General features: G+C 43.2%; 1 protein-coding gene and 1 long non-coding RNA gene across 3 annotated transcripts; one reads left to right on the forward strand and one right to left on the reverse strand.

Annotated features, from left to right (window-relative positions):
- Positions 1 to 16,798: 16,798 nt before the first annotated feature.
- On the forward strand, positions 16,799 to 52,362 carry HEY2 (hes related family bHLH transcription factor with YRPW motif 2). 2 transcript variants are annotated; one of them, XM_073676016.1, is made up of 5 exons: positions 16,799 to 17,060; positions 23,678 to 23,756; positions 26,517 to 26,600; positions 44,142 to 44,223; positions 51,415 to 52,362. In XM_073676016.1, the coding sequence occupies exons 1-5, from the start codon at positions 16,978 to 16,980 to the stop codon at positions 52,083 to 52,085; spliced, it is 999 nt and encodes a 332-aa protein (XP_073532117.1). In that variant the 5' UTR covers positions 16,799 to 16,977; the 3' UTR covers positions 52,086 to 52,362. The 2 variants fall into 2 exon arrangements, with proteins under 2 accessions (XP_073532117.1, XP_073532118.1); XM_073676017.1 differs by having other exon boundaries at positions 44,142 to 44,217.
- On the reverse strand, positions 51,534 to 57,497 carry LOC141259671 (uncharacterized). Its single transcript, XR_012318452.1, has 3 exons — positions 57,413 to 57,497; positions 55,081 to 55,249; positions 51,534 to 52,057 (listed from the first exon to the last, which is right to left on the reverse strand). It is a non-coding gene; the product is annotated as an uncharacterized lncRNA (long non-coding RNA).
- Positions 57,498 to 72,089: the final 14,592 nt, after the last annotated feature.

Here is a 72,089-nt window from a genome sequence, read left to right on the forward strand (position 1 = left end):
TAAAATTCCATGCAGTACCTGTGGGTTCAAGATGCTCACCACAACTCTTGATAAATTCCTTGAGGTTCCACTGTTACATAGAGTGACTCCAGACATTCATCACAAACCTAAACAAGCCCTTTAATTATAACATTAAAGGGAACCTGTCACATCCCAAAACACTATTAGCCTGCAGATATGAGGATAATCTGCAGGTTAACAGCTTTCCAAAGCGAAAAATGGAAAATAGGTGCAGCACTAGTAGTAGTAAACAAAAATGGCAGTTGCAAAATCAAACTTCAGTAATATCCAGAAAAATGGAAGCAGCACTCCAAGGTCCAAACATATGAGTCATTTATTGACCCATAGTAATGGCCATCACTATGGGTCAATAAATAACTCACATGTTAAGACCTTGGAGTGTTGCTTCCATTTTTCTGGTTATAAACTGAAAGCAAGCTACCTGGAGCAAATTAACTTTATTCCTCCCAGCAGCCTTCGGCTTTCAGTCATGGAGGCTCGCCCAGCACGGTTGCAGTCACCACTCTGTAAATAGCGAGCGGCGACTCTAACCATACTTTCGGCACTGATGTAGTGCTGAAATAGCTGCCAGTCAGTGTCAGGACGTGGTTACAGCCGCCACTTATTGTAGGTAGATTAACTCCATATATGCAGATTAATAGCATTTTAGAACGTGACAGGTTCCCTTTAAGCATGCCCAATCCCAACGGCGTGTAATATACTTACTGTCAGAAATCAGCTGTGCTTTCCGGTTAGAAGATGTTGCATGACCACTCATATGTGATTTTCATACTTAAGGTCACTAGCTTCTCTTTCTGCTTCTCTCAGTGAAGCAGGGGTTGTAGTATTTCACTGAACATTGAGAGAATTATGAAGAGCAGGTAATCATTGCAAAACTGCAAGCACGCAAATCACATATGAGTGGTCACATGCTGACTACTCAAACCGTTACAGCTGTATGTAATAGGGGGCGCCATTTGCCCTAGGTGACGGAAAACTTAGATTCGCCTCTGTCTATCAATGCTGTTCAAAATTAATATTCCATGTCAGTTGTCTCCAACTCTCTTCACCTATGAGGGGTCACTTGGTTTTTGGTGAGGTGCAGCTAGAAAAGTCATACGCTGGTGACTTGCCCCCAGGGCCGTGGGGTACTCGGCAGCCGGGCCTTATGGCTGCTTTTGGGGGGGGGGAGATCACGGTGGCTGGCCCGGTCCGTGACCCAGGGTGGTCAGTGCAAAAAGGGGGATATTTATAGGGGATTTGTCGTGACGCCACCTGTGGTGTCTGGTGAGGATCACCAGCGCTGCGACAGTCCTCTGAGGCAGGTGTTAGGGCAGCTTGAGATGGAACGGCTCCCCACAGGTGGAGCAGGCCTCAGGGCAGTGTAGATAAATGGAGGTGCGCTGGGCGTTGTAGTGCAGGGAGGGAAATGGCACCGGCGAAAGAAAGGAACGGAGGCAGCTCAGTGCAGTCATCCAAGATTTACTCACAGTTCTTAGACAGTCCACAGGTGCACTGTACTGGTGCAAGCCTCCCGCGTCGCACTGCGTTCACCGGGCAGGGGTTCAGTCCTTCCTCAGGCAGCTCGGGTGTACCTGGCGGAACCCCACTTTCTTATGTACCTCTCTAGACCGACTTCACACTGGGTCTTACTCCCTCCTGCCCTGCGTTTCCCACTGTGAATCCTGTTCGGGTGCTGGGAGGTCCCCCCTGTCCGTCGGAGTTGCACAGACCTGCTTGACCTTACTTGGATTGGAGTGGGGGTTTGGCTTCTGGGCATAAAAGCCAGAAGCCTCCGGTTTTTCCAGCCGAGGCTTGAAACTGCACAACTGGGCCAGGGGCCGGTCCCCTTCTTGCGGCCTAGATCCTCCTGACACTTGGCAGGTTCGGGGTGTACGGGTGCCGCCTGCACTCGCCGTACTCCCCTAGGATTCCTTCTGTAGAACGGAGCCTACTCCCTGCTCCCCTCCTGGGTCTCAGTCCTGGGCCCTTGTAGTGGAGCAGAGCTCCTACAGAGACTCTGCTCCCAGACTGTTCCTCTGAACCACACTCCTCAACTCCCCTCACTGTTAAGATGTCTACCTTTTATATATCTACTGTATGAGTGCTCCCATAAACTACTTCCTCCACCCACACCCACTACTGGTTCCCCCCACCCCAGCCAGGGTCAGAGCTCAGCAGAAAACTACATTGCGTCTTGCCCCTCCTGCTGGCCTGGGGTAGTGTAGTGTTGAATGTAGGTGTTGGGGTTCCGTGCAGCACTCCCTCCTTACCTGAGAGAAGGGAGACACCACACCTCTGGGTGAGGTGCATTACCTCTGTGGCGACCGAACCCTCAGGGGCGCCACATTCCCCCCCGGTAAAACACAGCACGTCCGCGGGCTGGAGCAAAGCAAAACATGGCATCAATGACATGCAAATTTTTAAGATGCATCCGCATATAAGGTGATAAACACAACATTTCTTCCCTTTATGGAAGGCACATCATTTTAAACGTTACATTATAAAATACTCTTCATATAAAACATTTTTCAAGAGAGTTCCTGCACCAGGGTGCAACAGCAGCAGAATGAGGGACCCGTCCGCAAACCCTCAACGTAGGCCCTGGGCGTGGCTGCAGGGCATAGATGATCCAATCCTGGACCTCGTCTTCCGTCACGCCTAACGGGTTTTTGTTCTGAAGTAATGATTGTACTTATAAAACCAATAGGGTGCACTTTAAGAAGTGCTAAACTATTTATAATGGAAAGTTTTTAGGGAGATCACTGTCCTCTTCCCTACTGTCTCTATACCCTTACGGGTACCTAAGAAAACTCACTATAAGAAAACATGTTCAATACTGTAATACTGCACCCGGACGGGTGACTATATGCAATGAGTCCAGTTCCATTTACTGTTCCTAGTAATGGGGTCCCCTCCTGGGGTACTCCTCATTTTTCCCTGACACAGTCGGGTCACGAGGGACTTCCTGCAGCGGTGCATCCTTGTTGGCATGGTACACATGCAGGGCATAAGAGCTACGCTCACCATGATGCCGGGTGAATGTGACATGGTCTCTCGGATACAGGTTCCGGTTGGGGTGGCCTTCTTCCAACTCGGGCTCCACATCCCGCCGGTTGACAAATATGTCCCTGTTAAATTCGGGACTGCGGATGAAGCCCCACCCAGCCTTTAAATTAAATTTAACAATGAGGCCTTCGTCACGAGGGCTGGGGTGGGCTGTCTCCGCCTGGCGTACTTGCGCCTTGGCGGCCTTGTCACGGGCCTCCAGGCGTTCACTGCACGCTTCCCGCGCGCGTCGCTTCCTCTCCAATTGCCGGAGCTTCCGCCTGCAGAACTCCTTCCTCTGCTGGGCGGCGGCCTCGGTTCCTGGGAGAACCCCATCAGATTCCCCCCACGGCTGTCCCAGCATAACTCCTCTCCGCCGGGGCAGGCAACTGGGGGCGCTGGTATTGAGAGGAGCGTGCACGGCTGCTGATCCTCGAAGCGGGCGGACCAGTCGAAGACCCGCGCGCCATAGATCCACTCCAGCGTCGGAGGCGGAGGTGGCGGGAGGGCTCCCAGTAGTAGACCCGCAGCTTCAGCGCCCGGGATCAAAGATTCCGGAAGGACACTGTATGGGTGACCCTCCGGTGCAGCGCTCGGAGGACGGGATTCCGGGAAGGCTCTTGGTGAGGGTTTTCTGGTTCCGCGCCCGGGGGTGGAGGTTCCGGGCTGTGCAGCTGTTCCGGCCAGGGTGTGGCAGCATATGGCGGGGGCTGGGGAAGGAGGCCCAGGAGCAGGTCGGCGCTGGCAGCGCCCGGGACTGGGGATTCTCTCCTACCTGCTCCTGTACTCCACACGGCCTCCTGGTCTTCTGCGAGCTCCGCCGGGGCTGGTTTGCGGCTGCTGGCATCCGGTGTCACTTTCCGGCATGCTGCCAATTTTTCCAGCAGCTCGCTTTTCCATCGGGCGACTGCTGCCTGCTGGGCTCGTTCCACTTGCTGGCCCAGCTCGAGGACCTCGCTCTCGAGGAACTCCACATCCTCCGGGGACAACTTTTCCATATCTCCTTCCATGGTGAGGGGAGTGACTTGGTGCTGCGGCAGGCCAGAGGCGGAGGCTTGGCTCTTGCTTCCTTCCATCTTGGCTGCCGGGTGCGGTCTGGCTAGACGGGTCGAGACCACACCCTGTCTCCATTCCTTTTCTCCTCCTCCTCTCCTCTTTTGACGGCAGTCCCATGGCGATTTGCTGTCGGTCACTCCCTGTGACGGCCTTCCTGCCTTGACGGACAAATCTATGCGGACAGTCGCTGTTGCAAGGGGCAGGGTATGCTTTTGGCGCCATTCTGGGACCCGGCCCACGATGGGAGGTTCCATATTGTTGTCTTTGATCACGCACATAATGGTGCCCGTTCTTCTGCGGCGGGCGCCACATTCAATGTGGCACACAATACTCGCTGATAATGGGCCGGTCACGCATCCTGTTCGTGATGCCAAGATCTGACTCGCCCCCAGGGCCATGGGGTATTCGGCAGCCGGGCCTTATGGCTGCTTTTGGGGGGGGGGGAGATCACGGTGGCTGGCCCGGTCCGTGACCCAGGGCGGTCAGTGCAAAAAGGGGGATATTTATAGGGGATTTGTTGTGACGCCACCTGTGGTGTCTGGTGAGGATCATCAGTGCTGCGACAGTCCTCTGAGGCAGGTGTTAAGGCAGCTTGAGATGGAACGGCTCCCCACAGGTGGAGCAGGCCTCAGGGCAGTGTAGATAAATGGAGGTGCGCTGGGCGTTGTAGTGCAGGGAGGGAAATGGCACCGGCGAAAGAAAGGAACGGAGGCAGCTCAGTGCAGTCATCCAAGATTTACTCACAGTTCTTAGTCCACAGGTGCACTGTACTGGTGCAAGCCTCCTGCGTCGCACTGCGTTCACCGGGCAGGTGTTCAGTCCTTCCTCAGGCAGCTCGGGTGTACCTGGCGGAACCCCACTTTCTTATGTACCTCTCTAGACCAACTTCACGCTGGGTCTTACTCCCTCCAGCCCTGCGCTTCTGACTCGCCCCCTGGGCCGTGGGGCACACGGATCCGGGCGATAGGGGAACGATGGGGGGAGTAGTCGTGGCAGCCCGGTCCCGCGGCTCAGGGTGGTCAGGCCAATGGTAGTCTGCTACGTGCTTCAGATAATGTCCGACTACGCCACCCGTGGATTGCGGTTATTAGGAACCGCCGCTGCATGCAGACCGCTGGGGCTGATGAGGTGTGCAGCTAGGGTAGTGTGACTCCCCACGGGAAGAGTGCGGCCCCAGGGCAGTGTAGTGGATGGTGGGAGTGATGGTGGTGAAGGTCCCAGTACCGGTAGTGCCGGAGGAGCGAAGGAGCACACGGACAACAAGTTACAGTCCAGGGTCTTTACTCACAGTTCGTTTGTCCTGGGTCACTTCCGTCGGCAGTGACCGCCCGAGCCGTGCTGCGTCCACCAGGTGAGGGGCTCGGTCAACTCCCAGGCAGTTCAGGAGCATGGCACAGGACCCCCTTTAATCCTTTCTCTGGCCTGCCTCACCAGTGACCCACTTTTGTCCAGCTGCCGCGGACTCGTGCGGTTAAACGTGGGCCCCGTCCTCCGCTGTCCTATATGGTGCCTTCCTAGCAGGTTTGATGAGGTGTCGCACCAATAAATGATCACGACGACCGGTCTTTGGCTGAGGGTAGTTTCTCCTCCACCAACTTGGGATCCGGTACCCTTAATCTGCCTGACCCTTCACCCTGGATTCTCGTGGGTTCTTAGGGTCCCTTCCACCTTCTTGTTCCTGAGCCCTTCTGTTTCTCTCTCTCTTCTCCTTCTTTCCTGTTCTGTCTTCTCCTCCTTCCCTTGGCCTCTTCTCCAGGCCCACTTCTCCTTCTCCTCTCAGGCTCCGGCCTCTTCTCTAGGCCTGCCTCTGGAGCAGCACTCAGCCTGAGCTGCTGCTCCCTGTCAGCTCTCCTCTCCTCACAGACTGAACACTGTTCTAAGATGGTGCCCACCTTTTATACCTCCCTCTGACCATGAGCCCAGGTGACCAGCAACCAATGAGCTCCTACCTACGCTCAGGAACCAACCCCTATCTGCCCCTACAGCACTGGGTGTTCCACCCCCCTCCCCACTCCAGACAGGGACATAGTCGGTCGTGCCTGCACTTATGTCTAGTGGGAGCACCGTTGAGCTGTCCCTCGGAAATGGGGTGTGTGTGCTGTATGCAGCTAACTGAGCCCTGGTCCATACTCCATCCTTACCTGGGAGTGGAATATCACACCTCTGGCAGAGGTGCAATACCCCTGCAGCGGCCGAGCCCTCGGGGCGCTACACTTCCCACTGTGAATCCTGTTCAGGTGCTGCGAGGTCCCCCCTGTCCGTCGGAGTTGCACAGACCTGCTTGATCTTACATGGATTGGAGTGGGGGTTTGGCTTCTAGGTATAAAAGCCAGAAGCCTCCGGTTTTTCCAGCCGAGGCTTGAAGCTGCACGACTGGGCCAGGGGCCGGTCCCCTTCTTGCGGCCTAGATCCTCCTGACACTTGGCAGGTTCGGGGTGTACGGGTGCCGCCTGCACTCGCCGTTCTCCCCTAGGATCACTTCTGCAGAACGGAGATTACTCCCTGCTCCCCTCCTGGGCCTCAGTACTGGGCCCTTGTAGTGGAGCAGAGCTCCTACAGAGACTCTGCTCCCAGACTGTTCCTCTGAACCACACTCCTCAACTCTCCTCACTGTTAAGATGTCTACCTTTTATATATCTACAGTATGAGTGCTCCCATAAACTACTTCCTCCACCCACACCCACTACTGGTTCCCCCTAACTTTGGGTTCCCCCCACCCTAGCCAGGGTCAGAGCTCAGCAGAAAACTACATTGCGTCTTGCCCCTCCTGCCGGCCTGGAGCAGTGTAGTGTTGGATGTAGCACTCCCTCCTTACCTGAGAGAAGGGAGACACCACACCTCTGGGTGAGGTGCAGTACCTCTGTGGCGACCGAACCCTCAGGGGCGCCACACTGGCAAGATCTTTCCCTGGCTGCAATAATCTGCAGTTTACCAATATACTGTATCTAATTTCTATTGTGTTTCTTTTACTGGGTTCAAGAGACAAGTGAAAGGTTAATTGAGAAATATTTTTCATTTTGGTATAAACCTTGAACACTGATGGTGAGGCCCATGTTCTGCCTATCGATTCCCAGCAAAATAGTTTTGAGAAGCCTTGCTTTACTCTATGGCGACATCTGTCCTCCTGTCACTATATACAGTATGTTGTGACTAGCAAATTAAACTTGTGTTAATTACTGTTCTTTAATGTATGTGGCAAATTATAGATTCAACTGAAGACTTACCAGAATCTTTCCAGTGAATTCAGCTGTTTATTTTTAGTCAAGAGAGACACTTGTTCACATCTTTTTCTTCTTCTCATTTGAAACATCCTAATTCTAGATTTCCGCTGGAATCATTCTGGAGATGTCAGACATGGTAGTTATTTTGGCCTATATTCCACAGTACCTAATAATTGTGCTAGTTGGCCGGTAAACATCATTCTACCTTGCTACGTTTACAGCTCATATTAATGATTTTGTAAGAAATGCCAAGTGTTTGTTACTCATGCAGTGATATCATATTCAACAGTATTGCCTCCACTCTGATGTCATAAATGGATTTAGACATTGCCCCCCCCCCTTGACTATGACATAACTGGCAGAATGTCAGGTTGACAATGGTCACCTGGAATTACACCCAGACTATTACAGAATGCGAGAGTATTCATGAGATTTTGCATGCTGAACAGGACACAGTTTATGAGATCCAACCCAAAGTTCTCTGATTTATACTTCATAGTCTGATATATTTAAAGGGGTTGTCCGGTCAAGACCGATAAGTTTGCAGCCACTCTGTGTGTCTGCAGACTTATGAATCCCCCCAGCGCACGCACTGTTCTGCGGTGATTCACCGGTTTCAGACCTGGGAACGAAGGATATGTATGAGTTATACATACTCCGGGCCAGTGGGTGAGGCCTTGCTCCATACTTGTATGGAGCAAAGGCTGCGCCCCATCTAGTGAAGCAGACTGTCAGTTGGCATGTCTGACTAGAGGGCCTCACTCCATACAAGTGTGTAACTCATACATACCCTCCGTTCCCGGGTCTGAAACTGGTGAATCCCCGCAACGCACAATGCGCGTGCCTGGAGGATTTCATAAATCTGCAGTCACACGGAATGACTGCAGGTTTATCGGTTTTGATCGGACAACCCCTTTAATTTAAATAGGACCTCTCTCTAGGTCAAAAGCAGCCAGTTTTTGCTCTTATTTAATTCTGTTACTCTGAGTAATCCATTTTTTTTTAATCCGCCATGTAGTTCCATAGATATAGGCCTTTTTATCTAGCGCTAAATTGTATTATCATAACCAAGGGGGCCATAAAAATTAGCACTAAATAAAAAGGGTGGTGTTAAAGTATAAAACAATGAACAAACAAACAAGAAAATAAAAACAGAATACTTGTGTGAGCAGCAGGAATTAAATAAGAGCAAAAACTTACTACTTCTGATGGGTCTTTTTTAATATCTTTATGGCTTTAGTGCTTATCTTTAGGCTTTTTACATACTTTTTCAGTTAATTCAGCAACAGTTACATAATAAACAGTACATTTCTCATTTTAGGTAGATGTATATTTAAAAACAAAACAATTGACACAAAAATGTTTAAGCCTGCAACTAAATTTTGATCCTAATAGAACTTTACTGAAAATTAACAGTAGGTGAAGGGGATAGATGTATATATAGTACACATGCACTATAAGCTCGGATAAGTTTGGAATAGGTCATTACATTTAAAAACAAAGATAATGTAATACATTAATATATAATACTATAGTAAAATAATAAATCTAACTATAATAATATAATAAATACATATAATGAATACATTGATGAAATGGAAATTCAGATTAGCCATGATGCTTATGCAACTTTGCAGTTTAAAAAAAATTCCACTTTTTTGTGAGGCTTTCTTCCACGATTTTAGAGTGTGTCTCTTCTGGATGAATAGGCAAGAAAATCCCACATTCTTGTAGAAAACCTTCTGAGAAGAATCTAAAAGGCCACCATGTAATATTACATTTGTCTTGTAGTGACCACTGGTGGAGAAATGTTCATTAGACAAAATAAAGCTGACAATGACATCAACAGAAAATTGTTGATGGTTTCCAATTAGCAACTGCTATGCAGAATAAAAATAGTCACTGTTAATCAAAGACGGAGCGTCACTTTAAAATGCACGGACAGACACAATATCACAGGAAGAAGGATGTTCCTTCTGTCCACCACCATATGCCATTCCTTACATTCATGACAGTGTCCTCTTTTGGTCACTTCCTGCTAAAGGAAAAACTCCAGACTTTATTTATGGAAACATGTGTTGAGAGTCATATATATATATAGGCATACAATACCAAGCACCTGAAACTATTGAAACTGTGGGTATAATGGTGGCATCTAGGAATTATTCCATTGTTCTAGTACTTTTGGGGCAGTTAGGGGCTGATTCATCAACATGTTTACGCCAGTTCTGTGGCATAAACAACTTACAAAAGTCACAAATTTGTTTGCATATTGCAAAGTTGCCCCAAAATTTTGAGACTTTTGGGGTTTTCACTCTAGTCCTGGCCAAGTGTTCTGAGCATGGGTGGGAGAGACTGTGACGGTGCCCACCCGACGAAGTCATCAAAAGTTATGCCAACAAAAGTGGTGTAACTTTCACAAGAAATGTTACTCAAGTAGCATTTCTTGAGAGGCGCATGCCACTGAGAAGGTGTGCCAAATTCATTAAGTTGCGTGCACCTCTTAATGAATTCAAAGCATCTTACCCCACCACTCCCTGTCATTAAGACTGGTGTGTACTACAACCTTTTAGATTCCAAATTTAGGAATATCAGATGTTAAAAGGGTTGTCCACTACTAGGACAACCCCTTCTTGATTGAAATGTTTGGCCCCGATAAAATAAATAAAACCTATACTCACCTCCCGTGCCAGCACCGTTCCAGCAGTGTCGGCCCTCGCGGTCCCGGAGCTCTGGTGTGGTGGGATGACACGTGAGCCCAGCACCCAATCAGCGCTGGCGTCTCTGTCCCCGCCTTCAGACAAATCGAACATGAAGAGTACGTCCAGACTGCAGCAGATCTCTGACTTCCTTTTTGTGTTCAATTCGACAGGTGGCGGGGACGGTGACGCCAGCGCTGATTGGGTGCCAGGCTTACATGTCACAGCCCCTGGACCACGAGTGCTGACATTGCTGGAACGGCGCCATTACGGGAGGGGAGAATAGGCTTTTTTTATTTTATCGGGGCAGAACATTTATTTTAAAAAGGGGTTGTCCTAGTAGTGGACAACCCGTTTAATGCCTCATACAGACATCACTGATTTTTCTGATACACAAAAAACACGGACCAATTTTCATCAGTGTTTTGGATCCAGTTTCCATCAGTATTTTGGTCAGTGTCTGCTTTTATACCATCAGTATTTTGGTCAGTGTCTGCTTTTTTTACCATCAGTATTTTGGCCAGTGTCTGCTTTTATACCATCAGTATTTTGGTCAGTGTCTGCTTTTATACTATCAGTATTTTGGTCAGTGTCTGCTTTTTTTACCATCAGTATTTTGGTCAGTGTCTGCTTTTATACCATCAGTATTTTGGTCAGTGTCTGCTTTTTTTACCATCAGTATTTTGGTCAGTGTCTGCTTTTTTACCATCAGTATTTTGGTCAGTGTCTGCTTTTTTTACCATCAGTATTTTGGTCAATGTCTGCTTTTTTACCATCAGGGTTAGGCCAGTGTCAGTTTTTAACATCAGTGTTTCATCAGTGATTTTCTAGTATGAAAAAAATAAATAAATTGCAAAACATCTTCTATTCATTACAATGTTATGGAGTGCACACGGACATTACACACTTGGCAATATGTGCTGTCAGTGATTTTCACGGTCCCATAGACTTGTATGGGTAATTTTGATACATAACTTTGATCCAAAGCAGACATGTCTCTTATTTTCTGTGAACCACTCTGTCCATAAAATACATTGACATGTGTAACATCCACATAGACCGTAATGGATGTGTGTTCTATCCAGGAGAAACACTGATAGACGTACTGATTAACGGATGCCTGAATGAGGCCTAACGTTCACATTTCATAAAGTCAAAAAGAAGTGGCTATTCCCAACATTGTATTAGCCATGGAACTTTATGACTTTATGCTGTGCATATCATGGGTATTGGGAGTTGTTATTGCCATTTTGTTATTTTCTTAAAATATGCTTTAGTGTCACATTATCTTTTATTTGTTTATATTTGAAGAAAGTGTTAACTTTGAGTTTGCCATGGACACTAGAATAAAATGCTGTTGTTATGCACTACAAGGTCCAGGAGTTTCGCAGTTTTAGAGCTTAAATTTAGTGGGGGGTGTTCGATTTATAAACCCATGGTCAAATACCCTATAATTGTATTCTGAGTCTATAAAGAGGACATCTTATTGTAATTGCACCTTATTAAAAAAAGGACTGTCAGATTTATTGCCATATATTGCTAGCCAGTTTTGGAAAGGCAGACACTTCCCAGAATGGAAAAAGCACTGAAATCATTAAATACATATACAGTACAATTTCTTTGATTTAGATCAAGCCTATTTTGCAGCTAGCCAGACTTAGTGGTCTTCTGTCATCTACAATGGCATTACCTGTGAGCTGTGATTGGCTGCAGTAGTCATGTGTTATAGTTGTAGTTGTAGTCGCAGCAGCAAAAAGGAAGCTCTGCAGCAGCAGGGGCAGAGTAAAGCTTGTATTGTTGTTTTTACACAGAGTATGCCTGTGGATTAAGAAAAAAGTTAAATGTAGAAAACCCTTTAACTTATTGACTCTATTTATATAATTTTTCAATTTTCATAAGTAGCTACTTAGCTACTGCGCAGCTGCATTCAATATGTAGCATCCGCTGCTGAGTACTGCAGAGCAGCTCTTATTCAAGGCAAGTGGCCGATACAAACTGTCCACTGTTTTCACCTGACCGCCATCGGAGCTTAAAAGAGCTGATCAGTGAGGGTGCCGAATGTCAGACTCCCACCGATCTGCTATTGATGACCTATTCAAAGGTTAGATCTTCAATATCATATGTCCAGAGAACCATTTTATATATTATCAGTTTCCTACTTGCGGTTTTGTGAATTTCTATAGCAGTTTTGTGCAAGATGACTCATTAGAATGAACTACTGGATGCCGGATTATAGGAAGATAGGCAGAGAGACAAATAGACAATGTCTACATCTGACCTTTGCTGGTGCTGCAAACAGCTGATTGATAGAGGTGCCGGTGTTGAACACCTACCAATTTAATACCAAAAGTAGTCATCAATGTCAAGTGTTCATCAATATGAAAGTGGAAGACAACTCCTTTAAGCAGGGAATACTTGAAGGCAGCCACTGTGGTAGCTATATAGGCAGCCATACTGGTTGTCATAGACAAATGGAAAAAGAGAAAACAGCTCTGCTGTATAGGGTTAATCCAGGATTGCGATTGATCGCAGTGTAAAGGTTCAGTCCACCAGCCCTTATAAAGCTCCAAAACATAGAAAGGACCGCAGCACTTCAGTAGATATAGTATCAAAATGAGATGTTCAATATTCATCAAATACCATAAAAGTAAGCTAACTTGTATTTATGGTATTTGATTAATAAAGATTTCCTTTTGATACTATATTCATTGAAGTTTTGCTGCCCTTTCTATGATTTTGGAGCCATACTGGTAGTCACCCAGCTTTCATATAATGGATAATACTATAATTGACTAAAAAAAATATTGTAACTTTTATAAAGATAGATAGATAATGGATGGATAGATAATAAATAGATAGATAATAGAAAATACATAAATAATAGATAGATAGATAATAGATGGATAGATAATAGATACAATACATAGATAATACATAGATAATTAATTGATAGATAAATAGATAAATAGATAGCTAATTAGTTATATGATAGACAGATAGATAGATAATAGAAAGATAGATAATAGATAAATAGATAATACATAGATAATAGAAAGATAATTGATAGATAGATAAATAGATAGCTAATTAGCTATATGCTAGACAGATAGATAGATAATAGAAAGATAGATAATAGATAAATAGATAATCGCTAGATAATAGATAGATAATAGATAGATAATAGATAGAAAGATAATAGATAGATAATTAGTTATATGATAGATAATAGATAGATAAATAGATTAATAGATGGATAGATAATAGATAGATAGATGAGACATAGCTAGATAGATAGATAGATAGATAGATAGATAGATAATTAGTTATATGATAGAGAGATAGATATAGATAGATAGATAATTAGTTATATGATAGCCAGATAGATAGATATTAGATAGATAAATAGATAATTAGTTATATGATAGATAATACATACAGTGCAGACCAAAAGTTTGGACACACCTCATTTATAGATTTTTCTGTATTTTCATGCCTATGAAAATTGTACATTATCACTGAAGACATCAAAACTATGAATTAACACATGTGGAATTATATACTTAACAAAAAAGTGTGAAACAGCTGAAAATATGTCTTATATTCTAGGTTCTTCAAAGTAGCCACCCTTTGCTTTAATGACTGCTTTGCACACTCTTGGCATTCTCTTGATGAGCTTCAAGACGTAGTCACCGGAAATGGTCTTCCAACAATCTTGAAGGAGTTCCCAGAGATGCTTAGCACTTGTTGGCCCTTTTGCATTCACTCTGCGGTCCAGCTCAACCCAAACCATCTCGATTGGGTTCAGGTCTGGTGACTGTGGAGGCCAGGTCATCTGGCGTAGCACCCCATCACTCTCCTTCTTGGTCAAATAGCCCTTACACAGCCTGGAGGTGTGTTTGGGGTCATTGTCCTGTTGAAAAATAAATGATGATCCAACTAAACGCAAACCGGATGGAATAGCATGCCGCTGCAAGATGCTGTGGTAGCCATGCTGGTTCAGTATGCCTTCAATTTTGAATAAATCCCCAACAGTGTCACCAGCAAAGCACCCCCACACCATCACACCTCCTCCATGCTTCACGGTGGGAACCAGGCATGTAGAGTCCATCCGTTCACCTTTTCGGCGTCGCACAAAGACACGGTGGTTGGAACCAAAGATCTCAAATTTGGACTCATCAGACCAAAGCACAGATTTGTGTTCTTTAGCCCAAACAAGTCTCTTCTGCTTGTTGCCTGTCCTTAGCAGTGGTTTCCTAGCAGCTATTTTACCATGAAGGCCTGCTGCACAAAGTCTCCTCTTAACAGTTGTTGAAGAGATGTGTCTGCTGCTAGAACTCTGTGTGGCATTGACCTGGTCTCTAATCTAAGCTGCTGTTAACCTGCGATTTCTGAGGCTGGTGACTCGGATAAACTTATCCTCAGAAGCAGAGGTGACTCTTGGTCTTCCTTTCCTCGGGCGGTCCTCATGTGAGCCAGTTTCTTTGTAGCGCTTGATGGTTTTTGCAACTGCACTTGGGGACGCTTTCAAAGTTTGCCCAATTTTTCGGACTGCCTGACCTTCATTTCTTAAAGTAATGATGGCCATCCGTTTTTCTTTACTTAGCTGCTTTTTTCTTGCCATAATACAAATTCTAACAGTCTATTCAGTAGGACTATCAGCTGTATATCCACCTGACTTCTGCATAACACAACTGATGGTCCAAACCCCATTTATAAGGCAAGAAATCCCACTTATTAAACCTGACAGGGCACACCTGTGAAGTGAAAACCATTTCCGGTGACTACCTCTTGAAGCTCATCAAGAGAATGCCAAGAGTGTGTAACACGGGTACTTTAGATGCAGCAACACAGAAACAAAGAGCAGCCAATGCAGGGTTAATAAACAGGGGAAGTTGATAATAACAGGGTAAATCTCCAAGCAGGGAGCATCAGGGGAAAATATGGGGGAAAACAAGGGAAGTAGCATATAAAAGTCTTTAACTGACAGTTCACAGTTTAACTAGATATCGCAGAGTCGAACTGGATGTAAACGACAATTTTTACACTTAGCCGACTCTTTTCCTCCACAAGGCAGTTGCCAGCTGAGGCCGGTGTTGATTTCTTCAGGCTTCCCTGCCCAAACAATGCTCCGTCTTCTGGCGGCAGCGGGCGGTCTCCGGTTTTACCCGCTGAGCCCCTAGTCCATAACACGGCACCTCACGTGCCCGGCTACCGACTACTGCCTCTCTTCTCTAGTCGGCTTGACTCCTCCAGTCCACTGCACTCGCCTCTTGCTCCCAGTGCTGGAGCCAGGGGCCTGGACCCTCTCACCCTGCTCTGCTGAGCAGGACCCAGCTCCGCTTTCCCGCGCAAACGTCCTCGTCTCTTCTTCTCTCTCCCCACACCACCAGTCTCTTGGTCACCTGACCTCCCAGCTCTCCCTCTCGACACGCCCCCAGCTTCCCAGTCACCTGACTCCTGTCCTCGCAGGCTGTCTTCCCCCTGCAACCAGATGCACGTCCCCGGCAGTTCCGGATCCCTTGCTCTGAAAGTACTTACACCCCGGTCTTCCCCCTTACAAGTGTGCAAAGCAGTCATCAAAGCAAAAGGTGGCTACTTTGAAGAACCTAGAATATAAGACATATTTTCAGTTGTTTCACCCTTTTTTGTTAAGTATATAATTCCACATGTGTTAATTCATAGTTTTGATGCCTTCAGTGTGAATGTACAATTTTCATAGTCATAAAAATACAGAAAAATCTTTAAATGAGAAGGTGTGTCCAAACTTTTCGTCTGTACTGTAGATAGATAAATAATAGATGATAGTTAAGAGATAGATGAGACATAGATAATACATAGATAATAGATAGATAAATAGATGATTAGTTATATGATAGATAGATAATACATAGATAGATAGAAAATAGATAGATAATTAGTTATATGATAGATAATAAATAAATTGATTGATAAATGATATATAATAGTGATATAATAGACAAATAGATAAATAATTAGTTATATGCTAGATAAATTAAAGGGGTTGTCCACTATTTTATATTCCCCCCCCCCCCCCCCCATGTATCCCCCAGGGCCCCTAAGACTTCTTGTAAATGCCTTCTGTTGCTGATAATGCATGTGAGCGGCGCTATCACTGGCCGCTCACAGGCATCACGTGATCCGCTGAGGTCACTACAAGTGCCAGCCGGGCGTCTTTGTTTTCCGTGTTCCAGGTGGATGCCAGGCTGTGGGCGGGGTTACCCCCCGCGTCACACCCGTCATCCACCGCGTGCTCTGCCTCTCCCCATTCATTGGGAAAGCGCGCGTTGGATGCTGGGTGTGATGCGGGGGGGGGGGTAACCCCACCCACAACCAGGCAGCCACCGTGGGAACCCCAGTGCTGAGTCACGCCTCACTTGTCGTGGCGTCAGCGCGAGGTCACGTGATGCCTGTGAGCGGCCACCGATATCACCGCTCACAGGCAGTATCTGCAACATAAGGTAATTACAAAAAGGCTTAGGAGCCCCGGGGAATATATTGGGGGGTAATCTAAAGTAGTGCACAACTTCTTTAATTTTCATCTTTAAATAATTAGACACAAATGAGAAATAACTATAATATAATAAAGGATTATTATTAGTGTAAATGTGCCACTTTCACTCTTCTTTTACAGAATGCCCCCACGTGTGAGGCAATGCCATCCTGACACTGGTCCCTGACAGGCGGTGGTGAGGGGCGTGTGCTGGTGCTGAGCCTGCTCTGCTTGCCGGGTGACAGGGTGGGAGTGGCAGCCAGGGGGCGTGCTTGATGCCGGAGCTACAGGCTGAAGCGTGGGAAAGCCGCACAGAGCGGGAGGATAGATGCGAGTGACTGGCAGCCGCTCATCAGACCCGGGCACCGCTCTGCGCTGAAGCCGGCTGCAGCCTCCATAGTCCCTGTGGATAAGTCATTCCTCCCCAGCCTGGTGCCTGACCATGAAGAGACCGTGTGATGACAGCAGCTCTGACAGTGACCTGGATGAGACCATAGATGTGGGCAGTGAGAATAACTACTCCGGGTGAGTGCTCAGCGCAGAATATGACACTCGTGGGGTATTCCACGGGCAGAACATGGCATAGATGTTTCCTGTTCACTACACAGTTCGGATAGTTTACTAGATTGCAGTCCCATGTAAAGCCCTAGGTACAGTAACGATGGCACAGAGTGGGTCGAAATGAAACTCAGCTCTGCTATATCTGCAGGTGTCAACTTTGAAGCAACTTATAAATCCAGATTGTTGCATTTAGTTGTTTTATTTGTTATTTACAGATTTGTTTCTTTTTCCTTTAATAAGATGATGAGGAGTCAGAGGCTGCAGTCCTGTGATAATGGCAGCAGGCTGTGCACAGGGACATTGGGGACACACAGCCCTGGGGATTGTACAGACACCTAATGAGGACTGGAAATGTGTGATGGTGCTGATCACTGGTGGAAATGTCATCTGTGGAAAAGAAGTTGTGTGGTCACATCCCTATTGTACAGATAGAGCTTAGTGTGTCAGAGGCAGCGGAGCTAAGATGCCTGGATATTGTAGAGATGGGTTTATCACTGACATTTAATGACAATTGTACATCCCTTTCATATATTTGATCATGGCTGAAAGATTGAAGAGCTCTAGATACAGTCCCTATCCCTATTCCCTACTGTACACTTGCTTCAGCAAAATGAATGTGTATTTGGCCCTGCCAATAAAGCGTATTTGGATTTAGATACATGATAGTTATTTATATAGATGGATAGATAAAGAGAGAGAGATGGGATAGATAGATAGATAGATAGATAGATAGATAGAAACAGCACCAGCAATAGTGTTTGGGTGCCGAGACTCCCAGGCGAGAACCAAGCTTTATATGTGGTATATGTTCAAAGAAAATAAAGGCAGCACACCAATTCAAAAAAGTGAAAAAATTACTTTTTAATGGCCCATAATGGCGACATTTCGGCACTAGGTGTGAGCCTTTCTCAAGCTTGGGTAAGGGTCACACCTACTGCCGAAACGTTGCCAATATGGGCCATCAAAAAGTATTTTTTTTCACTTTTTTGAATTGGTGTGCTGCCTTTATTTTCCTTGAACATAGCTAAATAGATAGATAATTAGATAGATTGATAGACAGACTGACAGGACAGATAAATAGATAGATGATAGATAGATAGATAGATAGATAGATAGATAGCTAGATAGACAAATAGATAGATGATAGATAGATAGATAGATAGATAGATAGATGGACAAATAGATAGATGATAGATAGATGGATAGATAGATAGATAGATAGATATATGGACAAATAGATTGATGATAGATAGATATATGGATAGATAGATGGATAGATAGATATGGATATCAGGATAGATAGATAGATAGATATGGATAGATAGACAGATAGATAGATAGATTGATAGATAGATAGATATATGGATAGATAGATGATATATAGATAGATGATATATAGATAGATAGATAGATAGATAGATATATGTGATAGATAGATATAGATAGATATATGGATGGATAGATATGGATATATGGATAGATAGATGATATATAGGTGATAGATTGATAGATGGATAGATAGATAGAAGATAGATAGATAGATAGATAGATAGATAGATAGATGACAAATTTATATGGTGCTTTTGGGAACTGACCTATTATATTATAAAAAAAAAACTTTGTTAGTTATGAACTAATTTTTGGGATTGTATATATTTAAAAAAATAATTTTAGGAAATGATCTCTCCATAGAATATCTCACTAAAAGCTGCTCGTGTGTTTTTTTTATTTTCCAAGTTACACCTAGATCAAATCACCAGCTACTTACCTGAGCGATGCAGTTAGTTCTTGTTGTAACTATGGTGTGAAAGAAAAGGGCATGTGTTTAAGGCCACTTTTTACACTTACATAGTTTGATAATTTTGAATCAGAGAGAAAAAGAAACTATAAAGGAACTATTCACACCTCTTTGTTTTCCATCATCTCCAGGCTTTAACTTCTAAATGCTGATGCAAAATGCTGTCCTAAATACTGACGTGTGAACGAGGCCCAAGGCTTCATCAACACAGCCATATGACAGTCTGCTTGAAAGCTGTGTACAGTGTTTCTTGCCAAAAAACAGGATTGGATCCCATGAGAGGAAAGCAGGGAAACCTTTCTCAGGCATTTCTTTTGAAGAGACTTTCCCTGCTCTCCTCTGATGGGATCCGATCCTGTTTTTGGCATGAGATATAGGGCACTGACATGCTCGGTTCATACTTCATTGTGAATAAGCCTTACAATAGAAATGATTAGGAATGATTCAGGAAACTTATATTAACCCCTTTTATGGTATAAAGATAACGGTTTACACTTTGGCTTTACATGATAGGGCTGCATTCACACATAAAGCCTAAAACACTGTAGCTAGATATTACTTTAAAGATTATAGGAAATTATTGAAAAGTCAACATTCACAGTGTTTAGTAGTGTTTTTCCCATATCCAGGATGCTCTAAGGATGGGATTTTTTTCTGCCATTTTTCACATTGAAAGATGTAAGAAATAATGTTTGTTAAATGTATTGAAATAAAAATGCAACAAAAACTGTTGTAGAAAAAGCCATGAAAGACCCTTTACCCTCACCTGAGGTTGATCTAGTGTTTAGAAATGCTGAAGTAAAGTGTGTGTGAACAGGGTCTAATATGACCATAATCATAAATCACCAAAATTAGCTTTCAATTGTCCCAAACAGGGACTAAACTGTGACTAAACTGTGACAAAACTGTTAGCCTTCTGACATTTCAGTACAAGCTGCAAGACAATAAGCGAGTATTGTATTCACTGAGTATCTTCAATTCTCCAATGTGAACTCAGCATAGTGCTCAGAAACATATATTAAACTACTGCTTCACTGTGTCCCAAAATTGGATGCTTATCCTTCCTATTATTATAATTTACTACTGCTGGTTTAATTATTAGTTTTGTTGTTAATTTTTCTATTTATGTCAACAATTGTCATTGACATATACTGTATATCTACATCTATATATCTATATATACACACGTGTGTATATTTATAATTATATATATATATATATATATATATATATACATATATGTAATTTGAACTTTTCATGCAACATGCAATATAAAAAAGGATTTGGCGCTAGTATTGAGACTACAAGTTCTTGGACAAAAATATTAAATGCTGGCAGCTTCCTGAGTGTGAATACAGAGTTTATAACGTTACCTCCAAGGGCCGTTTCACATGACCATAATAAAGGCACATTTTATTGTCCACATTGCCGTCGTGGGATCAGGCCCCCGCAGCTTTCACTTAAATAAATGTACTTTACTTCACTATAGCATTTTTTGGAGATCTAAGTTTGGCTCAGTAGGGCTATGTGAATCAGGAATCTTCCAATTATAATATATATTAAAATGCATTCCCATATATTAAAGATATCTAAAACTTACATCCCATTATCATGCCTAGCAGTGTGGCCAGCCAATCTGAGAAGAATCCCTAGCGTAATCCCTAATTTTATTATACAGATGTAGCAGAGCTGCTGTAGTGCATTAGCATTGAGAATGAACCATTCGGAACTATCCTTAACCAAAACTATCACAACTTATATGGCCACAAGGAGTTAAATGATCAGTTTTGCTCTGGACAATCTGTATATACAGTGCAGAATCATATACATTTTATCTATGCGCGTGTTGCAGAGTTCATTTTTCGGGTGTAATTTACCTGTGAGTTTTGGAGAAAAAAAAATTGTGGCAGTGATTTGCATTACATTTTTCCTATTCTGTAGAAGTTGCAGAATGAACAAATGTGAATAAAGAAATTTTAAGATATTGCGCGTAAGACAAATAGAAATAATTAGACAACTTTTCTACTGCTTTATTCATATTTCTAAACCTTGGGTGATTTTCCATTTTTCGTTTTTGATATTTCCTCCCCTTCTTCCAAGTGCCATTACTTTTTTATTTTTCCAGCCATATAGCCATTTGAGGGCTTGTTTTTTGCGAAACGTCTTCTACTTTGAAAGGACACCTTTCATTCTGCCACATAGTGTACTGGAAAATGGAAAAAAAAATTCTAAGTGCGGTGAAATTGCAGAAAAAGTGCAATTCCACAGTGTTTATTTGTTTTTTTATTTACCATGTTCACTATATGGTAAAACGGATGTGGCAGTTTTATTCCCAAGGTCACTACGAGTACGCAGATACTAAACATGCATAGTTTTTTTTTATTTAAGTGGTGAAAAAAATTCATAAATTTGTCAAAAACAAAATTTACTTATGTCGCCATTTTCCGAGACCCATAATGTTCTCATTTTTCAGTATATGGGGCTGTGTGAGGGCTTATATTTTGTGTCCTGAGCTGACGTTTTTACTGATACCATTTTGGGGTAGATACAACGTTTTGATTGCCTTCTATTGTAATTTATTGAAATGTTGTGGCTACAAAAAAACATAATTCTAGCTTTTTGATTTTTTTTTTCGTTAATCCGTTTAACAATCAGATTTATTTTGTATTTTGATAGGTCGGGCATTTCTGAACTCGGCGATACCAAATATGTGTATTTTTTTAAATTATTTTATTTGGTGAAAAAGGGGGGTGATTTGAACTTTTTTGTTTATTTTTAATTTTTTTAAATATTTTTTAAAACTTTTTTTGTTTAGTTTTTACTCTATCTAATAGTTCCCTTAGGAGACTTGAAGCTGTGATCATCTGATCGCCTGTGCGATACATAGCAGTGCATCAGCAGTAATATGTATAACAAAAGTCACAATCTCAGTCTCCAGGAGGATCGTGTTGATAGGCACTGGGATCTTCAGCAGACCCCTGGCGGTCATGACAACCCATCAGCGCCCCGCGATCACGTGACGACCATGCTGATAGGTGTGATCAATGACGCGCTTCCTGTCTGCGTGTGTTAAATGCCACTGTCAGTGATTCACAGCAGCATGTAACTGGTTAACAGCCGCGGGTGGATCTCGGATCCACCCGCGGCTGTTAGAGACACTTGATGACTGATAAAATCAGCCATCAAGTGCAGGGAAAGGTAGGGACATGGCCGATGACGTAAATATACATCATCGGTCATGAAGGGGTTAAGATATTCTGTGGTTTAGAATTTTTTGCAATTGTTTTTAATTTCTATTAATCAGATGCAGTCATTATGCCGTACATTGATATTCAGTCTGTCACCTCATCTTGTACAGCAGGAAGAGTGAATTATTTCAAGACGTATGCTGTGATCTATGTCAGTCAGCCTCCAGACTATAAGAAAAGCTCCCGTGTAATAGGCCATTTGTTCTGGCCGTGCCATCCCAGCAATTAGCTGTGTCGCCAGGTGTCAGGAAGAATACACCAAGCTGATGGCTTAATGGCATTGGTTTCTTAGCCGATTAGCCCCTATTAATCAGCCACTGTATTACTGCAGTGTGTGATTATGTCACAATCTGATACGTCCGCACAGAACTACACGCAAACTGCCACGTTATGTAATGGTGGAGGAACATCTGAGAGATGTTATCCAAAAGATGCTCCATCAAAAGTTAAATAGTATATATAGCTCTACTACATCTTCATATACCTTCATAAAATACTGGGCAAGTTTGACTTTCTGCTCAATGTCGACGGGATCTTTTATTAAAAAAAAAAAAAAATTCTACTTAACGATTCTAAGTTTTAGGACTTCCATTAACGGAACAGGAAAACAAAACTTGAGCAAGAAACAGTACATCATCTGATGGACACAAGCGGTGCCAGAGCGACACCATTGACTAGAATTGAGGTTGTTGGGGCTTTATTAGGATGTCTGTTATTTTACCAGAAAAAAATAGTGCAGTAAAAATGTTGGAACCTGTGTACATGGGGCCTTTCTCCACTGTAAAAAGCAATGTGTTCTCCGCTTCTTTTAGAAGGTTTGCCACCCTTGTCGCAGCTCCTCTTAAGTTTTCCTTAGTTCATGCATACAGCTCCTTTGACATTACAATTTTCTAACATTACTTCATTTCTGTACACCACTTCCTATGGGAACAGATGTGGTTTCTTGTTTAGGAATTGTGATTGTGGAGAACATTGTCCATGTTTTATTTCTTTCTGGAGGCAGAAAACAATAATTTGTTGTTGGGGCCTGAAATCTTGCCATGCTCATGAGAAAGTCCAGCAAAACTCTTGTAATAAATGAAATCATTGTTACTTTTCTGGTACAGATATATTGTTTCTGGACTTTGTAGACAATACCAGTCTCCTGCGTTAAATGTCACGTCTCTGAATTTGTGATTGTAATTAATAGAGCTAATCCATAATGGTAACCAACACTTGCGAAGGATATCACTAGATCGTGTAATTAATCGTTTCCGACACAAGGATCAGATACATCGATGATTGCTACAATGTTGCACAGCTAAAAACTGTCATTAATGACATAAAACCGAGAAGCGTGTGTATCTTTGAGATGAAGCAATGCAATAGGGTCACCTGCAGTCCTGTGTAAAATCACAAAAATCACGTTAATTTCTGCCACCAGAAGCTGTGCTAATCTCAGCTCGGCTAAATATATATTGTCTAAAATGACCACATCTATATGTCCAAATGTGTATTTTTCGCATCACTGAGTTTTGCCTGTTTTTTTCTAACAGACATAGTAGTGGCTCAATAATTCGATCACATTCTCCGACCACAACATCACAGATCATGGCCAGGAAGAAGCGGAGAGGGGTAAGATTTTAACTTTACATATCACTTTGTGAAATGATCCTTTATTAAAAAAAAGAGCATTACTTCTGATAGCAGAGTAGCATAATGTCTGCCATATTTTCAGATATTACTCATGCAAATTAGTGTACATGGCTTGTATTACTTAGGTATAACAGCTTAACCCTTTAAGTAGCCGGGGATTTTTTTCATTTTTTTCGATTCCCCCTCTCCCTTTTTCCAAGAGCTACAACTTTTTATTTTACCGTTGACATATTCGTATGAGGGTTTGCTTTTTTTTAGTTCAGTTGTAGTTTTGAATGATATTTATTTTACCATTTGATGTCTTGAAAAAAGGGAAATAAAATTCCAAGTGGGGTGAAACGGTAATAAAAAAATTAAATTCTGCCTTTGTATTTTGAGGTTTTGTTTTTACATCGTTCATTGAGCAGTAAATTACCAAACTTATTTTTATTTTTTTTTATTTATGTTGTGAAAAGAAATTCAGAAATTTGTAAAAAAAAATTGGTTTCTATTGCATTACTTTGAGACCCATTACTTTTTTATTTTCCCGTCCATGGAGCTATATACAGACTTGTTTTTTGCATGTTGAACTGTGTTTTTTATTGATACCATTTTGGAGTACATAAGACATTTTGATTGCTTTTTATTGTATTTGTATTTTTTAGGGAAGTGCGACAACTAAAAAACAGCAATTCTGGCGCTAAGTATTTTTTCGGTTTTCTGCTTTTAACATATGGTGTAAATATTTTATATTCTAATAGATGGAACTTTTGCAGACATAACATAACAATACCAAATATGTTTATTTTTTAAATTTCCCGAGGAGATTTGAACCTGAGATCATATGCGGGTCTCTTATCAAGTTAACCTTCTGTATAAGGAGGACTAAGATGGCAGCGACCAGGGCCTCCAGCAGGTCCTCAGCAGCCATGGTAACCCATCAGCTCCTGATTGCAGGGGATCGGATGAGAGCTAATGTGTGTGCTGTCAAGCAAGCCATTTAAATACTGCTGTGAGTAATTTACAGCAGCATCTAAAAGGTAAACAGCAGCAATCGGAGCAATCTCTGGCCACTGCTGATACAGGCACATACCAGCTATTTAACAGACAATTGCAGAAAATTGGCCTATTTGTATTAATAATTCTTTATCATATTGTTGCATATGACAGGATCAGTAAATGGACACAACAATGATTACTGGATTTACCCTTGTAAATGAATACCATCACCCTCGAGTATTTAAAGGGGTTATCCAAGTTTGGGATGAAAGTCTGCAGTTACTCTATGTGACTGTAGACTTCTGAATCCTCACAGCTCACGCACCACATGCTGTCGGCATGAGAGCGGGCAGTCACGTGATCACAAGTATATGATTTGCATACATGTGGTCTCGTGCCAACTAGCCTCACTCAGAACACTTGTATGAAGTGAGGCTGCGCACGTTTAGCCGGAATGTGACCGAAAGTATCCAAATGACATACCTGTGGTCATGTGAGCACCTGCTCTCACCGCCGTACCCCAAGAATCCTGACTGTGAGCAGTGTGCTCCCTGAGAGGATTCAGAAGTCTGTAGCCACATAGAGTGACTGCAGACTTTCATCCCAAACCTGAATTACCCAGTGCTGATTGTATAATTCCATACATCAAAATTGTGTATTATAGACAAGTATGTGTCTAAACACTCTATGATCATGTGGAATATCTCAATATTTTCATACTTATTTCCAATATGCCTGATCCATGTCAGCCTACCTTTTTTGATAACTAATACTGTGAAAGGTTCCATTACTTTACTGTTCAAAGAAGAGAACTGCACAGCTTCCTAAAATGGGTTTAACTGTAACAAATTTTACATAATCTGACAAATAGTGACTGATTAATTGGTATGAGCCAAGGAATCTTTCCATCAGATCTAAAAATGACCAGACCTGACAAAAAATTAGAGTGCTGATATTATCGCAATGAACATACTGTGTACAATATGACTGGATCAAAAAAAGTTATGACGGGTAATTGTAAGTGGCCCTGTCAGCCATGTTATTTGTATACAGACTTTACCGTAATTTTTCAGAACTCAAATGCAAACAAAAATTTCAACTCCCCTCAAGGGAGAATACCTTGAGGAATACCAAGAACTCTTTGGGCCTGATTCATTATTGCATTTGCGCCTGTTTTTTGTCAATTTTTTGTTGTTCTGCGCCTTTTTTTTATTTGCACCAAATTCACAGCTCCATTTCCACTTTTTTTTTATGTTTATTTTTTCTGTGTTTTCCTGTTTTTTTTTTATTGTTTTAAATCAGTTAGAGTTTCCAGATATTTTTGTCTGATTCATTATTTTTGACTTTACAAAAAGTCACAAAACTTGTCACAAATATACTCCATTTTCCCCTGGAGTGATTCTATGTACACCAGAAATTTGTAAGCAACTTTTATTGATATTGTTCAAAACATGTAATTTTTACTCTAATAAAGGTTAAAGATAGAAAAAAATACTTTGCCCAAAATTCATAAACTTTCTGCGCCATTGTTTTGAATTTTCTGTAAAAAAAACATTTTGGTGAATGCCACAACTTTTTTTTTTTTGCAAAAAGTGACTTTTAAAAAACGCAAATGATGAATCCTGCTCTTTATGCCTCCACCCAGCCTATACAGTCAGTATTACTTAAAATCAGAATTTTGACAGATGTGAAGTCTCATAGACATACGTGTACTATAATAAGATAATGCTCTTTTTTTTACTTATTCTTTTCTTCTTGCAGATTATAGAAAAACGCAGACGAGATCGCATCAATAACAGCCTGTCCGAATTAAGGCGGCTTGTGCCGACAGCTTTTGAAAAGCAAGTGAGTAGTTTCCTCCAATTCTCTTTTACTACACTTCTGATCTGATTTTGCTGGTTCTCTTCTAGGCTCATTAAAATAATATTGCATGTGGCCTTATCTGGCACTGAGCGTGCTTCGCAATTAAATGCTTTGTTGTGGCAAAACTATTAAAACATAATCCGATCATGAAAGTAGGAAAGAAATGTTTCCAGTCCGGTTGTTGTTTTCCCTCAGGGATACATTGTTCATGTTGCCTCAGCTCCTCTCAAGAAATGATTCTGGTTGTTTTATGGCAGAAAAAAATACCATATTTCATAAGTGAGATTGTATTCCCATAAGTGAGTATCGTATTCCAGAATTATTTTTTAGTGTTTAAGATTAATTTCTAGGAAATCAAATATATATTTCCTTTGTTATACATTGAATTCCTAAACATCATTGAAAGGAAAAACTTTAAACATTACATATCCTATAGATAAATCTCTGAATAAATGGGATAAAATAGTCAAAATAACATAAAAAAAATATTGTAAAAACTATATAATAGTAAAAAAAAAATAGTAAAAAAAATCCCTATTTTTAATTATTTCAAATGTGGATGAAGAATAGGCATATATCTAACCACGGACCCCTGTAAAATGCAGCAGGCACATTTCCTAATGAGGAAAATATGTGACGCGCCCCTGGGCCTGTGTCGCGCTGCGTTGCGCACGCGGGAGCTTACCCGGAGCCGGATCTGTTGAGGGTTGTAGTCTCGTGGCGGTGATCCGGTCCGTGCCCAGGGAGTCAGACTAAGTGGCGCTGTTTTAGCGGTAGATGTTGGACGACTACGCCACCCGTTGAGTGCAGCCAGGGAGCTGCTGCTGCAGGGCAGACCGCTGAGGCCGGTGGTAGGATTGTGCAGCGTGATAGTATAACCCCCAACGGGAGGGGTATGGCCTCAGGGCAGCCGACGTGGATGATGGGGGTAGCAGGAACCACTCGGAGACGGTACTGTGTAGTTCAGGGTCTTTACTGGTGACAAAGATAGACCCTCCCGGAGTACTGGCTAGCGATTGGGGCCTGGTCAGTCCTTGAGCAGATGGGATCTCCCCTGGCCAGGCGGAGTTGTAGGCCTCCCAAACTAACGATACTCTTCTGGCTACCTTGCTAGAGGCGGGTATAAGTAGCCCACGTCCCTGAGTGTACCGTGTGGTGCTCACCCGTATGGCCGGTAACTCGGGGCCTTCGGGTTTCTGGGCCAGAGGACCTGCAATCCCCTGCCGGTCGGTTTCTGCTGCTGGATAGGAGTTAGTCCCCACAGCCTCGGACTCCGGGTCCGGTGATAACTTCTCAGTCAGGGAGAGCTCTGCAGCTGCCAGCCCCTGACTCCTTGTAACACTGCTCCCACAGAGCTCCTGTTGTTTCTTCCTATATTTGCTTCTTCTCTACTCACTCACCCTGCCTCAGCCCTAGGTTTATATAGGGGAAGTTCTTCCCCTCCCAGGACTGGGCAGGAGGTGTGGCATGCATAGGATCCCTGACCAAGAGACCTCCCACCTGCTCTCAGACATAACATTGCTGTTACTGTGGAAAACCAGACCCCTGGGGTGCCACATTCCCCCCTAGTGAAATTTAGTACTCCGGGACTAAACATATTTTAGAAAAACATAACAAGATATAACAATAACAATAAAGAAACACATAAAGGTGGTCACGGCATGTCCGTAACCGGGTGCAGTCTTTGAAGAAAGCAAGGTGTCCATTTCACCAAAACAGGGAGACGTAACCAGGTAGGGGTCTGTCCTGCCCCGAGTCCTTAACAGTCTTTAGTCCGTCCTGGGTTACGCTCCAACTATGTACAAAGGATTCCCGGTAAATCCACCAAGGACTCCTAAAAATAACTAGAAACACATAATTATACACAAGCAACAATAAACAGGTAACCACAAATAAAACAATTTATACACTTCAAATCCTCCAACGTGCGGGTAACTGGCCCCTAGTGGCCCTAGTGGACCTACGGAGCTGACTGTCTGGCCCTGAACTACAGGGTGTAGGAGCTGTTAAGGGTAAACTGGGCAGCGGTCTACGGGCCCTTTGGCTCACTAGGGATATGGCAGGCTCACTGCAAGCAGAGGGTTGATCCTCCTGGTCTGCTGGTGTGGGGTCTTCTGCCTCCTGGACCGGCTGTTCTTCCAGCTCTACCTGTTGCTCCATAGGTGCTTGGGATGCTGGTTGGAGGAAGGTGAGTACGGGTACCACAACTGCACCATTGACTTGAGTCCAAGACCGAGGGAAGTCTCCGAGCACAGTATTAACCATGTCTTCCCTTTCCTCTACGGGTCGAGGGTCTTCTTGTTCCTCTTCAGGGTTCCGTAGCTGTTCGGGACACTTCTTCAGGTGATCCCGGGATACAATGGTTGTGGTTTCCCCTCCGTCTTTACTGATGGTACAGACCTTTGGGTTGTCGTGGCTTGAGGGCAGTATGGTGTACGGGTCCTTCTCCCACTGGTCGTCCAACTTGTGGAGCCGTCTTTTTCTCTTCAAGACCTGCTCTCCGGGTACCAGGGGAACAGCGGGAGCATACTGGTTGTAAGTTTTCTCTTGTCTTTCCCTAGCCTGACAGAGACTTCGCTCCACGCTCTCCTGTACTCTCCGGTACTGCTGCTGCCTCTCTGTGTCCCAGTCTGCTTCTGGTGAAGTGTCCTCAGGTGTCAGGACTCCCATTTCCAGGTCAACAGGTAACTTACCAGGTCTCGCCCTCATTAGGTAAGCCGGGGTACAGTTGGTGGAACCTACCGAGATGTGGTTGTATAGGTCCACCAGATCGGGCAGCTTCTCAGGCCACAGACTGCGTTCTTCCAGGGGCAACGTTTTCAGAAGATCCATTACCACCTGGTTCATTTTCTCACAAAGTCCATTAGTTTGCGGATGATAGGGTGTCGTCCTTATCTTCCGGCAGCCATACAGAGTGCAGAATTCTTGGAAGACCTCCGCTTCAAAGGCAGGTCCCTGGTCTGTCAACACTTGGTCCGGGTACCCGTGTGGACGGCAGAAATGCTGCTGGAAGGCTCTCGCTGCTGTTCGAGCTGTTAAGTCCTTGACGGGGACGACAACCAAGAACCGGGAGTAGTGATCCACGATGGTTAGTGCGTAGACGTAGCCACTTCTGCTTGGGGTCAGTTTTACATGATCCAAGGCTACCAGTTCCAACGGCTGCCGGGTGACGATGGACTGCAGGGGAGTCTTCTGGCTGGCACGGTCCTTCCTTCTTAGGTTGCACGGGCCACAGTCTCTGCACCACCTCTCGATGGTTCCCCTCATGCCTACCCAGTGGAACCGCTCGCGCAGCAGGAACTCCAGCTTCTTCCATCCGAAGTGTCCAGCCCCGTCGTGGTATGCCTCCATCACCATGGCTGCGTCTCTTCGTGGCACCACTACTTGCCAGATTAGTTCATGCGTCCGGGAGTTAACCATTCTGCGGCACAACTTCCCCTTATAAAGGAACAGTCGACTCTTCTCAGCCCACAGTTGCTTGGCTTCCTCCGGAGCGTCTGGGTCAAGGCGAGCCTCTGGCCGAGTCAGCATCTCCTTCACCAGTCGGACAGCAGGGTCACTGTCTTGCGTTTCCTCCCAGTTGTAGTGAGGCAAGGGGTTAAACGTAGCGGCTTGCTTACTCCTTACCCGGTGGGAATACTGGATAGTCCCATGCCGGTGGAACGCAGGGAGTTCGACTTCTTCCAGTCCCTCTGGATCTTCTCCTACGTCCGGTAGGTTTGGCATCCTGGACAGGGCGTCCGCGTTGGTATTGGAGCGTCCTGCCCGGTATTTGATTGTGAACTCGTAGTTGGACAGACGGGCCATCCATCTCTGCTCTAGGGCACCGAGTCTTGCTGTGTCCAGGTGTGTCAACGGGTTGTTATCCGTGTACACGACGAACCGGGAAGAAGCGAGGTAGTGCTTAAAGCGTTCGGTGACTGCCCACACCACTGCCAGGAACTCTAGCTTAAATGAGCTGTAATTCTCAGGGTTTCTCTCGGTGGGTCGCAGTTTTCGGCTGGCGTAAGCGATTACTCGTTCTTTCCCCTGCTGGATCTGGGACAGCACGGCTCCTAGCCCGATGTTACTTGCGTCGGTGTAGAGGATAAAGGGCTGGCTGTAATCCGGGTACGCCAGGATTTCATCCCCCGTGAGGGCCATCTTCAGCTGGCGGAAGGACTCCTCTTCCAACTTCTCCCATCTGAAGGGCGGCTTCTGGTTCTTGGCCTTCCGGGACTGGCCTATCAGGAGGTCCTGCATAGGAGCTGCCTTTTTGGTGAAACCGGGGATGAACCTGCGGTAGTAGCCTACCAACCCGAGGAACTGCCGCACTTCCTTTACACTGGAGGGACTTGGCCATTCCTTAATTGCGGTGATCTTATCAGGGTCGGGAGCCACTCCGTCAGCGCTCACCACGTGTCCCAGGTACTGCACCTTTGGTTTCAGGAGGTGACACTTGGAGGGTTTCACCTTTAGGCCGTAGCTTGCCAGAGCTTCGAACACTTCCGCCAGGTGTTTCAGGTGGTCCTCATAAGTCTTAGAATATACGATGACATCGTCCAGGTACAACAGGACCGTCTTGAAGTTTCTATGGCCCAGACAGCACTCCATTAATCGTTGGAAGGTTCCTGGTGCATTACAGAGTCCGAACGGCATGCAGGTAAACTCGCTAAGTCCCATCGGGGTGGTGAATGCGGTCTTCTCCCGGTCCGCCTCTGCTACAGGAACCTGCCAGTACCCACTGGTGAGATCCAAGGTAGAGAAGAAGTTAGCAGATCTTAAAGCAGCCAAAGACTCCTCTATCCTTGGTAAGGGGTACGCATCCTTGTGTGTGATACGGTTGATTTTCCGGTAATCTACACACATCCTCATGGTGTTGTCTTTCTTTTTGACTAAGACTAGTGGAGCTGCCCAGGGGCTACAGCTATCCCTGATCACCCCAGCCTCCTTCATGTCTCTAAGCATCCCCTTGGCGTGTTGGTAGTGTGCAGGGGGTACGGGTCGATACCTCTCTTTTATGGGAGGATGGTCTCCCGTGGGGATGTGGTGTTCTACCCCCTTGACTCGCCCGAAGTCTAACGGGTGTTTACTAAACACTCTCTCGTACTCTTGAACCACCCGATAGACTCCCTGTTTCTGATGTGAGGGAGTGGAGTCAGTACCCAAGTGTAGTTGCTGACACCAGTCCTCCATTGTTTTCTTAGAGCCGTTACCTTCCTCCGGGTGAGATGGAGGCAAGGGTTCCACAGATTGTATAGCATTTTGGTTAATGGTATATAATTTGGCTAGCGTGGCATACCGGGGCAGGTACACTTCCCTCTTCCCGATATTGATTATGCGAACGGGCACCCTCCCATGGCGTACATTAACCACCCCCCATGCTGTCAAGATGGTGGGCCTACTGTCTGAGTAAACTGGTTCTACCATTGCCTGGTAATCTCTACCTCTCAGACCAATAGCTGCCCGGCACCAAATCATCATTTCACTTTTTGGGGGCATGGCAATAGGGAAAGGGTCACACATTCTCACGCTACCAATCTCACCGCCGGAGAGTTCCACCTGTTGCCGTCGCATCAGTGCCCGGATCTCTTTTTGGAGCACTCGCTGCTCGCCGGAGCTGGCGTTCTTGGCAACCTGCTGTAAAAGGAAAATCACCTCTGCAAGACAATTTTCAATTACATTAGTTCCTAGAGTTATCTTTGGGTGACTCTCGTGTTTGTCAATGTCTACAATGATCAGTCCCTGTGCTGCCAGTTCAACTCTACCAATTTTAATGGTCACCTCTTTAAATCCGATCTGTGGCACGGGCTGACCATTGCTGGCCATGATACTCAAGTCGTCGTCAGGGTAGCGGGTAATATCCGAGTCATTCCAGTACTGCTTGAAGAGCACGTACGGGATGGTGGTGACCTGTGACCCGGTGTCCAGTAGGGCACTCATAGGAATGCCATCCAGTACCACAGGCAAGACTGGACGTCCTCCCACATATTTGTCGTGCCAGTTTGATGGGCCTGATGATCTTTTTCCTAGGGGTTGGCCCTCTACCCTAGGTTGTGCCAGTTTAAAGGACAGTACCTTGCCATATGTCCGGGTTGATTACAGCGGCGGCAGATGGGTCGTCCGTCCTCGTTGTATCGGTCGCTGGGTCTTCCTCTGGCCGGTGGGGTCCTCATTGGTCGACGCCACGGGATGTCCTCCGGTCCGGATGCCAGCTGGATCTTCCCTGGAGTGGAAACCTGTAAAGACTGCACAGTTCGGGTTAGCGCAGCAACGCTTTTAGCTAGCTCTTGGACCTGATGGTGCAGGTCTGGAGCCGAGTCATTGTTCAAAGCCTGCGCATCAGCTCCCACAGGCCCTGCCGACAAGGGCGCCGCCTCCTGGTGGTAGGTGGTAGTGGGGCGTCTGTGGGTCACAACGCCACCTGGTGCCGGTTCTCGGAGCACCCGGATGGCTCTGTCCTTGAACTGTGCAAATCCCAGATGAGGGTCCTGTAAGGCCATTGCCCGCAACTGGGTTCGGTGGGCATTGCAATATAAACCCTCTATAAATTGTTCAGTTAACAGCCTGTCCTCGTCTCCCACGCCGTCAGGGTCGGTCTGCTTAATGGCTCTCAGGGCCTCTTGTAGGTTCAGGGCATAGTCCCTTATACTCTCATGTGCCCGCTGTTTGCACCCGTAGAATCTAAGCTTGATCTCGGCTGAGGTGCGGGTATCAAAGGTGTCCCTCAGCCGGGTTAGTATCCCTGCGACAGTCCTCCCCCCAGGTGGCCAGGACTTTACCTCCCTTTGGGCTGCCCCGGTTAATTGGGCCACCAGGATGATTACTTTTTGCTCTTCTGTGAGGGGGTACACCTGGAAGAGGCTATCCAGTTTTTCTCTAAAGTCCTGCAGGGTATGTGACTCCCCTGAGTACTGGGGTAGCCAGGCTGCCCCCGGGATATAGGGCATGGTGAAAGGCATGACCGCAACAGCGGTGGCGCTGGCGGGGGTTGGAGCGGTGAAGCTCTCCTCCGTATCCGACATCCTTCTCCCCCCTAGTGGACCGTGGCCTACCTTGCGATGATCCTCTTCCGTAGGCCGCGGCTCCGCAGTGGATCGTCAGGGTTGAGGACCTTCCGTCGCGCTCCTGTGACGTCGGCGTCTGCTGGGCTCCTTCCAGGACCTTACGCAACGTCCGGACGTGAGGCGGGGCTTCAGTTCTCGCGCGTTTTCGGAGTCCACGCCCCTCTTCTTCCCGCGCGGCGTCCTCAAGATGGCGTCCAATGGCAGGAAAACTCCACGGATGGCGGGAAGAAGGCCGAAGATGGCGCCGGATGGCGGGAAAACTCCACCGATGGCGGGAAGAAAGCGGAAGATGGCGCCGGATGGCGGGAATCTTCACCACGGGTAAGTTTTCACAGTCTTTTTCAGGCACGCAGTACCCGGTGGTTGCGGGCACGAGATCCTGCCGACTACGCCAAAAGTTGACGCGCCCCTGGGCCTGTGTCGCGCTGCGTTGCGCACGCGGGAGCTTACCCGGAGCCGGATCTGTTGAGGGTTGTAGTCTCGTGGCGGTGATCCGGTCCGTGCCCAGGGAGTCAGACTAAGTGGCGCTGTTTTAGCGGTAGATGTTGGACGACTACGCCACCCGTTGAGTGTAGCCAGGGAGCTGCTGCTGCAGGGCAGACCGCTGAGGCCGGTGGTAGGATTGTGCAGCGTGATAGTATAACCCCCAACGGGAGGGGTATGGCCTCAGGGCAGCCGACGTGGATGATGGGGGTAGCAGGAACCACTCGGAGACGGTACTGTGTAGTTCAGGGTCTTTACTGGTGACAAAGATAGACCCTCCCGGAGTACTGGCTAGCGATTGGGGCCTGGTCAGTCCTTGAGCAGATGGGATCTCCCCTGGCCAGGCGGAGTTGTAGGCCTCCCAAACTAACGATACTCTTCTGGCTACCTTGCTAGAGGCGGGTATAAGTAGCCCACGTCCCTGAGTGTACCGTGTGGTGCTCACCCGTATGGCCGGTGACTCGGGGCCTTCGGGTTTCTGGGCCAGAGGACCTGCAATCCCCTGCCGGTCGGTTTCTGCTGCTGGATAGGAGTTAGTCCCCACAGCCTCGGACTCCGGGTCCGGTGATAACTTCTCAGTCAGGGCGAGCTCTGCAGCTGCCAGCCCCTGACTCCTTGTAACACTGCTCCCACAGAGCTCCTGTTGTTTCTTCCTATATTTGCTTCTTTTCTCTGCTTCTTCTCTACTCACTCACCCTGCCTCAGCCCCAGCTTTATATAGGGGAAGTTCTTCCCCTCCCAGGACTGGGCAGGAGGTGTGGCATGCATAGGATCCCTGACCAAGAGACCTCCCACCTGCTCTCAGACATAACATTGCTGATAGGCTGTGTGCCCACGTAGCATTTTTCAAGCGTATATGCTGCGGAATTTCCGCAGCGTAAACGCTTGAAAAACGCATGTATATCCGCACCCCATTGTCCCCAATGGGATTCCGCAAGTTCTATGCACATGCTGCGGATTTTTCCGCAGCGTTTATGCCGCGTTCAAAAATCCGCAGCATGTCATTTAATTTTGCGTTTCTGCAAGCGGAATTGCCTTAGTCCAATGCATAAAAAACGCAAGGCAATTCCGCATGTGGAAAACGCGTGATAAACGCGCGAAAAATGCGCGATAAATGCGTGCGGAATTCCGCATGCGTTTTTCCGGGAGAGGACTTGCATTTATGCAGCAGAAATTTTCTGCTTCATAAATGCAACGTGGGCACATAGCCTTACTGTGGAAAACCAGACCCCTGGGGTGCCACATTTGTATCATACAGAAAACTGCCAATAGTTGCTATACTGTGGAAGTCATATTATTAACCAGATAATTAGCCATATTATTAGCCATATAATTGTGAATACAGGGGACGTAATATGCAGTTTCAGATTTTACAGTTCAAAAAACAATGTGATAGCAATTATTTAATTTTTGGCTTGCATCGTATTTTTTTCTTTATATTTATATACTAATAATTGCTACAGTTGTCCCCCAGAACCTGTGTGTCATTTCAGATGATTTCTTTGGATTCATTGTAAATCTCTGAATTTTAGAATTTTAGTTTTCGAGGAGTGAGGAGGAACAAATATTAATACAATTGGGCTATTGTTGAACCGAAATTGTTGCGTTTTATTGTGTTTTTCAGAAAACATTAAAAACATAACAATTCAAATTTAGTGCAAAAACTAAAGAAGGGATTATTTTCTTTTCTTTATGGAGTTAAATTTTTTATTACATTTTCAAATTTACATTTATATTATAACATTATTATATAGTATTGAAATATACTACTTGATGCTATGTCAAAGTGGACATAACTAGAAAAAGTAAATCATAAAGCAAATAAGGTACAGCAATAATATAATTTATGAAGAATTTTATAAAGCTGAGATGTACCTGTTATTAGAGGAGGGAGACAGATGACAGAACTGTAGCGACGCTTATGTCTGGGGCACAATGACCCTGTTTCTGTTGACATGAGACATTCGAGACCAATCCAGCAGTTCCGACAAACATTAGATTGTCAGTGGATCCTGCTGCAAGTCATGATGTCTCCCCTCAGAAATCTAATGTCTATGACCTGGTTTGTCTTTCTTCTTTATGTTTTGTTGAACTCTAGTTGAAGCGTACGTCTGAAAAATGATTCAATGTAGATGTAACATTTTTTATATATGAGCCCTCAAAGACTCTGACCACAAGCCCACATGAACTGGACAGTATCTCTATAACCACAACCAGTGTCGGACTGGGGTGCCAAGGGCCCACCAGTAACCAACTCCAGGGCCCCACTTTTCAGCTACATGCAGATGTGACATTATCCTCAATCACAAATGTACACTGCTCAAAAAATTAAAGGGAACACTTAAACAACAGAATATAACTCCAAGTACATCAAACTTCTGTGAAATCAAACTGTCCACTTAGGAAGCAACACTGATTGACAATCAATTTCACATGCTGTTGTGCTAATGGATTAGACAATAGATGGAAATTATTGGCAATTATAAAGACACCCTCAATAAAGGAGTGGTTCTGTAGGTGGGGACCACAGACCACATCTCCGTACCAATGCTTTCTGGCTGATGTTTTGGTCACTTTTGAATGTTGGTTGTGCTTTCACACTCGTAATACAATGAGACGGACTCTACAACTCACAGAAGTTGCTCAGGTAGTGCAGCTCATCCAGGATGGCACATCAATGTGAGCTGTGGCTAGAAGGTTTGCTGTGTCTGTCAGCGTAGTGTCCAGAGGCTGGAGGCGCTAACAGGAGATGGGCCAGTACACCAGGAGACGTGGAGGGGGCCGTAAGAGTGCAACACCCCAGCAGCAGGACCGCTACCTCTGCCTTTGTGCAAGGAGGAACAGGAGGAGCACTGCCAGAGCCCTGAAAAATGACCTCCAGCAGGCCACAAATGTGCATGTGTCTGCACAAACTGTTAGAAACCAACTCCATGAGGGTGGTATGAGGGCCCGACGTCCACAGATGGGGGTTGTGCTCACAGCCCAACACCGTGCAGGACGCTTGGCATTTGCCACAGAACACCAGGATTGGCAAAGTCGCCACTGGCGCCCTGTGCTCTTCACAGAAGAAAGCAGGTTCACACTGAGCACATGTGACAGATGTAACAGAGTCTGGAGACACCGTGGAGAGTGATCTGCTGCCTGCAACATCCTTCAGCATGACGGGTTTGGCAGTGGGTCAGTAATGGTGTGGGGTGGCATTTCTTTGGAGGGCCTCACAGCCCTCCATGTGCTCGCCAGAGGTAGCCTGACTGCCATTAGGTACCAATATGAGATCCTCAGACCCCTTGTGAGACCATATGCTGGTGCGGTTGGCCCTGGGTTCCTCCTAATGCCGGACAATGCCAGACCTCATGTGGCTGGAGTGTGTCAGCAGTTCCTGCAAGATGAAGGCATTGAAGCTATGGACTGGCCCGCTCGTTCCCCAGACCTGAATCTGATTGAGCACATCTGGGACATCATGTCTCGCTCCATCCACCATCGTCACATTGCACCACAGACTGTCCAGGAGTTGGCGGATGCTTTAGTCCAGGTCTGGGAGGAGATCCCACAGGAGACCATCCGCAACCTCATCAGGAGCATGCCCAGGCGTTGTAGGGAGGTCATACAGGCACGTGGAGGCCACACACAATACTGAGCCTCATTTTGACTTGTTTTAAGGACATTACATCAAAATTGGATCAGCCTGTAGTGTGTTTTTCCACTTTAATTTTGGGAGTGACTCCAATCCAAGCCTCAATTGGTTAATAAATTTGATTTCTATTGATGATTTTTCTGTGATTTTGTTGTCAGCACATTCAACTTTGTACAGAACAAAGTATTCAATGAGAATATTTCATTCATTCAGATCTAGGATGTGTTATTTGAGTGTTCCCTTTATTTTTTTGAGCAGTGTATATAACAATGAGCTGGGTAGATTGTTAAATGAATAAGATGCTTCTTTTCTCTGTACGTAGTGATTTAAGTATGTTGTGGCAAGTACTGCTCATATAAGAGGGTGGTGGCCCACTCTTACACAGGGGCCCGCCGGAGGATTCTCCTGTTCTCCTGTGGGCCAGTCCAAGCCTGAGTCCACAACCATTTCCCAAGGCTCTAAATAAAGCACAGTCACATATTACTACACCTATACATTTACTCTCTAATTTATTTTGTCATTGTTGAAGAAGTAGCTGATAAAACTGTTTTATGGGATAAACACTTTAAATATTTAATATTTGTCCACAGACAATGTTCCTTGCCTGATCTTTACCTAAGATATGCAGTGTTAGGCTGCGTGCCCACTGTGCGTTTTTCAAGCACTTTTGCCGCGGAATTTCCGCAGCGAAAATGCTTAAAAAACGCTTGGTAATAAGTGCCCCATGGTCCCCAATGATAATCCGCATGGGCTGTGCACATGCTGCGGAAATTTCCGCTGCGGATTATTATTGTGGAAAAATACGCAGCATGTCCATTGTGTTTGCGGACAGGCAGCTTAATTGCCGCCATTGATTTGCATTGAATCGCTTAATATCCGCATGACTACGTGTGCACATGCAGATATTAAGCAATTCAATGTGCGGATGGTACCCGGGTCTGGAGAAGAGGAGACTCTCCTCCAGATCCGGGTACCATAGTACCTGTTAAAAAAAGAATTTAAAATAAAAAATAAACATTATACTTACCTTCCGATGGGCCCGGTTTCCTGTACGATGCGTCTGGTCTCTTGTATGGCTCACGATGGTCTAAAAGGACCTTCCATGATGTCATTTAGTCATGTGACAGGTCACGCGACCGCTGACGTCGGCGGTCGCGTGACTTGTCACATGACTAAATGACGTCATGAAAGGTCCTTTTAGACCATTGCAAGCCATCGGAAGGTAAGTATGTTTATTTTTTATTTTTTACCATTTTTATTCTTCTTTTTAACTATTAACTTGGTCACACTATATAAATCCATGCCGGTTGCATGGATTTATATAGTGTGACCATGTTGTCAAGCACTTTTCCAAGTGATGCTAAAATCGCTTGGAAAAGCGCTTGATAACCCGCATGCAGAAATGCATGCAAAAACGCTTGACAAACGCTTCTACCTGGCAGGAAAAATGCATGTAAAATCCGCATTTCTGCATCGTGGGCACTTAGCCTTAGAGGTGTTTTGCAATCACTCATCTCCCTCCAGCCTAATATATTTAAAGGTGTTTTTCACTTTCAGGAAAGTGCACCCCAAATGCTCTTAATTACCTAAAATAACACAGAACAGGTCCAGTGGGTAGGGAAAGTATTCAGACCCCTTTAAATTTTTCACTCTTTGTTTCATTCCATCCATTTGGTAAATTCTAAAAAGTTCATTTTTTTCTCATTAAAGTACACTCTGCACCCCATCTTGACTGAAAAAAACAGAGATGTAGAAAATTTAGCAAATTTATTAAAAAAGAAAAACTGAAATATCACATGGTCATAAGTATTCAGACCCTTTGCTCAGACACTCATATTTAAGTCACATGCTGTCCATTTCCTTGTGATCCTCCTTGAGATGGTTCTACTCCTTCATTGGAGTCCAGCTGTGTTTAATTAAACTGATAGGACTTGATTTGGAAAGGCACACACCTGTCTATATAAGACCTCACAGCGCTCATAGTGCATGTCAGACCAAATGAGAATCATGAGCTCAAAGGAACTGTCCAAGGAGCTCAGAGACAGAATTGTGGCAAGACACAGATCTGGCCAAGGTTACAAAAGAATTCCTGCATTACTCGAGGTTCCTAAGAGCACAGTGACCTCTATAATCCTTAAATGGAAGAAGTTTAGGACCACCAGAAGTCTTCCTAGACCTGGCCGTCCAGCCAAACTGAGCAATCGTGGGAGAAGAGCCTTGGAGAGAGAGGTAAAGAAGAACCCAAAGATCAGTGTGGCTGAGCTCCAGAGATGCAGTAGGAAGATGGGAGAAATTTCCACAAAGTCAACTATCACTGCAGCCCTCCACCAGTCAGGCCTTTATGGCAGAGTGGCCCGACAGAAGCCTCTCCTCAGAGCAAGACATATGAAAGCCTGCATAGACTTTGCTCAAAAACACATGAAGGACTCCCAGACTATGAGAAATAAGATTCTCTGGCCTGATGAGATGAAGATAGAACTTTTTGGTGATAATTCTAAGCGGTTTGTGTGGAGAAAACCAGGCACTGCTCATCTCCTGCCCAATACAATCCCAACAGTGAAACATGGTGATGGCAGCATCATGCTATTGGGATGTTTTTCAGCTGCAGGGACAGAACGACTGGTTGCAATTGAAGGAAACATGAATGCGGCCAAGTACAGAGATATCCTGGATGAAAACCTCTTCCAGAGTGCTCTGGACTTCAGACTTGGCCGAAGGTTCACCTTCCAACAAGACAATGACCCTAAGCACACAGATAAAATAACAGTGGCTTCAGAACAACTCTGTGACCATTCTTGACTGGCCCAGCCAGAGCCCTGACCTAAACCCAATTGAGCATCTCTGGAGAGACCTGAAAATGGCTGTCCATCAACGTTCACCATCCAACCTGATGGAACTGGAGAGGATCTGCAAGGAAGAATGGCAGAGGATCCCCAAATCCAGGTGTGAAAAACTTGTTGCATCATTTCCAAGAAGACTCATGGCTGTACTACCTCAAAAGGGTGCTTCTACTCAATACTGAGCAAAAGGTCTGAATACTTATGACCATGTGATATTTCAGTTTTTCTTTTTTAATAAATTTTCAAAAATTTTTACATTTCTGTTTTTTTTCAGTCAAGATGGGGTGCAGAGTATACTTTAATGAGAAAAAAAATGAACTTTTTAGAATTTACCAAATGGCTGCAATGAAACGAAGAGTGAAAAATTTAAAGGGGTCTGAATACTTTCCGTACCCACTGTACTCACCCTTCCCAGGTCCAGCACCAGCTTCTCACTGCTGATTTTGTCTTGTTTTGGCTGCAGTGATCACGTCACGGCAACAGCGAACATCACCATTGTAAGCAATCACTGTGCTTGGTGGCTCATTTCATCTACCTCTGCACAGCCGCTAAGCTAAGTGATTGACCATTGTGGTGATGCGTGCTGTTGACAAGACATCACTAATATAGTAAAAAAACAAACCCAAGCAGTGGCAGAGAGCTGGCGCTAGAGATAGGAAGGGTGAGTATCTGATCTGTTTGATATTTTAAGTATCTTTGAGTGATTGGGGTCCACTGTCACGCAAAGTGTGGGAAAGAATTAGTGAAACACAAAGGGAATAGGGAAAGAGAGCCCAGACTCTAGGGAAAGGGGAAAGTGGAGACCTCCTAGGTTGATCTAGCATCACGCTGTCTCCTCTAACGTCCCTGTATTGGCTCTTCACCAATCGCCACACGCGTGCCTTGCCTTGTCTTTCCCTGGCGTATGGCTAAGGCTAGGGAAAGGAGGAGATGAGCACTAGTCAATCACTACTAAACACTATAGACAACAAGGGTGGACAAACAAGGGGAAATTGCTTAGCTTTAGACGAATCCAGACAAATGCGCACACGTCCTCAAGCTCCAGAGAGGACGAGGTACTGCTCTTGCTAAAGACTTCACAAGTACTAATGAATATCGCCGGCACCTCCCTCTGAAACATAGCAGGTATTTATACATCCAGGCATGGTGTTAATTAGCCAGAGGGAGGTAGCCTCTGGGTCCTAGAGACAGCCTCTAAGAAGATGTCTGTAATGCCAAACGTAGAGATCTCCTGCAACCAACTGCAGGGCGACTGTCTGTCACCTCTGACACACCCATGACATCCACTTTCCTGAAAGACCTTTAAATTGCACATAACTTTAAACTGACCATGTGTTACCATTTTTTTTTACTTTTTGCTTGATTTTTTTTTGGGGGGGGGCTAAACAATTATCTTGTATCCACGGGGGCCTTATTAACCAAAACTACACAAATTGGAAATTTGTCAGCAATGTGTTGCTTAAAGGGTTAGTTTGAAACCCAAAAGTCAATTTCAATTATTAAATCTTTAAAAACGAATAACTTTTGTAATTTAAGTCATGGTAAAATTCCCTACCATTCACTGCGTTCTGCAACTTAGGGTTCTGTTTATATTACCCATTTGCTATTACGATTCGTTTGACAATCCCAGTGCATGATGAGATACTCAAACAAATCATCATCTGTTGGCTGACACTGCTGTCACTCCCCTTTTCGCCCTGAAACGAAGCATCATCAAAGGGAAGGGGGCTGGGACATCCCGGCACTCCCCTTGCTTCATTTGCCACCCTGAAATGAAATATCATCATTGACGCTCATTTCAGGGGCTGGTCCCTGCTCTGACCCTGAAGTCTCCCCCAGCTCCCTGTACAATGAGGGATTTTCGGACTAACCATGTAAGTTAGGTTTATTTAGGCACTGAAAAGGCAAGTCCACATTTTAAAGCAGATGTATAGCACAGATTAAAGGGGGTCCCATAGCAAAGATCAAACCAGGCCTCTGATTTTTCCATGCAGGACAGAAGGGCTTGTCTTCCATTCATTGTCTTTTCCTTGATTCTTTAACAGAGAGCCAGAACTTTTCCTGAAAGCATGATGCATTCAAATGTAATATATAATGCACAAAACTTTCTGCTTGTAAGAAACCTTATTGGAGTTAGGAGACTGTTATAGAATGATCCTTCGATGTGGTTAGTCTTGTGTACACAGCATTGGCTTCACTACTACAACAGATTCATCTCTTGCTTTTGTTATACAGAGAAATGACTGTCTCCATTTGCATGTCTGCTCTCTAGTGTACTTTTTTTCCCCTTGTTTTACTTTTTGCAATTTGATAACATTGAAGGGAAACTGACCATATTATACAATGAATGGACCATTTATGAAACATGGATTTAATGAATGTGAAGTCACCACATCCTTATCTTATGTCTTTAAAAGAATAGTAGTAACTTAAGAGGCACCTGATGAAGCCATTATTAACTAGTGCCACACATCAGATCCTCCAATCATCCAACTATCTTATGTGCATGGGGATCTTGACTTTCCCCGCAAAGACAAATGTCGGAAGTAATAAGGATCAGGCATATTGGATTTCAAGATTCATGACCCTTTGATCCTTCAAGAGAGATGGCTGCTGCCCTAGGAGTCTCAGCAGCTTTTACCCTCTCTTCCTTTAGAGAAATATGCACACTCATCCAAGACAAGTGAAAAAGTCAAGGAATAAAACTGTTGCGAATCTTGAGCATGTGGCCAGCTTTATTCCTGCCCTCTTTTCTGCTCTCATGTTTTCTGTGTGATCATGAGTCATCCTATATATATGATATTTTCCATGATGTGGGATCCTTTTTCTTGTTCCTGATTTGTAGAATATTTTTAATATCAATGTAATCATTGTGCTTTATTTATTGTTACACATAGCAGATACCTTCTGCGTGTACAGTATATAACATACATGTTCTTCATGTCAATGCAACATTTGGACCATCATTACAACATCCATGAGACTGATTGGCTAAATATCAGCTTAGTTCTTATACTTTACTACGGCTTCTCCACTGAAAATTAAATGCGTTTTCTTACATGTTGAAAATTACAGCCAACCACAGGGATGCTTTTAAAGTAATAAACTGAGCCACACTCACAAGCTCATACCCCATCAATCCAGCCACTTCTATAGTTATTACCAAAGTGATGACACCCTGTTCTTCAGTCACCTGAACGCTGAGGGTTGTGGTTAACTGTAGTGGTTTGTGATGAAATCCACACCCTACCAGATACATGGGGGAAAGAGCTGGAGAGTATTGCTAAATGTATTTTAAAATTATCCTTGTGGTTGGTTTGGTTTTATTTATTTTTTAAACCCTTTAAGGACAGTGGACAGCCAAGAACTTATTAATGGCTGGCTTCTTCTGAAGCTACGTAAAAGTGGGTAATGTTTTTGTACAGGATATTGAAACCAGAACAGTAAAGTCTCTTATCATCGCAAATGACAACTTACAATCTTAAAAGTTGGCTACATTAATGGATATGTGCTCTTTCAGGGATCTGCAAAGTTGGAGAAAGCTGAAATTCTCCAGATGACAGTAGACCATTTGAAGATGCTGCAAGCTACTGGAGGTAAAGGTAAGGCTTTTACTGTCTGTACTTTACACCGTAAATGAGCTTTGCAGTGTAAGCAAACAACCTTTTGACAAGTGCTGGTAGGAGGATCCAGATAAAAGGAGTAGAAATCATTGCTAATGGTAGGATTGAACTCGTGGGAAAGAACTACAGGGACAAAAGAAGCACTTGACCCTGGGCTTGTGTTTGCTTTCATAACACTGTGGGAGTAAAAGCTTCATTCACAGACAGTCCAGCCGCAGATTTGTTTGGGGTTTTGCAAAGCCGGCGAAAATCTGTGCACAGAGACAAAACAAACACAAACATTGGAAAAAATACACAGCAGCCCCGGAGGCCTACAATTGTACAACATGGTGTCTGCCTGGAAGGAGGAAGTGCAGGAGGGGAGCTCCATTTATTGCCCACACATTTTTTGAGGGGCACAAAGAAGAACAGAGTGATATATGTACAGATGCACAATGGCCATGAAGGAAATGGAGGGAATAATTGTTCCTGTCATTATCACAGCATAGAAAGTCACTTCCTGATGCTTTTCTATGGCCAGAGGGTTTCTCGGTCACTTTTCAGACATTTACGTTCTGCAGAGAGGTTGCACAGTTTTTGTCTCTTTTTAACTGTTTTGCTACTGCAATGGTTACTAAGTGCTTCTTTTTATTATTATTCACGGCCATACAATTGATAATAATGCAGTTATAACTAGTGTTACATTAGTGTTCTTATAAGCATGAATAGGTTTTTGCTGTAGACAGACATAAGGAAGTCTGAAGATTCCAGAATTGGAAGATTAACCTGAAGACCAGGGAAGGAGAAGAACCTCATTGTAGAGATGCACTTTCACATGTTAGAACTGAAGTTCCATTCATTTGTGTCTCTTCTAAAATTTCTTTATCATGTAAACTAATTTGCTTGTTTCATTTTTATTTTCTAACAATCGTACCCAGCTAGTCATCTAGCAGAGACAGAGACTTTAGTTGCAAGTTGGTTGCCCACTAGGACTAATATGATGGAAACAAGGGGTTCAATAGGCCACTAGCTGCCAGAATAATCATCATTTAAATGCTGCTGTCACAGTTTGACAGTGGCATTTTAATGGTTAAACAGCAGTGATGCGATTGGATTTTTTAAGTATGGAAAAAATGCTGTAATGTAAGAATGCTTTGAAAAATAGAAGCTCTATTAGTTTTTTTTACCAGTTAACAGCATGCAAAATGAGTGAACAAAAGAGAAATCTAAATCATATCAATATTTGATGTGAACACCCTTTACATTCAAAACAGCATTAAAGCGTAAATTTTTCTAGGTACACCTGCACACAGTCTTTGAAGGAACTTGGCATTGAGCTTGTTTGAAACATCTTGGAGAACTAACCATGGATCTTCTGTAGACGTAGGCTTGTGCAAATCCTTTTGTCTGCTCATGTAATCCCAGACAGACTCGATTATGTTGAGATCAGGGATCTGTGGGGGCCATATCATCACTTTCAGGACTTCTTGTTCTTTACATTGAAAATATTTCTTGGTGACATTGGCTGTATGTTTGGGGTCATTGTCCTGCTGCAGAATAAATGTGGGCCAATCAGACCCCTCTGTTGGTATTGCATGATGTATAAGTATCTGCCAATATTTCTCAGCATTGAAAACACCATTAATCCTGACTTAATCCCTAACTTCAAACTTGCAAGCAACCTCCACCATGCTTCACTGTTGTCTTCAGATACTCATTATTGTACTGATCTCCAGCCTTTCAGCTAATATACTGCCTACTGTTACAGCTAAATTTTTCACATTTTGACATCTCACTCCAGAGCACCTTCTGCCATTTTTTCTGCATTCCAGTTCATAAAGTATCATGCATAGCTGAGTCACTTGGCTTGATTTCCATGTCAAAGGTATAGCTTTTTGCCACAATTTTTCCACGAAGACTACTTCTAGACAGACTTCTCAAAACAGGAGATGGGTGCATCTGTATCTCACTGGTTGCTGCCAGTTCTCCACTGACGGCTCTGCTAGACATCTTCTGTTTTTGAAAGAAATTAAGCATGATGTGCCTTTCATCATCTGTACTAAGTCTCTTTGGCTAACCATTGTGTATACGGTCCTGAACATTGCCATTTCTTGGTGTCCTCATGCTGAGTAAAATAAGCAGATAATTAAATATCATGTAATACCATCAGGGAGAAATCTGATTGGCACCAAAATTCATCTGCAGCATGACAGCGATCCCAAACATACAGCTAATGTAATTAAAAACTATCTTCAGCATAAACAACAAAGAGTCCTGAAAGTGATGATGGCTCCCACAGATCCCTGATCACATCACCTGGTCTGTCTCGAATTACATGAAAAGACAACAGGATTTGCGCCAGTCTACTGATCTGTGGTTAGTTCTCCAACACTGAGTTCCTTGAAAAACTGTGTGCAAGTGTGCAGAAAAAAATTGACGCTTTAATGCTATTTTGAAGGCAAAGGGCAGTCACACCAAATATTGATATGATTTATGTTTAACTTTTGTTCACTCACTTTGCATTCATTTAATTGATAAAATAAACCATTAACACTTCTATTTTTGTAAGCATTCTTACTTTGCAGCATTATTTTCACGCCTAAGACTTTTGCACAGTACAGTCTTGAAGATTCTCTTCCTGCATTTGTTACTGTAGATACTTCTGATGGAGTTGCGTGTGACCAGACCTATCCATAAACATCATCCAATCGAAAAACCCTTCTCACCGACAGCTGCTTTTCAATTTGAGGGGACTGAAGGACATAAGGGGAAGACACTGACAGCTTGGGGCCCTGTGCAAGGAGTGTGTCTGGTCCCCTCTTCTTTTTTGGCAGCTAAGCTATATACTGTACTTGTATATATTACATAGTTTCCTGTCTTATTATGTAAGGCAAAATCCCTTATTACAAAGCATACTAACTTGCTATGTACAATGCCTTCCATTATTACGTAGCACCCTCTCTTGTTATATATAGCAATGTTTCTTACCTAGTGTATTTTTTGGTTATTTTCCTTATTCATTGGATCCTGTTCTTTATTTCATACTGTCCTCGCTTGTTAAGACATAAAATAAAATGACTAATGGACTGGTCAGATGCTGCTCCATCAGCAGTCCTTTTATTTTATATCTAACAAAAGAGGACACTATGTAATAAAGAGAGGGCGGTGTGAATAACAAAAATAACAAGATAACCCGCTATGTAAGGGATGGGGCTGTATATAACAATAGATGATATTATGTAATAATGGGATGACTCCATACTTAGCAACAGATGGCGCTAAGTAATGAGGGACGGCGCCATACATAACTGGAGAGGATGCTATGTAATAAGGAATGGTGCAATACATAATAAGAAGGAACTATGTAATTAAGGACCGTGCTATGCAAATAAAGAACACTCTATATTAAGCTATGGAGCTATACATATCAAGAGAGTACACTATATACTTAGGGACAGCGCTATACATGATAAGTGAGTACACTATATGCTAAGGTACAGTGCTATACATTATAAGGCTACATTCAAACATACATATGTAGTGTCAACATTCTGCCTGATTTCTTTTTTCAGACAGCACACAGACCCATTGAGTATGTCTTACTGATTCTCAAAATTGGATCAGAGTAGGACGTGTTCACAGTACCTTGGATCTATGATTTTCACTGATGTGTGAATGGATCCATGAAATACTATGGGTCTGTGCGCCGGCCGCACACGGACATTTCACATGAATGTGTTAATGTTGCCTAAAGGTGGTTTACAAACAGTATTACTCCCATCATCTCTCTGTAAGTTATACAATATAGATATAGAATAAATATTTACATCCAATGACTTACCGGAGACATCTCTGTACTCTGTTGTTTCTTCTTCAACTTGTCAGAGCTTCAGGTCAATATCCTACAACTTGCCTTGTCACATTAATCATCGCGGTCCTGAAAATAACAATGTCACATATATTGTATACATACAATTCCCTCTTTTCCGCTGCCCAATAAATATAAATGAATTAATCACTGTGACTCTTCCCCTAATTGATTTCAGGTCCCTGTATAGCGTCATAATGAATTGGTAAGTGAAAAATAATGCTATACAGTGACTTATAATGAATTGGGGGTGGAGGAGAACGCTATCAGGGACTTATAATGAATTTGGGGGTGAGGGAGGATGCTATCAGGGATTTATAATGAATGGGTGGTGGGAGATTAGTCCCTAATATCACTCTCCCACACCCCCAAATTCACTCTATGTCCATCATGACATTCTCCCCACCTCAATTCATTGTAAATCCCTGATAGCTTGATAGCGTGCCACCCCTACCCTCTAATTCATTATAAGCCCCTGATAGTATCATATCCACTTTCTTACCCCCCCATCATGCCCTCTCTCCCCACTGTGTTTTTATAAATAATTACAGACGATCTCCTGCAGTATCACTTCCTTCCTCTTCTTGCCAGGTACTTTCTAAATGAAGCAGGTGGCATGCTGGCATCATCACGTCGAACCCGCCTGAGTAATATAGAGAGTGCTGGGCAGGAAGCTGAGGCTCCACTGCCTACAGTAGAAAAGGGCAGTATCACTCTCTGTCCGACACAACGCTAATGATGACGGCAATCCGGCCATGGGCCCCGAGTGACAAGCCATATTGTCCTCATTATAAGCCGCCAGTGTACGGGCCCCCTTCACCTGTCAGCCCAATCATGTTTGTATATTGGAGTTACAACAGGCATCAAAGAGTTAATACAGATTCTGGCTGAAAGATCAGGTCTGCAGTTTAGGGTCCCGAAGACTATGAGCCAGAAGTGTTGGACTCTGAAATACAGTATAACCAGTCATATTCTGGAGATATATATATATATATATATATATATATATATACACATACAGATTTATATATATATATATATGCATCTTCTTTAGTTTATAATTCTAAACATATATAATTATATACAGAATTGTACACATGATACAGTTCTGCAGCTCTTAAGTCAGGAAATGCATCACTTGAGTTGGATATGTTTATTGTATATACTATATATTTGTTCTATTAGATTGTTAAGATGAAGGAATGCCGCACAAAGATGTTCTTCGTTTTCAGTTAAGTGACAAAACATGTCCTAGATCCTGCAATATAGCACTAAGCAGATCATATGTTCTTGTCTCCCCAATGGTCCCGGCATGAAAATCAAGCAAATCTCAGCCTGGTAGAGACAGAAGAGTGGGAGCTCCCTTCATTCAGAGCCTTTAATCTTTGTGTATGCGTGTGTTTGTGAGCGAGCCAGGGAGGGACAGTGTAGATCAGAATTACCATGGGAAAGCTTCTCAGGAATGTCCCTACCCCACAAAACAAGAAGAGAGGCACCACCATACATTTTTAGGAGTTTTGGGAACTGCTGTTCTTAATTTTTTCTGTGCTGTATTATTTAATTTCAAGCACAGTAGTGTATTGTTACCAGACCCTCTGATACATTATATTAGTACATCGCTTCTCCGTAGCACAGTGCTCTACTCTCATCCCCTCTCATGTCTTGACCTGGAGTAGATCAAGGCAAGGTTGTTATTTTTTTCCTTTATTTTATACTGGTCATGGATTTGTAATAATGAAAATGAATGACTATTTTACTATGTATAGTCAATGTAACATGGAGCAATGCTGTTTTATCAGAGTCATTTAATTACAGGACTATTTCAGAATTTATCTGATAGTCCATTTCCAAAAGTTGTAGCCTGTACATCTCAGAGCCAAAATAGAAGGTGTCATTTTGATCTCTTAATGCCCCCCCTTCCTCCTAAACGAGCTATTATACTGATTATTTGGAGATCAAACCTAAATATCTGAGCAGGCTCATAAAGAGTAGGACTTAAATGGTTGTCATTTTTATAAAAACTTCAGTTTTTTTAAAAGGGCCCACCAACTATAAGCTCCATACAACTTTTTGAAAAAGGTTATTTTCGGTTAAAGCACCACTCTAGTGTATTTTTTTATTGCAGCGCTGGAGTGGTGCTACTAATCTAAGTTCCCTACACTTACTGTCATACTTATCAGCCGCTGTCTTCATCTTTTATCAGCGCCACTCCGGTCAGTCTGCAGCAGTTTGTGACTTGTCAGATCATTCCATTGTTTGCTTGGCGATCCGGAAGTCACACTCAGTGTAAGTCTATGAGAGCCAGAACGAGGTCAGAACATGGCCCTCATACAGTTACATTGAGCGCTTGTGACCGTTACCTCTGACTTCCGGTCAGTCGGAAGTTGTGATCACAATATGGCAGAGCAAAACCGGAACGGCATCGGGAACAGCTGAAGACAGCAACTGGTAAGTATATTACTAAGGACAGGAAACTAAGATTAGTGACATCACTCCAGTGCTGAAATAAAAAAACAGTAGAGTGGTGCTTTAAGTTCACACATTGAGTTTTTGGTGAGCTTTTGATGCTGCATATTTTCACTACACAAAAAACACAGTGACTTACAGTTTTAGCAAAGTTGATGGGAGTTATATAAATTTTGTGCCCATTGTGCTTCATTTTATTATGCAGCGTAAATTGACCTGCGGTGCGGGTTTGAAATCTGCAAATAGTCAATTACTCTTGCGCAAGCACTGAGTATTATTGGGGGATTTTCCCCCAAAATTGCATTAAGATACAGGAAATCAGCAGGTAAAATACTTGTATGCATTTTTATTGCATATCCAGTACAAAAACGCGCTAAAAACGCATGTAAACCATAGATGACTATCAATAAAGTTTTGTCAAAGCTAATTACTAGGAAGTATCAAAAACAAGCAGATTTATTTAAAACATGACATACCAAAAAAGGGACAAAAACATGATAAACGCATGATAAACACACTAAAAAAAAGCAATAAAAAATGCAAGTAACCTAATTGGTGCAGAAATGCTTCAAAAAATCTGCAACCTCAAAAAATCACCAAATACTTCATCATGGGAACATATCCTTAAACCATACAATCCTTTAAATCAAAATGAAAAACAAATTCAGTTTACTTCTCCAATCCATAGGTCAATAAAGCAATGACCTCATTAGTAGCTATGAGTAATTGCTTTATTTTTCCTTTGCAGACATTCTTGATCATTGTCGTGCAGTATTTGTGAATGGCAATGTACATGTTTTCAGATTTGGTTAGGCAATGTGTCCATAAATGACCTTTTTGTTTGTTCTTTTTTGTAGGTTACTTTGATGCCCATGCCTTGGCTATGGATTTCATGAGCATTGGTTTTCGAGAGTGTTTAACAGAAGTTGGAAGATATCTTAGCTCTGTTGAAGGCCTGGACACAGCAGATCCCCTCCGAGTTCGATTAGTCTCTCATCTTAGCACATGTGCCTCGCAGAGGGAAGCAGTGGCTATGACGTCAATGACCCAGCACCAGCATTCCCTGCATCCTCACCACTGGGCGGCAGCTTTCCATCAACTTCCTGCTTCTTTGTTACAACAAAATGGACTCTCTTCCTCTGACAACATGCCTTGCAGACTTTCCACAAATACCGAGTTACCACCACAACACGGTTCTGCCCTTCTCACAGCTACATTTGCTCATGCAGATGCTGCTCTAAGAGTGCCTTCTGTGGGCAGTGTAGCTTCAGGTGTTCCTCCTCTTTCTACCTCTTTGCTCTCGCTTTCAGCCACAGTACATGCCGCGGCAGCCGCTGCTGCCCATAGTTTTCCATTGTCATTTGCTGGAACATTCCCTTTACTTCCACCAGGGGCAGCAGCAGCGATGGCCGCTTCTGCTACAGCCATTACGTCTCCCTTGTCTGCAACTTCTAGTCCTCGGCAAGCAAGCACCAGTGGAAATAGCAAGCCATATCGCCCCTGGGGGACAGAAGTAGGGGCCTTTTAACTCGCTGCTATTTAAATGGACTTATGTAAAAACAGTCATGTGCAGGAACAGTGTCCTTAGTCAAATAAAATGTCTGAAATATGCAGATGACCTCTGGATTTAGAGATTACGTAACAATCTAACAATATGTCTTGCTTCTAGAATTTGGATTACACTTTTATTGTAACAGCTCTGAGGCAGTTTTATTCAACCTTTCATTGGCTTTGCATATAGACAAATACAAGGTGAGACAACCTCATATGTCCTTGGTCACCATCATTTCAAGCAGTGCTTTCAATGTCTTCATCCTAAAATGTTGGTTCATGCAGGTCAGAGTTGTCTAGACATGGTTCCATTGTCGATAATGTCAATGTTTAGTACAAATCATGGACGGTATGGGGCATGGTGAATACCACCTGGTAAATTTTTCAAAAGTTATGCCACTTGAGTGGAGTAGCGTTTCTGGCGAGGCGTTTCGTACGCCATTCTTAATGATGTAGGCATGCAAGAGTAAGATTCACCACCTAATTCATTACGAAGCATGTGCCTCTTAATTAATTAGGCACATCTTATCACTGGTGTGAGTCTCCTAGTGAATGGAAAATCTTACTCCTGTATATCTCCATCATTAAGACTGGCGTATGAAATGCCATTTTTAATGAATCAGGCCTCAAGTGTTCAGCTCTCCTGCAGTACCACCACAGATAAAATGAGATATTACAAGGTACCTATTGATATCAATACCCCAGGGCAATCTGTGAAATGCAGAAGGACATGTTCTTTGGAGCCACTCTTCTCTTTGGCTTAAAGGGGTACCTCGTCTAATTCTTTAATATTTGAACAGGAGTTTTTTAAATTAGACAACCTTTGAAGCAGAAGGGGTCAGTCTAGGGGTCAGATTGTTATTTTCAAATTAGCCCTATTTAAAAAAAAAAAAAACATATTTTGTGTGTAGTATCAGGGGAGAAGGGGACCTACATTTTGCACTTTGGGCGCCATATAGTAAAAAATAAATTGCACCAACTGATTGAATATTTATAGAGCATCATACAGAATATTTTTTAGTAAAGGGTTTGTGCACACAACGTCTCTTCCAGTTGGGCGAACCACGCAAGGTTTTCATGTGGAAACTGCTTCAAGAAACACTGGCGTTTGTTCTCTGAAGGATCTTTTTTTTTAACTTTTTTGGTTATTTCTTGAGCACTATTGACATGTTTTTCACTGCCGGCAGTTTTTGCACTGTTTTTCTAGTGTTTTGGGGGCATATTTTAGTAGGGTTTTCTGGAAATGTATTAACTCTATTCAACAATGAAGAAACCACTAGCGCTTTTTCAAGCAGAAACATTGACAAATTGCTCGAAATGACACTGTAGAGTCTTCCAGATACCTTTTGAGCCTTCCCATTGACTTTTATTAAAAGGGTAGAGCATTTTTCAAGCAGAAAACACATAATGAATAGTCAGGTCTCTTCTTTTAACTGCTTGGCATATTTGGAAACCTGAATATATGAACAGCAAGTCAGTTTTACATAGAAATGTATATGTTTATCCTTTGGAGCTTTTTCTGGGTACATTGTCAGGCGGTTTTCTGAGCTCTAAGGCTGCGTGCCCACGATACGGATTTAATGCGTTTCCGCGGCTGCATTTCCGCCTCAAAAACGCATTAAAAATGCATGTTAAGTTGTCTGCCATGTTTCCTAATGATAATCCGCATGTGAATTGCGGAAAAATCCGCAGCACAACCATTAATTTTGTGGAATCACGGCGAAATCGTCGCCATTGACTTGCATTGGACCGCATAACATCCGCATGACTACACGTACACATGCGGATATTATGCGATTCAATGCGCGGATGGTACCCGGGTCTGGAGAAAAGGAGACTCTCCTCCAGACCCGGGTACCATAGTACCTGTAGTTAAAACAGAATTAACATAAAAAAAAAACATATACTTCCCTTCTGATGGCCCCCTGTCAGCTCTCGGCGGTGCTGCTGGCTCTTCAGCTGCTCGCGGTGGTAGAAGGACCTTCCATGACGTCATTTAGTCATGTGACAGGTCACGCGACCTGTCATATGACTAAATGACGTCATGGAAGGTCCTTTTACACCACCGCGAGAAGCCAAAGACACCGGACACAGCGGAGAAGGAGACCGGGGGCCATCGGAAGGTGAAAACCTCCTTCAGGAATACATTTGCTTTTCTTATCTTCTTACAGTATTAATCTATATAAAACATTCAGTAACTTTGCAAATATTTTGCACTAGTTATTATATACTGATTTTGACACATAGTTTGGTGAATTTATCATCTGCTGTACCTCCCAAAATTGGCATAAAAAATTTCTACACCAGCCTGACGCTTTTACAAAGATGGAGTGGTGCTTTGCAAAAGGCAACATGGTCTGCTAATGCATGACAAATTTACTATAATATATGGCAGAAAACGGGCTGCTTGTGGCTGGCATAGATTTTATTTTCTGGCACCAAGATGCACCAAATTAATTAAGATGTGTGCACCACTTTATAAATTTGGCATTTCTTACTGCAGCAGGCTATAGGTTCAGGACTGGGGTATAAATTGTTCTTTCGTATCCCTTTATTTTTTCTATTCGTATATATAGAGGCTTTTCTGTTGCTTGTCCTGGGAAACAGACTGGCATTTAGTTATAAGTTGCTGTCACTTTGCTTATGTTTGAACTCTCTCCGATTCTTTTTAGCAACTGACTACAAAGAGCTGCAGTTTTAATAACAGATTCTAAAAATGCTGCACTTTGGTAACAGGAAGCTGCAGCTCTAGATGGAAATTGAGAAGAAAATATGATGCAACTTCAAATCAGTACAAAAAATTAAAAAAATTATTTGCAAATTTAGGGAACATTTTATGTAACTTTAACCTGCAGCGTTTTCCTTTGTAGTTCACTAATGTCATTATATGCATTGCCGAAAATACCAAATTATCATTGTTTGCTATATACAGAGAGCAAATGAACTATCACTATACAGAATTTCATTCATACCTGTCTAGAATAGACTGAAACCGCTCACTTTGAAAATCAAAAATAACTTCATCTTTAAGACATTGTTGTTGTAATGGTCGTAGCACTGTTTTTCTGCTGCAAAGTCTCAAATCTCAAGGATAGGCAACATGGGGAATTTATCACACAATTCTAACCAGTTTTCTGTCATCTGAAATGTGCAATGTGCAAAAAAGAAATAAAAATATAGCAATTTTTACTTTGATTGACATATCTACAGTAGATTTCTAATTCTGGTGCAAGGCAGCCCCTAAAAGTGCATTAAATTCATTGATGGGTGTGTGTTTCTAGAGGACTTTTCTTCAAGACTTGCATAAGAAATGGCAATTTTAATGAATCAGCCCCATAGTTTTAAATCATAAGGTTCTGTCTTTAGCCATATTAGTGGGAGCTTAGACATTTGCTGATCGCCGTTTTATTATTGAGCTCAGTGGATAACAGTATGCATTCAGTGTACGTTCTATTTAGTGAAGGCAACAAGAACGATTCCATTTAAAGGGTACTTATTTAAAAAAGGTTGATTGGTGAGGTTTTGAGTGCCGAGACTCTTACTGACCATTAAAACAAAGAAGCAGAAGTGGTCGGATCAGGGCTACCTGATCGTTTGCTAAGCTCTCCTCATACAGTGAAGCGGGAGGAGGATAGAGGACAGACAATCAGAAACATAGGGGAACAGGACTTAGCTGAGTGCTTCTGCTCCACTCAATTTGCATAATAACCCTTAAAACTTGTGTCTATGTAAAGAAATTGGATCGCTCTATCAGGAAAGCCTAGCTTTAACAAATATGAGCTAATCAACACAAGGTTGTAATATTTTTTTACACACCCCCCCCCAATGTAGGTATTGTTATTGGGAGCTAGGACCTCCACCGATCAATTAGTGGGAACAGGGCAGTGTAAAACATTTCCAAGGACACCTATTTCACCGCTATCTGTGCTCCATTGTACTGAAAATTGTGCACTGGTCGATGTTTGAGTACACTTGCAATCATCTATGGCTCCTCCAGCAGTGCATCTATCGCCACTGTCAATCAAGAAGCTGAGGGCGGCGGTGTAGAGAAGCATGGCCTGCAAGTGCAGTGATATACCCAACTCAACTGAAACTGCATATAAATAAAAAACTAATTCCAGATAAATGCACTATATATCAACAAAATAGGAATCCTTGTATATGTTGTATGCTGCCCTATTCTGCACTACCTCTTCTAGCCTAGGGCAAAACACTGTCAAATTTCTTTTAAAACACTTCAAAAGTCCATTTATCACTTTATGTGAAAATTACCACCCTTTTTGTAATGAACCGATGGGAATTATAATATTAAATTTATATTAGTATGGTATAAGTTTAAGATGTGGGTTCAATATGCTCAACTTTACTTACATTCTCTTGTTCCATACACGTTACTTAAAGGAACTGGGGCCGATTTAGCAATTTTTCAAAAATGTAAAATTGACATAAATATCTCCAATACCCTTTAAAAGTGAATCTGCCTGTGCAAAATAACTGTTCAAACCAATCCCAGAAGCTCAGTGCACCCTTTGAGTGACTGAGCAGTTCAGTGCCCCTAATCAGCATCTATCTCTACTCCCCTCTGGCTCCTAATAAGATAGATCAGTCAATCAAGGAAGAGGAGATGGCGTAAGAAATCAAGTAGTTGAGAAGATATTCTGAACTTCTTGGTCACTGCACAGATGCACTGCCGTCCTGTACTTGGTTTGAAAAGTAATTTTGTGCTAACATTGTGATGAAGCCAATTTTTGTTATTCATTTTTTAATCAATGTTTATGACCTTGGACATGTGCATATACTGTAAGCCACTTTAATTAATAAGTAACCGGCAAGTCACATTAATTACCGGTATGTCGCCCCAGAACGTGTCACTGGTTGAGCACAGATAAATCTGAACCAACAAAATGTAGATGCATATAGATATACATTTATATACATTGCCTCCACTTTAATTATGGTCTCTCTGCTAGGAATATTTTGCCACTTTGCATAGCAGGATTTAGCAGAATATCCCTTTAAATACATTTTTTAATGTTCACAGCTGAATTTTCATTTTATGTTGCATCTCCAGATTTTTTTGCCAAAACCTTCAATTATTTTAGTTAACAAATTAAGGAAAACCTTGTGTTTTTGGAAAGTTAGATGTGAATGAAAAATCTGAACATGTCCTTATACTGACCTTAAATCCAGGCAACGAAACAACCCTTAATACATAGACTAGAGAGCTGTCTGCTTTGTTACCCTGAATGCCCCATTACCACTGAGTGGCACATAACAATGGCTGTCCAGCAACCGTGCAATTACCTGAGCAGCGCTGATGCTGACTGCTAGCAGTAAAGAAGCAGGTCCACCGCAGCATGTATCATTATGCACTTCATTTCTCTGCTGTGTGGAGAATGCAATAAATGTTAAACATTATGCAAGCTAAACTGAAGATATTTGTTTTATAAATACTGTACACTAGTACTAGCTGTTCCTTTTGTGCATTTCTTTGTAACCTCTTTTATATGTCACCAAGAAAAAAAATATTTACATTATTTATGGCTTGAAGTCTTATTTGGCTCTTTATTGTATGCTGTAATGGCATGCAACAAAAAATGTTTCTAGAATTAGAATATTCATAGAAGAAAAGGACACCTCATACCACACAAATGGATCCTCCTTTCCTGTGCAGGTGCAAACTATCTCATATTACTGTTCTAAGAGGGGAATTGAGCTATGCTAAAGTTGGCACAACCAGTTATAGAGCTTATAGGGAACCCGTCAGGTCCCCAAACGCTATTAATTTGCAGATGTGGAGTTAATCTGCAGTTAATATCGTTTTAAAGCTGCGCAGCCATCACAATGAAAGCCCGGCTACTGGGAGGAAATGAACTTTATTCCTCCCAGCGGCTTCCGGCTTTCAGTTATAGAGGAATGGCTGGCGCGACTTCAGTCATCACTCAGTATACAGTGAGCAGCGGCTGTAACCGCCTACCCGCCACTAACTGACAGCTGGCACTGCTGCATTGATGCACCGATGAACCAGCTGTCAGTCAGTGCCGAAGTGTGGTTACAGCCGCCGCTCACTAAAGCCATGCTGGACGCGCCTCTAATTGGATGCCCAAGCCTGCTGGGAGGAATAAAGTTAATTTCCTCCTGGTAACAAGACTTTCAGTGCAGCAGCCATGTGGCTTTAGAACGCTATTAAACTGTAAACTAAGCCAATATCTGCATGTGCGTTTGGGGACATGTTCCCTTTAAAGAGTACCTATCACCAATCTGGGGCTGCCCTTATATTTCATAAATGTTTGGACAGCCGGCAAGATGGGGATTACATTAATTATAAGTTAGCGTCAACAGTGCTACTAAGGGCTGCTAATGGCCCCCAAAGGGGCCCAACTTTTTACCAAAATTGGGTTAGAACTTCTAGGTTGTGGATCATGTCACGCAGAGCGTGATCCCACAACCCTTATGACATCCTACTCTTTGTGCCAGGCTCTGTAATGTACTTTACTAAGATGTCACTGTGGCGCCCCTGCGGGTCCAGTTGCCACAGAGGTACTGCATCTCAGCCAGAGGTGTGGTACCCCACTCTCAGGTAAGGAGGGAACACTACCTGGGATCCACCCACTCACATCCAACACACTATTCCTAAGGGAGATAGCTCCTAAGGGAGAGCACAGGCCTGGTCCCTGTCAGGAGGGTGGAACTAAGTAGAGGAGATGGGTGGAGGAAGTAGTTTAGGGCAGCACTGACAGAACAGTATAAAAGCCAGAGTAGAAACATATAGAAGGAGTTCAGTCTGGTCCTAGGAGTGAGAGAGGAAGGAAGGACCATGGAGGAGTGGGGCCCAGTCAGAAGGGCCCAGCAGTAGGAGAGTGAGGAGAGAACACCGGAGCAGTGGGAAAGGCTCCAGAGATAGAAGGGATCCTAGGGGCACGGCAAGTGCGGGATGCCACCCGTGCGCCCGAGTTCACACTGACCATGAAGGGATCAGGCCGCAGAAGGGGACCGGCCCCAGACTAGTGGAGGACTACAAGACTCAGCTAGCAAACCGGAGGCTGGGGTATCTTCATGTGCCGTAGCCACAGTCCACACACAAAAAGCTGAAAAGGTGGCCATATAGGACAAAGGGGACAGACCAGACATCGCCCAACAAGGCCCGCGGCCACTGGCTCGGGACACTGTGTGTGAGGCGCAGGGCAGGAGGGCGAGAGCCAGCACAGAGAGAGAGAGACGACCTGGAGAGGTACAAAGAAAGGGGTCCTGTTCAAGTGCAGCCAAGTTATCTGAGAGTTGGCTGGATCACTTCCCCGGAGGACACAAGACGACGTGGGCGATTATAATTCAGCGGTTGTACCCTGGAGCATCTTGACAACTGTGAGTAAATACTTGAAGACTGCACCCCACTGTGTCCTTGACTAATTGCTGCGCCACCTGCCTTGCACTACACCAGCAACATCTACCTCATCAATCACCATATACTGCCCTGGAGCTTAGCTCTGCCCGTGGAGAGCTGCACTATCTCTGCTGCGTCACCAACAGCCCCAGTGGATCTGAATAGCAGCGGTGGCCACCAATAGCCGCATACCACGGATGGCGTCACGAACTTTATCCCCAAAACTTTATTGCCCTTTTCTTTAATTATTGACCGCCCTGGGCCACGGGCCGGGTCACTGCCGCCCTGACTACCCCTAAAGAACCGACCGGCCCGGCTTCCGAGTACCCCACGGCCCCAGGGGGCGCGTCATTGCAGGGCAGTAACTTCTCTAATGATGTTACTTTGACAAGTACGCAGCAGTGCTGGATTAGTGCAAAGAGCAAAACCTCACTCTTTCACTGCCAAAGCAGCCGTGGTAGGGTTGTGGAACCTATTCTGCCTATTCTTCCATAGAAAGTTAGGCCCTTTTGTTATGCGCTTCACAGAGGAATCCAGCAAGACTGGCACCATACCAGCAAAGGCGCAACCACAGAAGCACTTGACACAAGCTGCCCAGGTAGGCGAGCCCTTGAGGGCCGGGAATACTCTTCACCGAGCTCCCAGTAAATGGAAAGGGGACTTTGGCAGACCCCTTCCCAGATCCACTGTCGCCGGACAGCTGGCACCTGGTGACTAGTCGAGGTCTAGGTGAGTACGCTCTGTAAGAACCCCAAGAAGTGCAACCAAAACAGAAAATGAGACAACCCTGCTAAGATAGCAAAACCCAATGCTAGCACCACTAATCACCCAGCACATAGGAAAATGCAATAAACAGCAAAGGCATAGCTCCAACCGTCACGTCTCAGCTGTTCTCCTGGTTTCTATTTATACTCATCTATCCAACCTTGTCATCACTCCTGTAGATCCTCCTCCTGGGAAGTGCATAAATTAAATACTCACTTCCTCTCAATCCTGTGGTCCGTCTCCCCCAGGTCCCAAACTCACTTCTCGTCCTATCTCCTCAGTGTCTGTGGCTGTTGCTCTAGCATTGAGCTACAAGCCCACACTGCTACAGATAGGAGAATTTAGTTATCTTGAACTTGGTTGCAGGTAATGCACCCAGAAGCAGAGAATACATATCCATAGAAATACATTGTATGTATAACAATGTATTTTTATGGTGCCTTAAACTGAGGTGAAGAAAAATATTTTTTTGCTCTTATTAAAGTATTAAAAATAATAAGCAATAAGAATTTTTTTTCCTGTGAGTTTCCCAGTCTTGAACTCACAACCTTAAAACATTACAGATTAGGTGCTTTAACCCATTTACCTCCAAGGGTGGTTTGCACATTAATGACCAGGCCAATTTTTACAATTCTGACCACGGTCACTTTATGAGGTAATTACTCTGGAACGCTTCAAAGGATCCCCCTGATTCTTAGAATGTTTTTTCGTGACATATTGTACTTCATGATAGTGGTAACATTTGTTCGATATTACTTGCGTTTATTTGTGAAAAAAACTGAAATTTGGTGAAAATTTAGAAAATTTTGCAATTTTCAAACTTTGAATTTCCATGCCCTTAAATCAGAGAGATATGTCACACAAAATAGCTAATAAATAACATTTCCCACATCTTTACTTTACATCAGAACAATTTTGGAACCAAATATTTTTTTTGTTAGGGTTAAAAATTGACCAGCGATTTCTCATTTTTACAACAAAATTTACAAAACCATTTTTTTAGGGACCTTTATGACAGAAAATACCCAAAAGTGACACCATTCTAAAAACTGCATCCCACAAGGTGCTCAAAACCACATTCAAGAAGTTTATTAACCCTTCAGGTGCTTCACCATTTGACTTTTTGAATGGAAAATTTGCTTGAATAAGTAGCGGACGCCATGTTGCATTTGGAGAATCCCTGATGTGCCTAAACAGTGGAAACCCCCCACAAGTGACCCCATTTTGGAAACTAGACCCCTCAGGGAACTTATCTAGATGTGTGGTGAGCACCCTAAATCCCCAGGTGCTTCACAGAAGTTTATAACATTGAGCTGTAAAAATAAAATTTTCACATTTTTCCAACAAAAATGTTTTTCAGCTTCCAATTTTGCATTTTCAGGGTAAGAGGAGAAATTGCACCATGCAGTTTGTTGTTCAATTTCTCCTGAGTAAGCTGATACCCCATATGTGGAGGAAAACCACTGTTTGGGCGCACGGCAGGGTTCGGAAGGGAAGGAGCGCCATTTGACTTTTTGAATGAAAAATTTGGTTGAATAATTAGCGGACGCCATGTTGTGTTTGGAGAGCCCCTGACGCGCCTAAACAGTGGAAACCCCTCCCCAAGTGACACCATTTTGGAAACTACACCCCTCAAGGATTTTATCAAGGGGTATAGTGAACATTTTGAACTCAGAGGTACCACACAGAATTTGATAACATTAGGTCATCATATTGAATAAATTATTAGTCTTGAGTGCAAGTGCTCGCTACTTGAGTTGGCATCGGGTACTCGGGTATGCACCAAGTATCGTGAGTGCTCAAGTGACATGCTCGAGTCCCCGCCCACATGTTTCATGGTTATTAGACACCCAAAGAAAAACATGCGGGGATCACTCGTGCATGGCAGGCAATCCCCGCAAGGTTTTTTGGGCTGTATAAAAGCTGCAAAACATATGGGGCGGAGACTCGAGCACCTGCTATACTCAGTGCATACCCGAGCACCCGATGCAAACTCAAGTAGCGAGCACCTGCTCTCAACATTAGTTGCTATATCATCGTCATTTTTTTTCTTTACTTCTGAAAAAATCCCAACCCCAACACAAGACTAACCCCAACCCTAATACAACCCCAACCCTAACCCAATCATAGCCCAAGCCTAACTCTAGCCCAACCCTAACCCTAGCACAACCCTAACCATAGCACAACCCTAATCCTAGCACAACTCTAACCCTAACCCTGGAGTTTATTTTTTACGCCGTTCTTCATGCGGTATAAGTGATTAGATGACTTTATTCTTCGGGTCGGTGCAATTACAGCGATACTAGAATCATATCGGGTTTTTATTATTGACAGCTGTCACACACTAAAAACCCCCTTTTTTTTGCAAAGACTAGTTTTTGCATTGCCATATTTTGAGAGCTATAATTTTTCCATATTTCGAGCGACAGAGTCATCTGATGGCTTGTTTTTTGTGGGACAAGTTGACGTTTTTATTAGTACCATTTCCAGGCACGTGACATTTTTTGATCGCCTTCTATTCCAATTTTTGGGAGGCAGAATAAACAAAAACCAACAATTCAGGAATTGTTTTTTTTTTTTTTTTTTTTTATGCCGTTCTGCGTGTGGTTAAATTGATAAGGCAGCTTTATTCTTCGGGTCAGTACGTTTACAGTGGTACCACATTTATATATTTTTTTATGTTTTGGCGCTTTTACCCAATAAAAACTATTTTATAGAAAAAAGAATTGTTTTTGCATCGCTTTATTCTGAGAGCTATAACTTTTTTATTTTTCAGGTGTTGGAGCTGTCTGGCAGCTTTCTTTTTGTGGGAAAAGATTATGTTTTCAGCGGTATCATTTTTATTTACATTCATCTTTTTGATCGCGTTTTATTCCATTTTTTGTTTGGCGGTATGATGATAAAGCACCGTTTTTTTGTTTGTTTGTTTTTTTACCGTGTTCACTAAAGGGGTTAACTAGTGGGACAGTTTTATAGGTCATGTCGTTCCGGACGCGGCAATACCAAATATGTGCACTTTTATTGTTTGTTTTTTGGCTGATCGGCTGTATAGCACAGGAGTGCAGCACCATCCCTGTGCTATGCAGCCTGTCAGAGCTGCACAGGGAGAAGTTACTTTGGCCGTGCACTGCGCATGACCAAAGTAACTTCCTGCCTCCTGGTGATCCGGATGTTGTCATGATGACATCGGGTCACCATGACAACATCCAGGACCGGACTCAGATGCCGCAGGACACCTGCAAAGAAGGTAAGTATCACGCTTACTTCCCCTTGCCATCAGAATGATGCGATTGATGTCGATCGCAATATTTCGGGGCTTAATGTGCAGGGAGCGGAGCGGGACTGCTCCTTGCACATAGCACCAGGTGTCAGCTGTGACAATTAGCTAACACCCGGCGAAATTGCCAAGTCGTACTAATACGTATCTGGCCCAAGAAGCCCAGGGCTCAGATACGTATTAGTACACTTTGGGCCGGAAAGGGGTTAAAAGGAACCTGTCATGTACTTTGCAATATCTAAACTGCCCCCATTGCGTTGTTAGTGATGCAATGGGCGTAATTTATATTTTTTCTCTTTTAAACCCATTAAAAATGTAATAAAACGGTAATGCCAAGGCCGTGTTCACACGTAGCGTAAATGCTGCATTTTTTCTGATACTTTTTGTCTGCAGGCGTCTGCACCACACAACGTAGTAACAATCTTCTCTGATTAGTGCGTGTTTGCTGCGTTTCTTTTATGCGTTTTCCCCTAATTGTATGAGTTTTTAATGCTTTAATAGTACAGAAAAGCGTTGATTCTGAGCTTAAAAATGCAACAATGTTTTTTTTCTTCATGCATTTTTTTCAGAAGAAGTCTATAAAGAAAAAATGCACCAAAACTGCAGAGTTCAGCAGCGCCTTCAGACCGCAAAGGGCGGAGATTTCATGGAGTTACATCCACTTTGCTTTAAAATTTAGACCGTGTTCACATGTAGCGTAAATACTACGTATTTTCTGCTGCTTTTTTTGCACAAAAGTTGTGTTGTTTAACTGTCCAAGCAAACTGGATGTAATATCATGAGAACTGCACCAGCTATTAGAATTCAACCAACAGTATTTTACATTATTTAAAAGTTACTATTTCTCTATACGCTTGTCTCTCCACCTGTTTTTACAGGTGTTCTTCCTTTCCCTTCTCTTTCCTTGCCTTTCCCATTCCTTTTCTTCCCCTCGTACCTCTTAAATCTTTTATATATAAGATATCTAAGTGGATTGTAACCCCTTTCCCATACCAATCTTTTTCATTTTCCTTCTATCCCTTTCATTTTATCTTTTTCCTTTTTTGCCATTTTTCTTAATAAACCATATTTTTCATTCCCCCTTTCTACCCTTTATTTTGCCTATATATTTCATCCCTTTAAATTTCACTTTTTTGCTTTTATTTTGTTCTTGTTTTCTTCTATATTACTGGGTATTTATAATATGTCTCCCCCCTTTTCTATATTACTGCGTATTTATAATGTCTCCCCCTTTTTCTATATTACTGTGTATTTATAATGTCTCCCCCCTTTTTCTATATTACTGTGTATTTATATTATGTCTCCCTCCATTTTCTTTACCCCATTTATGTAAAAAATCCTTAATAAAAACTACTTTTGCAAAAAAGGTGCCCGCTGTGCGCCCAAGGACGCTGCTGAACTGTGCGGTTTTTGTGTTTTTTTTTCTCTAGATTCTTCTATGTGGAACCTAAAAAATGCAGTTACTTTATAAAGTGCAGAATCAAAGATTTTCTGTACTATAAAAAGAACATTTAAAATGCGTCTTCACATCTGCACCAAAAACGCAGGAAATAAGGGGGAGAAGATTGTTATTGTGGAGTTTGGTGCGGACATCTGATGAAAACAAAAAACACAGTATTTCTGCAATGTGTGAACACGGCTTTACAGACACAAAAAAGCCAGATGTCGCTGCATGATATGCCCCTCTTTCTATGCTTCAAAAGTTGGTAGGTATGACAAAGGACTGAGCAGGGAGCAGGATTATACAGTCCGCCTAATCATCAGGTGTTGATTACCTCCCAATCATCCCCAGACAGACACTCCCTGCTAGCTTCTACACCAAGCTGGACAAAATTCCACTATTGCTTATTGCCAAAAAGCAATAAACAATGCGTCCTGCGTTGCTTGGCAACTGGGAAAGATATCGTCCATGCAGAGAAATCAGTAAAGGACACGGCGTCCCACAGGGCCGGACTGGGTTAATAAAGGAGCCCTGCCACACAAACCCCACCAGCCTACATACTATAAGGGTATGTGCACATGGTCGGTATTGGCAGCGCTTTGAACGTAGTATACTTTATGCTGCGACCAAAGCGCTGTACGCAGGTGAATTTGCATGTGTTTATTGAACCATGCATATTCACCACATCATATACAGTACAGACCAATAGTTTGGACACACCTTCTCATTTAAAGATTTTTCTGTATTTTCATGACTATGAAAATTGTACATTCACACTGAAGGCATCAAAACTATGAATTAACACATGTGGAATTATATACTTAACAAAAAAGTGTGAAACAAATGAAAATATGTCTTATATTCTAGGTTCTTCAAAGTAGCCACCTTTTGCTTTGATGACTGCTTTGCACACTCTTGGCATTCTCTTGATGAGCTTCAAGACGTAGTCACTGGAAATGGTCTTCCAACAATCTTGAGGGAGTTCCCAGAGATGCTTAGCACTTGTTGGCTCTTTTGTCTTCACTCTGCGGTCCAGCTCACCCCAAACCATCTCGATTGGGTTCAGGTCTGGTGACTGTGGAGGCCAGGTCATCTGGCGTAGCACCCCATCACTCTCCTTCTTGTTCAAATAGCCCTTACACAGCCTGGAGGTGTGTTTGGGGTCATTGTCCTGTTGAAAAATAAATGATGGTCCAACTAAATACAAACCAGATGGAATAGCATGCCGCTGCAAGATGCTGTGGCAGCCATGCTGGTTCAGTATGCCTTCAATTTTGAATAAATCCCCAACAGTGTCACCAGCAAAGCACCCCCACACCATCACACCTCCTCCTCCATGCTTCACGGTGGGAACCAGGCATGTAGAGTCCATCCGTTCACCTTTTCTGCGTCGCACAAAAACACGGAGGTTGGAACCAAAAATCTCAAATTTGGACTCATCAGATCAAAGAACAGATTTCCACTGGTCTAATGTCCATTCCTTGTGTTCTTTAGCCCAAACAAGTCTCTTCTGCTTGTTGCCTGTCCTTAGCAGTGGTTTCCTAGCAGCTATTTTACCATGAAGGCCGGCTGCACAAAGTCTCCTCTTAACAGTTGTAGAGGTGTGTCTGCTGCTAGAACTCTGTGTGGCATTGACCTGGTCTCTAATCTGAGCTGCTGTTAACCTGCGATTTCTGAGGCTGGTGACTCGGATAAACTTATCCTCAGAAGCAGAGGTGACTCTTGGCCTTCCTTTCCTGGGGCGGTCCTCATGTGAGCCAGTTTCTTTGTAGCGCTTGATGGTTTTTGCAACTGCACTTGGGAACACTTTCAATGTTTGCCCTTTTTTTTCAGAATGACTGACCTTCATTTCTTAAAGTAATGATGGCCACTCGTTTTTCTTTACTTAGATGCTTTTTTCTTGCCATAATACAAATTCTAACAGTTTATTCAGTAGGACTATCAGCTGTGTATCCACCAGACTTCTGCACAACACAACTGATGGTCCCAACCCCATTTATAAGGCAAGAAATCCCACTTATTAAACTAGACAGGGCACACCTGTGAAGTGAAAACCATTTCCGGTGATTACCTCTTGAAGTTCATCAAGAGAATGCCAAGAGTGTGCAAAGCAGTCATCAAATCAAAAGGTGGCTACTTTGAAGAACCTAGAATATAAGAATATAAGACATATTTTCAGTTGTTTCACACTTTTTTGTTACGTATATAATTCCACATGTGTTAATTCATAGTTTTGATGCCTTCAGTGTGAATGTACAATTTTCATAGTCATGAAAATACAGAAAAATCTTTAAATGAGAAGGTGTGTCCAAACTTTGGGTCTGTACTGTACATTGCATTGATAGAATGTCTCTTGTGGAGACCAGGGTATCCGCAAGAGAAATTGACATGCTGCTGTCTGGAAAGACGCGCCACATATTCGTGTCCACAGGTGATCCACAGGTGCACAGAGACGCATAGTGGACATGGGATTTCAACAAATCCCATCCACTATGCTGTAACATCTGGCCACTGCGGATTGCAAGCAGCGCAAGTGCGCTTCATGCAATCCGCAGCAATTACTGATCGTGTGCACGTACCCTAACACTCCCCGCTCCCGATCAGTGAATTTTGCTTTACTTTGTCGTGCCCCTCACTCTCCTAAAAGGAGTTATTTGAAGAGCTGCATGTGAACGGCGCCACAATGCGTATGATCAACCACAGCTCCATTGACATGGTGCTGTACAGTGCTCCGATTCTCGGGATCATGGGTGTCCCAGCAGTCGGATCTCCAGCGATTGAACAGGTTTCCCCTATCCAGAGGAGAAGGGATTACTTAGGATAATCAATTTAAACAGGTTTTCCAATATTTATTTTGATTTAGCCATAGTAATATTGAAAAAACGAAACCAATATTTATGCCTCTCCGACAACAGGACTGGAGAAGTGGTACTGTGCAGTGTATATACAGGACAGGAGGAGTGGTACTGTGCAGTGTATATACAGGACAGGAGAAGTGGTACTGTGCAGTGTATATATACAGGACAGGAGGAGTTGTACTGTGCAGTGTATATATACAGGACAGGAGAAGTGGCACTGAGCAGTGTATATATACAGGGCAGGAGAAGTGGTACTGTGCAGTCTATATATACAGGACAGGAGGAGTGGTACTGTGCAGTGTACTGTATATATACAGGACAGGAGACGTTGTACTGTGCATTGTATATATACAGGACAGGAGGAGTGGTACTGTGCAGTGTATATATACAAGACAGGAGAAGTGGTACTGTGCATTGTATATACAGTGGGTAAGGAAGGTATTCGGAACCCTTTAAATTTTTCACTCTGTTTCATTGCAGCCATTTGGTAAATTCTAAAAAGTTCATTTTTTTCTCATTAAAGTACACTCTGCACCCCATCTTGACTGAAAAAAACAGAAATGTACAAATGTATGCAAATTTATTAAAAAAAGAAAAACTGAAATATCACATGGTCATAAGTATTCAGACCCTTTGCTCAGTATTGAGTAGAAGCACCATTTTGAGCTAGTACAGCCATGAGCCTTCTTGGGAATGATGCAACAAGTTTTTCACACCTGGATTTGGGGATCCTCTGCCATTCTTCCTTGCAGATCCTCTCCAGTTCCGTCAGGTTGGATGGTGAACGTTGGTGGACAGCCACTTTCAGGTCTCTCCAGAGATGCTCAATTGGGTTTAGGTCAGGGCTCTGGCTGGGCCAGTCAAGAATGGTCACCGAGTTTTCTGAAGCCACTCCTTTATTATTTTAGCTGTGTGCTTAGTGTCATTGTCTTGTTGGAAGGTGAACCTTCGGCCAAGTCTGAGGTCCATGGACATGCACTGTGAGCTGTGGGGTCATATATAGACAGGTGTGTGCCTTTCCAAATCAAGTCCTATCAGTTTAATTAAACACAGCTGGACTCCATCTCAAGGAGGATCACAAGGAAATGGACAGCATGTGACTTAAATATAAGTGTCTGAGCAAAGGGTCAGAAAACTTCTGACCATGTGATATTTCAGATTTTCTTTTTTAATACATTTGCAAACATTTCTACATTTCTATTTTTTTCAGTCAAGATGGGGTGCAGAGTGTACTTTAAGGAGAAAAAAAAATGAACTTTTTAGAATTTACCAAATGGCTGCAATGAAACAAAGAGAAAAAATGTAAAGGGGTCTGAATACTTTCCATACCCACTGTTTACAGGACAGGAGAAGTGGTATTTTGCAGTGTGTGTATATACAGATACTTAGATTTGCACGATCTCAGCCCGGCACCTTGTCACTTCTGGAACCCTTGCCACCTTAACATAGCCCAACTCTGCTTCATGAACACTGTCATTTTGTAACCACATTAGTATTTTCCCAGTGAATTCTGGAAGAATGGTACCTATGTGAATGACTGTCCTGACAATGACAAACTCTTCAGAGCAAACTCTGCAGTTAGAGGCATTAGAAGCTATTAATTAGTGCACAATATACAAGACCAGCTTTTCAAAGTCAAATATGTGTCTGGATTGCCCATCCTAAACTCTTAGAACTCTGAGTTGTCCATTCATTTGTTTATTTACCTACCATAAAGATAAGTAGATAAGCAGATAACCTCAGACTCCACACAGAATGCATGGACTCAATGATACACAATAGTACACTAACAACAGTAGCCAGGCAGTCGATTTTATGACCTAACATACCAGACCACCAGGCATCTGCCCGATAAAGCAGATTAGCAGTTCGGGCCTCGCGTCCCGCATCCTCACACATCCCACAACACCAGAACTCGACGCTCCACAAGTTTGGGACAGTTTCCCCGCACGCGTGGTAACTCCGCCTCAAGGGTCAGGACAATGGCGGCGCTTGCGACCAGAGTAGCATAGCACCGGACCTGCTCCATTACTAGGTGGGAGCACCGAACCATGATTTGTAGCACCTTTCAGGGACATTTGGGTTATTTTTGAGCACTTTTGACACATATTTTTAAAGAATCACCAGTCTAAGGCTGTCCACTCATTTATTAAGTAAAAAATTGGAGATAGGTACTCTTAAATTTTCCCCAGATTGGTGATAGCAACCAATTTCTAAGGGAGCTGTGAAAATTACCAAGCACGAGTGCTCCACAAATTTTTAGAGCTCCCATTGAAATAAATGTCGAAAGCTGCATATGAGTGGCCACTTTTCCGTTCCCAACATGTGATTGGACCCATTCTCAAAATAGATGTGGGACCCATAGCTGTGCAACATTTGTGTCATATCTTGACAAAATGTACAGGATATATAGCAGAAGTAAATTTTAGTATTATTTTTGTACTTTGTTTTTCATGACTGTCCCAAACTCACAATGGTCCTACAAGTGTAGGTATTATTATGTATTACATGTCACAATCTATTGTCACATTCTTATGTAAGAAGAACCAATGATTATACAGAGAAGTGTGGTACAAAATAGGCGCTGTTCATCTATTTTTTCTGTTTCAACGTACAAGTACAAAAAATGCAACACGTTTCGGATCCCTTATGATCCTTAATCGTGCCGTCAGGAAGGATCATAATTGATCCAAAATGTATTGCATTTAATTTTTTGTACTTATGTCTTATTCTATCCCCGTGGAATATTTAATAAAGCCTTCGCCATATTTTTACTGGCGCTGGATTCTTTTGCTTCCTTTTTGCTGCACACAGACCGCGTGATCCGTGCACCCGCTGGTGAGTTAGCTGGACTTTATCTTTTTCATAACTTAATACACTCCTCGGAGGTAATAGACCTTCTTAGAAAAGAGAATAATGTAGCAAGTAATAAAGATTAGAAATTACCTTGGAACTCAGTGATCTGAATCAATCTACTCAGCCTGCGATATAATACTGTTATATGTTGAATTTATATTATTTCTGTATTATGTTTTACATATTGTGTTTATACAGAAACTTGTCTTTCACTTTCTGTATTTCTGTGTAAAAGGACACAAGCCTGGGAAAGTCTGTAAATCACCCAGAAAATAAATGCTGATACTCTATTATCAGGTAGAAATTGCATTTCCTAGTAATACTGCAGAAGATAACTTGTGCAGTAAATCCATTAAATCGTATACGCAAACAATCATTCTATCTTGGGGTTTTCTAAATTACCACATTAGCCGCGTTAAATGCTGTGTTTTCCCCAAAAGTAGATTTCTATAAGTCCTAAGTGTTAGTTAACATAGAAATATAAAATCTCAAATCCACCCCACCAGGTAGCAACATTCACTCTATTGTAGCCATTAAGATGTTCTTAAAATAAGATTGAGGGCACAGGCATATTTGGTGCCCTTGCCTTGGAAATCATGAGCTTATTGCAAATAATACCATTAAAGTGGTCTAAAAGGTGAAGCTTTACTTTCCGATTTTTATTTTTTTCCAAGTCTGTGGCATATTAGATAATTTTGACTTGATTTTCCATTAACAAAATCAATTTAGGCAATGAGTTTCCTCTAATGCAGGAGCAGAATCACAAGAATTACAGAGCTCTGTCTTCAAACCTACCTAAGTGATATGGATACGATCGGGGCAATTTTTGTTAATCAAATGCATGTATTTTTGGCTAAAAATCATTTTTATAATTTGGCATCATTCATAATTTTGCACCATTTGCCTCCTATAGCTCGTGGTGCACATTCTGTTGTTGGCTGCAGAAATAATTAACTGAAAATCCGACAGTGAGCTTGTTCTGATGGGAGAGTTTATAACTTATCTTTTGTACTCCTGAGTTCCTTTCAGCTCATTTATGAGCACATGAAAGTTTGGCAGTTCCTAAATCAGATGAGAGGAGTTCGAGTTCAGAAGAAATAAAAGAAATTATAAACTCTCACATCAGAGTCAGAGCTCACTGATGAATTCTCAGTTAACTAATTTTTCAGCCAACAATAGACAGTGCAACACAGAGGCTATAGAAGGCAAACATTTTAATGAAATCCACTTGCAAAAATTATTTTTAGCTAAAATAAATGCATTTTAAGAGGACATTTCATCAATTTAGGCACAATATGCTAGTCACATCTTGAAAAAGTGGCTGCAGAGCGGAATAAAAAAATGTTATTTTTCTTTCTTTTTTAATTTCTCATCTCCATTGCAGAGATATTAGCTTGCAAAGT

This window comes from Phyllobates terribilis, unplaced genomic scaffold, assembly GCF_046119375.1.
Source record: "Phyllobates terribilis strain yellow unplaced genomic scaffold, ASM4611937v1 Scaffold_3__8_contigs__length_932513732, whole genome shotgun sequence".
NCBI lineage: Eukaryota > Metazoa > Chordata > Amphibia > Anura > Dendrobatidae > Phyllobates > Phyllobates terribilis.

Excerpts from the sequence above, each read along its gene's own strand:
- HEY2 (XM_073676016.1), top strand. The coding sequence starts at position 16,978 with ATGAAGAGACCGTGTGATGACAGCAGCTCTGACAGTGACCTGGATGAG. Across the intron at positions 17,061-23,677 it reads AGTGAGAATAACTACTCCGG|ACATAGTAGTGGCTCAATAA; the intron begins GTGAGTGCTCAG and ends TTTTTCTAACAG. Across the intron at positions 23,757-26,516 it reads CCAGGAAGAAGCGGAGAGGG|ATTATAGAAAAACGCAGACG; the intron begins GTAAGATTTTAA and ends TTCTTCTTGCAG.